The sequence below is a fragment of the Mytilus galloprovincialis genome, chromosome 12 (assembly GCF_965363235.1).
Source record: "Mytilus galloprovincialis chromosome 12, xbMytGall1.hap1.1, whole genome shotgun sequence".
Lineage (NCBI taxonomy): Eukaryota > Metazoa > Mollusca > Bivalvia > Mytilida > Mytilidae > Mytilus > Mytilus galloprovincialis.
The window spans coordinates 40391569-40463657 of NC_134849.1; the positions used below are offsets into that span (position 1 = coordinate 40391569).

The following is a 72089-nucleotide window of genomic DNA, read 5'->3' on the forward strand; positions in this document are numbered from 1 at the left end:
TAGATAGACCATCTAACATCATAGTACTATCTTATGTCGCAATAAAAACCAATTATACCAAGCATGTTTCATTAGATAGACCATCTAACATCATAGTACTATCTTTCTACGCAATAAAAACCAATTATACCAAGCATGTTTCATTAGATAGACCATCTAACATCATAGTACTATCTTTCTACGCAATAAAAACCAATTATACCAAGCATGTTTCATTAGATAGACCTTCTAACATCAGAGTACTATCTTTCTTCACAATAAAAACCAATTATACCAAGCATGTTTCATTAGATAGACCATCTAACATCATAGTACAATCTTTCTACACAATAAAAACCAATTATACCAAGCATGTTTCATTAGATAGACCATCTAACATCATAGTACTATCTTTCTACACAATTAAAACCAATTATACCAAACATGTTTCATTAGATAGACCATCTAACATCATAGTACTATCTTTCTACACAATAAAAACCAATTATACCAAGCATGTTTCATTAGATAGACCATCTAACATCATAGTACTATCTTTCTACACAATACAAACCAACTATACCAAGCATGTTTCATTAGATAGAACATCTAACATCATAGTACTATCTTTCTACGCAATAAAAACCAATTATACCAAGCATGTTTCATTAGATACACCATCTAACATCATAGTACTATCTTTCTACGCAATAAAAACCAATTATACCAAGCATGTTTCATTAGATAGACCATCTAACATCATAGTACTATCTTACTACACAATAAAAACCAATTATACCAAACATGTTTCATTAGATAGACCATCTAATATCATAGTACTATATTACTACACAATGAAGACCAATTATACCAAGCATGTTTCATTAGATAGACCATCTAACATCATAGTACTATCTTACTACACAATAAAAACCAATTATACCAAGCATGTTTCATTAGATACACCATCTAACATCATAGTACTATCTTTCTTCACAATAAAAACCAATTATACCAAGCATGTTTCATTAGATAGACCATCTAACATCATAGTACTATCTTTCTACACAATAAAAACCATTTATACCAAGCATGTTTCATTAGATAGACCATCTAACATCATAGTACTATCTTATGTCGCAATAAAAACCAATTATACCAAGCATGTTTCATTAGATAGACCATCTAACATCATAGTACTATCTTTCTACGCAATAAAAACTAATTATACCAAGCATGTTTCATGAGATAGACCATCTAACATCATAGTACTATATTTCTACACAATAAAAACCAATTATACCAAGCATGTTTCATTAGATAGACCATCTAACATCATAGTACTATCTTTCTACACAATAAAAACCAATTATACCAAGCATGTTTCATTAGATACACCGTCTTACATCATAGTAGTATCTTTCTACAAAATAAAAATCAATTATACCAAGCATGTTCCATAAGATAGACCATCTAACATCATAGTGCTATCTTTCTTCACAATAAAAACCAATTATACCAAGCATGTTTCATTAGATAGACCATCTAACATCATAATACTATCTTATGTCGCAATAAAAACCAATTATACCAAGCATGTTTCATTAGATAGACCATCTAACATCATAGTACTATTTTTCTACGCAATAAAAACCAACTATACCAAGCATGTTTCATTAGATAGACCATCTAACATCATAGTACTATCTTTCTACGCAATAAAAACCAATTATACCAAGCATCTTTCATTAGATAGACCATCAAACATCATAGTACTATCTTTCTACGCAATAAAAACCAATTATACCAAGCATGTTCCATTAGATAGACCATCTAACATCATAGTACTATCTTTCTACACAACAAAAACAAATTATACCAAGCATGTTTCATTAGATAGACCATCTAACATCATAGTACTATCTTTCTACACAATTAAAACCAATTATACCAAACATGTTTCATTAGATAGACCATCTAACATCATAGTACTATCTTTCTACACAATAAAAACCAATTATCATGATTATACCAAGCATGTTTCATTAGATAGACCATCTAACATCATAGTACTATCTTTTTACACAATAAAAACCAACTATACCAAGCATGTTTCATTAGATAGACCATCTAACATCATAGTACTATCTTTCTACGCAATAAAAACCAATTATACCAAGCATGTTTCATTAGATAGACCATCTAACATCATAGTACTATCTTACTACACAATAAAAACCAATTATACCAAGCATGTTTCATTAGATAGACCATCTAACATCATAGTACTATCTTTTTACAAAATAAAAACCAATTATACCAAGCATGTTTCATTAGATAGACCATCTAACATCATAGTAGTATCTTATGTCGCAATAAAAACCAATTATACCAAGCATGTTTCATTAGATAGACCATCTAACATCATAGTACTATCTTTCTACAAAATAAAAACCAATTATACCAAGCATGTTTCATTAGATAGACCATCTAACATCATATTACTATCTTTCTACACAATAAAAACCAATTATACCAAGCATGTTTCATTAGTGAGACCATCTAACATCATAGTACTATCTTTCTACACAATAAAAACCAATTATACCAAGCATGTTTCATGAGATAGACCATCTAACATCATAGTACTATCTTTCTTCACAATAAAATCCAATTATACCAAGCATGTTTCATTAAATAGACCATCTAACATCATAGTACTATCTTTCTACACAATAAAAACCAATTATATCAAGCATGTTTCATTAGATAGACAATCTAACATCATAGTACTATCTTATGTCGCAATAAAAACCAATTATACCAAGCATGTTTCATTAGATAGACCATCTAACATCATAGTACTATCTTTCTACAAAATAAAAACCAATTATACCAAGAATGTTTCATTAGATAGACCATCTAACATCATAGTACTATCTTTCTACACAATAAAAACCAATTATACCAAGCATGTTTCATTAGATAGACCATCTAACATCATAGTACTATCTTTCTACACAATAAAAACCAATTATACCAAGCATGTTTCATTAGATAGACCATCTAACATCATAGTACTATCTTTCTACACAATAAAAACCAATTATACCAAGCATGTTTCATTAGATAGACCATCTAACATCATAGTACTATCTTTCTACACAATAAAAACCAATTATACCAAGCATGTTTCATTAGATTGACCATCTAACATTATAGTACTATCTTGCTACACAATAAAAACCAATTATACCAAGCATGTTTCATTAGAAAGACCATCTTACATCATAGTACTATCTTATGTCGTAATAAAAACCAATTATACCAAGCATGTTTCATTAGATAGACCATATAACATCATAGTACTATCTTTTTACACAATAAAAACCAATTATACCAAGCATGTTTCATTAGATAGACCATCTAACATCATAGTACTATCTTTCTACACAATAAAAACCAATTATACCAATCATGTTTCATTAGATAGACCATCTAACATCATAGTACTATCTTTCTACACAATAAAACCCAATTATACCAAGCATGTTTCATTAGATAGACCATCTAACATCATAGTACTATCTTTCTACAAACTAAAAACCAATTATACCAAGCATGTTTCATTAAATAGACCATCTAACATCATAGTACTATCTTTCTACACAATAATAACCAATTATACCAAGCATGTTTCATTAGATACACCATCTAACATCATAGTACTATCTTTCTACACAATAAAAACCAATTATACCAAGCATGTTTCATTAAATAGACCATCTAACATCATAGTACTATCTTTCTACACAATAAAAACCAATTATACCAAGCATGTTTCATTAGATAGACCATCTAACATAATAGTACTATCTTTCTACACAATAAAAACCAATTATACCAAGCATGTTTCATTAGATAGACCATCTAACATAATAGTACTATCTTTCTTCACAATAAAAACCAATTATACCAAGCATGTTTCAAAAGATAGACCAACTAATATCATAGTACTATCTTTCTACACAATAAAAACCAATTATACCAAGCATGTTTCATTAGATAGACGATCTAACATCATAGCACTATCTTTCTACACAATAAAAACCAATTATACCAAGCATGTTTCATTAGATAGACCATCTAACATCATAGTACTATCTTTTTACACAATAAAAACCAATTATACCAAGCATGTTTCAAAAGATAGACCATCTAACATAATAGTACTATCTTTCTACACAATAAAAACCAATTATACCAAGCATGTTTCAAAAGATAGACCAACTAAGAAATTCAGTAATTTTTTCATTTGTAAAGGGGCATAACTCTAGAAAAGTAATAGTAACACCATCAAAATTTGAATTTCATCTGTATTTTGTTGCAATAAGAATTGTGTAGAAGTTTTATAACGTTAGGTTGAGGGAAACTTAAGTTTGAGAAAGAAAACGACGAAAAATTCAGCAATTTTTCAATATGTTAACAAGCATACATTTATTTTTGGCATTGCAGAAGTCATGTCTTCTTTGACTGTTCATGACGTTGAAATACTAAATCTCTGGGATTTGTTTAAGTTGATTTTAGTCTCTGATGCATGATTTTTTTTTAATTAATTGTTTTTGGCTTTTCAGTAACTAAGAGTACTCTCAAATCGTACTTTCTTGTTTATTTGACCTGTTGATACTATTTGTAATGCTCTTTAGTTATTTAATGTTTACTTATTCAGGGATGTAACAGGTCTATATACCAGCTTTGATAAGTGTTTGATAGTACTATACATTTTCTCTAGAAAGGTTAAAGTTATGCCACTAAAATTCAAACTTGATCCGTGTTTTGCGTAATAAGCATTGTGTATAAGTTTCAAACATTTGGTCGAGTCAAACTATAACATCCATAGCTAAGGCTGCGGCATAAAAATGTTGGTTATCCCCATTATTATTCAATCTATTGATAACTTACGTTACTATCCTTATAAATCTATCTATAATCAGCTTGCATGTTAAATAGTCTAGAGCTGTTCCATTGAATTCGTCTTCTTTTTCTGTTTCTTGAGGAAGTTAAATCAACCTGTTCAGTCACTATAAAGTGTTACAATTCATATTTAGACGCAACACATAAATAGTGACCAAAAAGGTACCGCAATCTCAGGATGAACGCTTAAATAAAAAAAAAATATGAACACACCTCTTATGTCTCACCCCGCAACATTCTGTATGTATGTTCCTGTCCCTAGTCAGGAGTCGGTCATTCAGTGGTTGTCCTTTGTTTATGTGTTACATATTTGTTTTTGATAGATTGGACTGTTAGATCTCTCGTTTGAATTGTTTTACAATGTCATTTCGGGGCCTTTTATAGCTGACTATACGGTATGGGCTTTGCTAATTGTTGATGGCCATACTGTGCCCTATAGTTGTTAACTTCTGTGTCATTTGATCTCTTGTGGAGAGTAGTCTCATTGGCAATCATACCACATCTTCTCTTTGACATAAAATATTTTAACCTTCGTTTTAAAAAACACATGTCCAAAACTGGAATATGATTTGATTGCGTTAAAGATCTGAACACAGACAGAACAACTAACATGACTAAATCCATATATTTTTGTTCAAGCATAATTGATTTGAAGTCATACTCTCCACGTACATACTTGAATTTAACACGAGATGGATTGTATGAATAAATGATATCATTATTTTGAAACTTTCGGATGCACAACTAAATTTCCTAATGGTGCACATGCGCAGAAGCGTAACCAATTTGATTAAGATTAACCCGAATAATCCAGTTGTTTCATTCGGATTATTCCAATTATTAATGTATCAAAGGCAATTATAACAACAATCAGTGAGAAATATTATTATGACCTATTAATGCTCCAAAACAAGCCATTAACTTTTAATTATTTTCATGTGTTTTCGTGAATTTCGAGAATTTATACCATTTAAATATCTGAAAAGGTTTATTTAACTTAAATACCCATAATATTAATATTTTAGTATTATGCGTCCTTGATAAAAGTAAGGAGAACGAACCCAGGGCCTTACTGCTGATTAATGTTGATGTTTGAGTTCTTTTATATACGTTATAATATGAATATACCCAATAATCTAGAAAACTTGCAATAAAAACATAATCAACTCATCTAAAATAGATATTTTTCAAAGGTCTTTTTTATTTTTTTACCATACACCTTTTACATTTATTGACATTATAATAAAAATCATAAAAAGTTATGAATTACAATTAATACATATCTTTATTTTTATTTCTTATATACATGATAAATATATTTTTTATTGGGGCCGGATCCATTTTACATATGGGATGGATCGACGTTGGGCCGGATTGACTTGGGCCGGATCTACGTGGGGCCAGATCGACCCAAAAGCTTATTCTTGCTGTGACACTTTCCTGTCGCAGAAAGGGATCAAGGCAAGAAATAAAATAGCCTTTCATGACTTCACAAAAACAACATATTTTATATTTTTCCAGCACCAGCAATAATTTTATCCCTCTATACAGGTATAAACACCATATAGAGGGTTTGTTCCCAACCGGATAAATAAAACTTAGATATGATGTCTTCTCCTTGTACATTTTTTGTACTTAGCTACAAAAGGACAGCAGGAGTCTACATGCCAGTTTGTAGAATTTGAAGCGTTTTACGTTTTTGTGGTTTTATCATAGAGTATTGACCCTTTGACTGCCATGGCATTGAAAAACGTTTTACCTTTGACTGCTAAGAATCGGCCTGGCTTCGAACTTTATCAAACAGCGCCATGGCAACCCTGACAACAATTGATAACGTCACGCTATTCTGCATGGTACCTGTATATGATTGCTCGTGTGATGACACCACAGTATGTCTGCTTCGTTCATTTATCACTCTCAAGTGTCGAATGTTTTTACTGTATTTGTGTTTTTTTTTTATATTTGATCAGTCTTTTAATTGGTGTTAATTGCAATTTATTAGTATTTGTAAAAACTGATAGCCTCATTGACTTTAATGGTATTCAGAAAATCTGTGCCACATGGCCAATATTTTGGCCTTAAAGTTATTTCTCAAAAATGCCACGGCCCATTTTAAATCGTTTGTGTTGTATGAAATAAACCATAATTAGTTATGGTGACAACACCAGTGTTTAGTTTAAAATATTTAACGGTTTTACTTCGATTGACATCAGAAGAAGTGTGACGTCTTTTGCATCACTTTTAAATTCACGACAGGCTACCGTTCTAGAACAAACTCTATGTGTAATATGCTTTATTAAACTCAAATGTTCGGATTTGTGTATCAAATTCCATTGTCAAACTTTTGAAGAAGAAAAATAAAAACAATAAAAAAACTTCGGGCTTTGGAAAAGTTTTCTGATTTTGTTCTACATGCCTTTAGTTTGTATAATATCAAACATCGTCACAGCAAATAGGTATTTCGTCAATTTCGGTAAATGATAGAGCGAGAATATAAATTTATTTGTGAAAATTGCCACTGTGTGAAATTAAGTTCCTACAATTACAGACAGGCAAATTTTCTTTGTCTTGTTTTACTTTTTAGTTGATGATAAAATTGAAAATGGAAATGGGGAATATGTCAAAGAGACAAGAACCCGACCAAATATGTTAAAGGATGGCTTCTTAAAAGTCAAGTGGCAAATAAATATGCATATATTAAGGACGTGAACATGCCACTTCTTCATTTACCAAGACCTAATTCTGATTTTTTGAAAAGAACATTTAAATATTCTGGTCTTATTACCTGGAATAATTTACCAAATAATATTAAAGAAATAGATAATTTAGATACATTTATGACCAACTGTTCAAACTATTTTCTAACTGAACAGAATAAAGATGCATGAAACTAATGTATTTCTTTTTCTTCTTCTACTGAATGCATATGTGCTTATTCAACTGTATTATGTATTTTATATTGTATGTATTTTTGTACGTTTTTTATTTGTATTGATAGTTTTTGAAGATTAACATGTAATTGTTAAATGTGTTACCTTCGTTAAATAAAGAATTTTATTATTATTATGTAAACAATCGCCATATTGCTTTGTGACGTATTGGAATTTCCACAACAATATATATATTTTCGAATAACAGCCACTTTAACTCGCTTTGTAACTACGATGTACACCTTATCTACTAATATATATAAATAATGTCACATAATCTGTATATCTGTGTGGACCTAATCTACCATGTACCTATCTAATCACGTGACATGAATATTAATACACAAATTCTTGTTCAAATGTATAATTCCATAATATTTAAATAAACACCATTTTCTTTTATGGTTGTGAAAATATTGAAGTTTCAAATATTAAACTCATGCAACACACATTATTTACATTTACCACAATTGATATTCTTTACAAAACAAAATCGAATAATACTGCATTCTTTTATACTAAATAAAATATCTGATATATAGATTCACTTACGTTTGCATGCAGTTTATTCACATTCGAGAGATATTTTCCTTTTCGTGTTTCAACACATCATCTCATTGTCAACTCATTGTCAACATTGATGTAAACAATCGCCATATTGCTTTGTGACGTATTGGAATTTCCACAATAATATATATATATATTTCGATTCACAGCCACTTTAACTCGCTTTGTAACTACGATGTACACCTTATCTGCCAATATATTTAAATGACGTCACATAATCTGTATATCTGTGTGCACCTTATCTACTATCGTGCCTATCTTATCACGTGACATGAATATTAATACACAAATTCTTGTTCAGATTTTAGATTCCATAATATTTAAATAAACACAATTTCTTTTATGGTTGTGAAAATATTGAAATTTCAAATATTAAATTCATGCAACACACATTATTTATATTTACCACAATTGATATTCTTTATAAAACAAAATCGAATAATACTGCATTCTTTTATACTAAATAAAATATCTGATATATAGATTCACTTACGTTTGCATGCATTTTATTCACATTCAAGAGATATTTTCCTTTTCGTGTTTCAACACATCATCTCATTGTCAACTCATTGTCAACATTGATGTAAACAATCGCCACTTTGCTTTGTGACGTATTGGAATTTCCACAATAATATATATATATATTTCGATTCACAGCCACTTTAACTCGCTTTGTAACTACGATGTACACCTTATCTACCAATATATTTAAATGACGTCACATAATCTGTATATCTGTGTGCATCTTATCTACTATATGTATGATAACTTTTTAATTTACAGTAATTTTTGGGCCGAATAAGGGCCTTATTGCTCCTACTCCTTTGATTGGTTAAGTTCCAGTGATGGTTATTTTCTTGTATGCAATCAAATGTTATGTTAAATTTTTTCTATAGTACTGGACAGGATAAAACTTTACTCATGCCAAGTATATCTTTATTTGTAACAAAGATAAATTCTGCACATTTTTTCTAAAAGTGCAAATTTAACAAAGACTATGGTCAAGTTGTTGTCGCTTTGACACATTCCCCATTTCCTTTTTCAATTTTAATAGGGAAAAATCAATGGTGGTATTACACCTAGAGCAAATCTGACATGTGTGGGTAATCTTCTTTCTATGAAACTACTGAGACACATTTAACCATACTTGACCATAATAATTAATATGTTTTTTCTTTAAAAAATGTATCAGATGACCCCACCTTCCAACCCTCATGGCCCACATGAATAAAAATGGAACATAGGGGTAAAATGCAGATTTTTGTATATATCTCTGAAACTAAACCATTTGGAGCAAATCAGACAGGGGGCAGTTGATGGTTTTCTCAGAGCATGGGTCCTGTGTAATTTCGAGGAGAAGATTTTTTAAAAGTTAACGGACATTTAATATGGACGACAGACAACAAGTGCTGCCCATTGGACCAAGATCGTTTTTAACCCTTAAAGTACACCACTTACCATTTTGTGTACAACATCCCAGGAAATTAATAATATTTTCATGGCATCCTATTAATTTCATCACTTCCATTTCTTGCATTAAATCTGTCAATTCCCTATCGGTTGCATCCTCTAAAATATTTAAATAATATTGACAATTATTAATGGATAAAACCATTGGTCACATTCAAAGAATACTGTGGATTCATTCATTTTCATGGATTGCTTAAAACTTGCATAATCGTGGATATTTGATTTTGTAATTTTTCCAATCTCTGTATTCAAAGCATATTCAAAATATGTTAAAGCATCCACATCATTTTGACAAAACAAAAATAAAAAAAACAGCAGTTTAACTCGGAAGTATCAAAATGTAACAAGGCTGAGGATATGAGGATAACATCCAGTCATTTTCGAAGCAGTATGCCTGGTCTTTCATTTAGGATAATTTAGTTTGATACATGAATCGCAGAATAGTGTTTCAAGTTAACTTTTCTTCGTATAAATAGTCTATGTCATCAGCTAAGGCAAGCGGAGAGGACTGATACGCAGACCCGTGGACATGTTTCATCTGAAATTGAACCTAGTGGAGGGATGGCTTCTCATTTGACTATAGTAACTAACAACTAAAACACCATATCCTGATATCGTTTCTTGCGACATTGTAAACGACGTGATAAAACAAATCACTTTGTAATAGATCGTGATAAGTCCTAGGCTTATGAATTCCCGTTTCTATTTAGGTTCAAATAATAATTTTATTTTTATTCAGTAAAGAACAAAGATCCAATATTCCCCGCCATGCACATTACATGTCATATTTTATCTATCAAAGGCCAAGGAACAAGGGAATAACTAAAAAAAAATTGTATTTCTTTTTCTTTTTTATTTTTAATATCTAAAAAGAAATAAAAGCTTCACAGCAAATGAAATGGGATTTCCATTACAATTTATATTTCAAAGGGACATTACTTGTTAAAAATATTTGATTACGAATTATTTTCAAAATTGTCAAAGACATTGCTTATGATATGAGTTTCACTTAATCTGACATGAATTGTACACATGAGAGTGCTAACAATACCGGACGATATGTCTCCTGCATGCGTTTAGCTCAGTAATAAAAAATCCAAGGTTGTAGACTCAAATTCCTGGAAAGAGAAGCACTTCAGTTCCTATACTCAGAAGTTCCTAAATTATACAGAAGATCCGCTGTAATGGAGTCCGTTTAAACGGTTTTTGAAATGTCAAATAGAAGATTGGGGGGGAAACTTTACATCAAATATTTATGAATTGAATTATGGTAGTTTCAAGAAAACAATAAAATTTGGTTAAAAATATAAATATATGAATTGGTGGGTATTTTGAATTTAAACAAAAATCTAACTAGTGTCGGATTCTGGGGGAGTACATATGCTTAAATAAAAAATATTTTCTGCACAAAAAGGTCCAAAACATTTTTCGGCTCACTCGACTCGGCAAAACATCCACATCATTTCAACCCTGGCTACGCCACTGCCTTGGATCCCCAATAGAACAAGCAGAGCTTGCATTGATCACAAGTTTGTTTTTTTGCTTAAATCTTTCATCAATGACTGTTTTTGCTTTTCAATTTATATTTAATAATAAGAGGCTTACAAATGCCAATACAATGTTCATTGTATCTGTCATATTTTCATTAAAAGCAAATAAATGCATTTTACCCATTTGTTCCATTTTAACCAAAGTGTCTTTGTTTCTTGAAGTACAAGGAAATAAAATACAAATTTATACTAAATTCATTTGCGAAGATTTATAAAGTTAAAAAAAAAATAAAACAACTTGTGTAATTTTCCTTAAAGGTCAATAACTCCGTAACGGGTCAATTGACAATTTTTGTCATAAAAAACATTTTTGAAGATGTTACTTTGCTGAACATTTTTTGCTGTTTACAGTTTATCTTTATCTTTAATCAATTTCATACAAAAACTAAAAAAAATCCTTAAAATAACCAATTTAGTGGCAGGAACCCAACAATGGCAGCCATGTTTGTCGATGGATCAAAACTTCGGATACAATTTATAAGCAAGATACCAGATAATTAAGGAAATTTTTTTTTGTTAAAGTTTGAAATCTTTGGCCCAGTAGTTTCAGAGAAGGTTTTTTTAAAATAGTTAACAACAGATGATGATGGACGCCAAGTCATTAGTGATAACATAAGCTCAAATGGTTATAGCTAACAAGAATGTGTCCCCAGTACATGAATAGCCCATCCACACTATCATTTTCTATGTTCAGTGGACTTTGAAAATGGGGGAAAATTTCTAGTTTGGCATAAAAATTACAAAGATTATAAAATAGAAAACATGAGCCCTAAGTTTCAAGTTGATTGGACTTCAACTTCATCAAAAACTACCTCTACCAAAAACTTTAACCGATCCTTTAACCTGAAGCGGGACAGACAGACGGAAGGACAAACGGACGGAAGAACGAACCAATGGATGGACAGATGAACAAATGGACAGACAAAAGAACGAATGAATGGACGCACAGAACAGAAAACATAATGCACCAAAATGGGGCATAATAAATGGGACATTAAAATGGGTTTTAATCGATCCTACAAACTATTCATGTTTATGTAATAAGGAGTACTGTCTTTTGGTATGTATAACAAACACATTTACATTTATACCCTGTGTGTTATACATGACTACAAATATTTTCTTAGTTTTTTTTCAGGTCCAAAATTGGACCAAGAAATTTCCAATTGAAGTGAAAAGTAAGGATTTTTTTTGCTCAAACCTTGATTGTTTTTTATGTGTTATAATATTAATATTCTTGATTTGTCATGTTTTATTCAAATAAAATACATTTTATATCTTTGTTGTTACGTTTTTCGTGTAAATTTGTCAATATGTTTTGCAATCCGGAAATTTGCCAATTGTCTTAATATTGAAGACACAATAAAGCTTTTGTTATTGGTTAAATCAGCCTAGAGTTATGTTCCTTGTTGTCATAACTTATTGTTTTGTATGTGTTCATCATAAAGAGTTGAAGAAAAGTGTATGAAAATTGAATAAACAACACTCATTTTGAAAAGATAAACCATATAATATATCAGGTGATCACAAGTCATGTTGGTCAGTCATGTGACATAATATTGTAAAGTGATGATTTATTCTATGAGAAGTTTATTTTTATAAATACGTTTTTACTTTGTAACTTTTCAACTTTTAAACAACTGTTTAAAACCTTTCAAGAAATTATGATTGAAAACATGATTATCACATAATTGTAACCTGAACAAATTTAATTAGAAACAAGGTCAACCTGTCACTGATTTGTTTTGACATTCATTAGACCTGGGGTTGAAGTCATAAAACTTTGCTCAGTGCTCGGAGCACAAAAATCTTGCTCAAAACATAAAATCCAGCATTTTGATTGGTTTTTATTTGTTTAAGTACAAAAAACTGACTCAAATATTTATTACTTCAAGGCCTGTTGATTGAGGTGGGATAATCCAGATTAACAGCTAGAATCATCAAACAAAAAATAAAAGTATTGAGATTTTAACAATTCATTACAGCACTAATGACATTAATTGATTTGTAATTATTTTATTGTTTGAATCAGAACATTAATTGGATATTTATAATCTTGTCCTTTATACTCAAACAATTCATCCTTTTAACTGTGATTTTCAAAAAATTATCAAAGTTCAAAGCCCATAATTATAGCAAAAATGAGCCAAGCGGAACAAAACTGAAACTTAACAATTCCTAGTTGTGGAATTAGGGAATGACAGAATGATGGAATGTCGGAATGACAGAATTAAGGAATGAACGAATTACGGACATGGGTAAAACTATATGGCACCGACATCTTTGTTGCGGGCCATATTCGTTGCAGGGCCATAACAATGCAAATTTTTCAATAAAGATAAAAAAGATGGAAAAAATTCAATTCTTATTTCCCAAAATTTTATGCTTGTCTAATAAAAAAAAGAAAACCTAAGCATAAATCCAGTTTTCATTAATACTATTTGATTTTTGATCTAAAATATATAAGTAAATTTTACCCTTCAACATCTTGACTGTTATGGCAGTTGTTGGAGCTTTATTTAAACCAACAGTTTCTGCTTTAAAAACTTTACCAAATGCTCCTTCCCCAAGAGGTTCACCAAGTGATAACCTATAACAATAAATAAATTATTTCATCTCATATTCATTTAGATATTGAGATACTGATTGATGTAACCATATATATATATAACTAAATAAAATTCTAATAGTTGTACACATTTTCTTAGATATAAGAAGATATGGTATGAGTGCCAATGAGACAACTCTCCATCCAAATGACAATTTATAAAAGTAAACCATTATATGTCAATGTACGGCCTTAACACAGAGCCTTGGCTCACACTGAACAACAAGCTATAAAGGGCCCCAAAATTACTAGAGTAAAACCATTCAAACGGGAAAACCAACGTTCTAATCTATATAAAACCAGAGGCTCTAAAGAGCCTGTGTCGCTCACTTTTGTCTATGTGAATATTCAAGGACATGACAAAATTGTGTTTTGGTGATAACTAAGATTTATGAAAAATGGTTAAATATTGACTATAAAGGGCAATAACTCCTAAAGGGGTCAACTGACCATTTCGGTTATGTTGACTTATTTGTAAAACTTACTTTGCTGAACATTATTGCTGTTTAGTTTATCTCTATCTATTATAATCATGATAATATTCAAGATAATAACCAAAAACAGCAAAATTCAGGGGTAGCAACCCAACAAAAGGTTGTCCGATTCATCTAAAAATTTTAGGGCAGATAGATCTTGACCTGATAAACAATTTCACTCATGTCAGATTTGTTCTAAATGCTTTGGTTTTTGAGTTATAAGCCAAAAGCTGCATTTTACCCCTATGTTCTATATTTAGCCCTGGCGGCCATCTTGGTTGGTTGGCCGGGTCACTGGACACAATTTTTAAACTAGATACTCTAATAATGTTTTGGCCATGTTTGGTTAAATTTGGCCCAGTAGTTTCAGAGGAGAAGATTTTTATAAAAGTTAACGACGATGGATGACGGACGCCAAGTGATGAGAAAAGCTCACTTGGACCTTCAGGCCAGGTGAGCTAAAAACAAGAAACGAGAAACACATATAAATTATATAAACAAACTACAACTACTGTACATCAGATTCCTGACTTAGGACAGGCGCAAACATTTGCAGTGATGGATTAAATGTTTTAATGGGTTAAACCATTTATTACTAATGATTTACAATTTTCAGTGTTTTTGAACAATTTTGTACCGAGACACATGTTTTTTTTTATCTAGGTAATGTGAGAATGTTATATTTGCTCTTTTAAAAAATTACCAGAAAATCAAGTTTCTCACATTGTATTGCATGATCAGACCTCTACAATAACATTTTTTTCAACTTGTCCAGGAGGACTTTGCATTATAAGTTGATTCAAGGAACAAAAGAAATTTAAAACAATAGAACAGAAGTTAGTTTTATATCTTTTGAAATATTTTTCAAAAATTATGAGTCAAGAAAAACTGAAACTAGTCATGTCACAGAACTTAGGATCTACTTTTTAACAATGCCAAGTCAAATCAGACTTGCATATGAGGCACCGTCTGATAGGCATGTCAATGTAAATTCATTGGATTTGTATCTTGTTTTTATTTTTAAAGTCGAATTTTTTGTCAGCTTTTTCCAGTTTTATCCATTTCATACAGTAAGTACAGAGTGAGTCATGGATGATATTACGACACTCATTCCAATTTATAATTGACTGGGGAAGATAATTAGGTCCTTTACTGAGGAATGATTTTAACTCTCCGTCTTGAAATATGTTAAGATCTCCTGTTATAACATGGGAAATTGGTCCATAAATGTATTTGGAAATACTGCAATTACATGAAGTAGGTGTATTTTCACTGATATTAAAATCTTTACACAATTGGCTATAATTTAACACAAATTTCCAGGTAGATTTCTTGTAAATATAACAAATAAGAGGGAGCTCAGTATTATCAAAATATCCAGGAATTTGTTCTTTAACAGAATGGTTGTTAAAAATACCAGCAATATTTACAAAATCAAAACCTTTATTGACATACTTTATTTTAATAAAATGTTTTTTATGATCTTCAGGACGATCAATTTTAGGAAACAGTTTAGAATAACAATATGCCATTATAATTTGAACAATTTCGTACTTAGGACTGCTATATGAAATTGTGTTGCAATCCTCTAAAATTTTATTTAACTTATTAATCGGTAATGAACAGAGCTTTGTTAACAGATAATGTCTGCCGTTGTTTTTTGAAATAGAAATTAGGTCCGAAATATTGGTGTGATTGGTCCGAAATTTTCTTTGATTGTGATTTTTTTCTACGACCATGAGAATGTTTTTTTTTCGAACAGTTTTAGAAACAATATCCAAAATGTTAACAGTATCGGTTCTTGATATTTTTTAATCTAATTTAATTCAATTATTTTCCGTGATTGTACAAACTTTGAATGAGATTCACAAGGCTGCTTATTTACTTCTTCCAGAGGTTGAACTGCTAAATATTTGATAGGATGACTGTGCTTCTTAAGGTGTTGATAAATGATACTTTTGAATTTATTGGGTTATTTTCTTGAGTGCGTTTAGATAAATATCGACCAGTTTAACCTACGTACTGAATACCGCATCCTGGTTTGTTTCATGTGAGTAAATAAATAAGACTGTTTGTTTTTCAAGTTATATCAGTTTCAAATTTTAAAGAAAATGAGAGACCATTAAGTGTGGACCTTACCGTATTGTTGGTGGAAAGACAGGGACATGTTACTCATTTTTTGGCATGACACTTATCGATAGAAGGGTAACCACGATTTTTATTTTTAAAAATGTTAGCGATGGTAGTATTTTTAGATAGGCAATTTTGAAGATTGAGACGTGTAATTACCCTTTGAACGAGTTAAGTATTTAATATTTTTCCATTTCTAAGCTTCCTATTTGTTTTTTGTTTGTGAATTATATTAGAAAGGAGCAAAGACTGGTGTCCAGAATATGAACCAGCATACAATGAATTAAGTTATGAAAAAATGATAAATCTGTTCAGCTAAAGATGTCAAACGCTATTTGTATTAATTACCCAAAAAAGATAGGGTATATCAGGGTAGCGACTGACGTCTGACTAAATATTCTCGCTCGTACACACACTCCATAATCTAGTATATTATAAGAGCATATAAACCTGTTAAATTAAATTAATATTGATATAGCTTTTACTTGTCTGACCTTTTTATCCTCTAGTACAAGACAATCAGACAAGTGTTATTGTTGAGCCCTAATGATTCCAGTATATATATGAGAAAATGTTAAACCTTGGAAAAAAAGAGTTTTTGGAAAAACTTCTTGTTATATTTCATACTACAGTGGTTACAATATCTATTGAATTCATCTGAAAATTGATACAACCAATCAAATATCAGGTCATTATACAGCTTTTAACCAAAGAAACAATCTGGATGTCAGAAACAGTGAGCAATGCTATTTGTGGGTCGACAGATATATTACAAAGTTAAAATGTTGTCATGAGTCAATATATATGTCTTTACAGTATGATAACTTTCATGGAATGGTCAATGTTATGCTTTAACTTACTGTTCCCGTCTAAATTCCCAGTGTTTGTCCAGAGGGAGATCATACTCTGACATCATGGTCAAATCAGATGACAAGCGTCTTCTTAGACCAGGTTCAATTCTGATTGTGGGTAAAACAAATGGTTGTGTACCATCATAAGATTTGTATGGATGGTAATTCTCATTCTGGAATTGATGCAAAACATTTTGATATGAAATTAAAATGTATACCTGTTTCAAATTTTTTTAATTATCATGATTTTGTAATAGAAATAAACATCATAAAAGTTTGAAGAGCACACAGACTATCGCTAATAATAAATGAAGCAAGTCCAGATGCAAAGCTGTTATAAATATTCAAATCTAAAATTGACAAAAACTTCCTTAAAACTAAATTAGATTCTGTCTAGATTGAATATCTCTATTTTCATAATCTAAACATTACTGATGAACATTTAATGAATCTCAATAATCTTCCTTTCTTAAGACTTACTTTGTAACTTTTACACCATATAAAGACAACTTCCTCATAAAACTTCATTTCCTAATTATAACCGAATAAGTCAAACATATTCTTTTTTGTGCACTTGTATTTGAACTTATCAGTAATAAAATATGTTTGAATATTGAAACTAGCCTGTGTCATGACAATTACTCTCTTGACATTTCTATATTTGCTGGACTGAACCCTCTTGTAACGTCTATAACATATAAATATCAGGAGTAACAGGAAGAGAACAACTACTGATGCGACACCACCGATAATGTAGATTACTATTTGTTCTTTATCGTTTGTTCCTCCTGACCTAATGTCTACTGCTTCTGCTTGTTCATCTGCAATTAAAGTATTTGTAATTAAAAAGTTTTCAAAAGATGAAATAATATGTTTGAAAGGAAATGGTAAATATGTGTCAGCTCAATAGCTGGCTTATCTACAATATTTATAACCAATTCAATCCTTTTTTCCTCCTCATCAAACTTTTAATTGTTAAAAGTCTTTATTTTAGGAATGATTGTAATATTTTTTCTGTCTATGAAGGAATAATATCATTAAAAAAAATGTGGTGCACACTGAATAACCCACTACATAAGTTACTCTAAAGTGTGTATCAAATTCAACATTTTTAACGATGAACGCCATGATTATTTTTGGTGTTAAAACTGCTTATTCTCCTTTTTTGTAAGTGTTCTATACTTTAAGCACCTGCATAGCCATTTTTACTTGATAGAAATATAAGATAAGGGGGTTTCAAATATTTATTTATTACATATATAAAGTTAAGATAAAGTGATCAGCCATCATATATAGTTGGTAAAAAGTATCTCTGCTTAAGCTACATAATGTCAACTTTGGTAACACTATTGAGCAGTGGCTTTCTGGTAGGTAGCTGTCTCAATATGTTTAATAAAGTCATTAGGGTCACCATAGTCAGCTTGGCAAGAAGTGTAGTAAGCATGATCTTGACCCAATGGCACTGGACTTGTACAATTTAAAATCAGATCTCCAGGCAGAGAAAATAAGGCTAGATAATTGGTTGTTTTTAATTTGCTGCTAGGGTATTTGGTAATAACAGAGACATACATGTATGATACATTATATGTCTATGGGATAACATAGTTTGCATTTCATCAAATTATAAAAATTTAGAATTTTCAAAGACAAACATACTTATACTTAGGTATTCCATTGGTTTAGATAGAAAACAAGCCATAAATATCGTATTTGATTTCATTAAGACATTTGTCTTTGAGGCTCAGTACTATAACTGTTCAATGTTTTCAACAGCATCAAATTAAAGTCTTTTTTTTTACATCTTAATCCATTGTCAGTATTTCACTTTTAATCATCCAGACGTGTGTCTTAAACTAGCTAGTTGATGACCAGGTAATTGCCAATAATTTGTTATTGCTGTATATATAGTCAAATAATAAACACCTTCATTGATTACTCGAAGCTATTTACCTTACGACACAAAAACAAGAAAAAGAAATGGTGACCTTCTGTTTTTACAGACTTTTCCGATATCAATTTCGAGTTTCTCAAGAGTTTTACCCTGTCAGTTTTAATTCTGTAAACAAAAATGTTTACTGAAACTTTTTCGATGTTGACATTTTCAAAAGTTGTAGATTTCAAATTTTAATGGGAGGGATGGAAGAGGGTCTGAAAAACAAGAGATTTCGACTCCCATCGGAAGAATCACATGTATGACATACAAAATTTAATTATTACACAATACAAACTAGACTAAGTGAAATCCCTGGCCACACTTCACTCTGAAACTGTTTTATAGCAAAGTCAATGTTGGATTTCTTTGACAGACACAAATGATGCCCCTGCAGATGCAAAGTCTTATTTAAAAATAACTGTCTAACACTTTACCTTAAATATGACAAAGGTAAATTATATTATCACCCAAAAGAGCAAATATAAATAAGAATCAAAATCCTGACCCCATGCACAAAAAATGGAAAAACCACCAACTAAGTGAACACTTCCTAGCATAAAACTGTAGGACAATTATCTGTATGCGAGCTCCCCTTACATGCCTTATGCTACTACAAAAAATGATTAAGAGCAAATACTGTGGATTCATTTATTTTCGTGGGTACCAATTTTCGTGGTTTGAGGAAAACTTGCATATTCGTGGGTATTTAATTTCGCGGTTTTGACAAAGTATGCATATATTCCTTTGGAAAATTTGCAAGTTGTTGAATATTTAAATTCGTTGTTTCCCGGTACCCACGAAATCCACGAAAATTGGTATCCAACGAATAATAATGAATCCACAGTATTAAACAAAATCAAAACCCTGACCACATGCACACCTTCAATACATGTACAAAGACTACAAACAGACATCAGAGTGAAAACTTCCTAGAATTCAAACTGTAGGAGGAGTTAAGTGGAATAACTGTACACCCATAATGGGAAGGACATACAGAGAGACACTGACAGGGGTAAAATAATATGACGTTTCAGTTGTGGCGGCATTAAAAGAATTAATTTTTTAAGAAAAAACTGTACATTTCCAATTTTCATGATGCCAAACCTCCTATTTTTATGACAGTCTATAAAAAATTTATTGATAATGATGTAATCGAAAAATTGATAATTAAATTCTCCAAACGATTAAATCATTTTTATGTGAATATTTTGCTCTAAGACGTATTATTTCTTGGTGAAAAACAAACATTTCTCATTCTTACCTAAGCCTTTACCTAAAACTGTTAGCCAGGCAGTCTGGTAATATCTACCAAGTGGATTAGAAATCAAGCAACCATACCATCCAGCATTATCTTTTGTTACATTCTTTATTGTCAGTATTTCTGGGTGACTTAAATTCACCATGGATTGCTAAAATATCAAATAAAACAGCATTAGAGGATGAGTATATAAAACATTGAAAAGCAAAATTTTCAAAAAAGTGAACTAAGACAATAAATTATAAAAAAAGTGAAAAAAGAAGAAAATATTTCAATAAACTAGACAATTAGAATCACATTATTTTCTTAAGTCACTTGAGATTTGTCATGCAGTCAGTTTTTTAAATATACACATGTATATATACTATTGTATAACACTTTTTAACAGCAAGATAAACTTATCAACAGACAATAAGAAATTAAATTTAAAGAAACATTCACATCAAGATCATTCAGACACACCATATCTGTAAACATTTCATGACTCAGTGAGACATTTTTCAAGCGACATACATTTTGGTGTGAAAATCCCAATGCAACCTTCTACTTGAGGTATTAATAAGTTGAAGTTATGAAATAACTGTTTCACAAATGATATAGGATATGTTCCTTATGTTGTTACTACAATCCCCTTCCCTTTCATGAATGTGACCTACCAAATTAGACTATTTACCGGACTTGTTATTACATAAGCAACATGACGGGTGCCACATGTGGAGCAGAATCTGCTTACCATTCCGGAGCACCTGAGATGACCCCCAATTTTTGATGGGATTCGTGTTGCTTATTCTTTATTTTCCTATGTTGTGTCATGTGTTCTATTGTTTGTCTTTTTTATTTTTAGCCAGGTGCATGTTGTCAATTTATTTTAGTTGATTTATAAGTTTGACTGTTCCTCTGGTATCTTTCGTCACTCTTTTTTTGAAGTCTAGATTGACTATATAGATATAGATAGAAAAATACTGGTCTTGGCCCGTAATTCCTAAACAGTTTGGACCATCACCACCAAAAAAAAATCTGAATCTTCCTTTTGTGGTTTTAATATAACTAAAAAGTGTGTGAAGATTTATGGAATAATCATAAATAGTTTCTGAGATACGGCACCACATGTATTTTTAATAAACATGATCACTCTAAAATAAGATAAAGAATCATCACAAAAAAGTAAACAGATCTTCAGATTAATATAACTTAATAATTACTTATTATAGTATTCTTTTATATGTCTTTTTTTTAGATATTCATTTGAAGTGACTCTGTGGTTATGTAAAACCACATACTTTGAACGGCAAAATTATTTCATTTATTGATATTACTTTTACTTAAGGATCTTGACATACTATGAATGACAAAACTATTTTATTCAATAAGACTACTTTTTCTGTTTAGTCTGTTTTTTATGATATACATTTGACGTGAAACTGTACTTATGTATCCCGTCATACTTTGAACCACACCATTGTTTTATTTATTATTATTACTTTTACTGTTAAATCTGGTTTTTGTTATATCTACTTTACGTGAGTCTGCATTTATGTATGGCGTCATACGACAAAATTATTTTTATGTCTACCTGTGCAAATTTCAAACGCGCAATTTTACACCAGTAATGAAAACCTTCTATCATTTATGGGTAGACTTTACATAGATAAATTCAGCCGTATTTGACGTGAAACTGTACTTAAGTATCCCGTCATACTTTGAACCACACCATTATTTTATTTATTATTTTTACTGTAAGTCTGTTTTTTGTTATATCTACTTTACGTGAGTCTGCATTTATGTATGACGTCATACGACAAAATTATTTTTATGTCTACCTGTGCGAATTTCAAACGCGCAATTTTACACCAGTAATGAAAACCTTCTTTCATTTATGGGTAGACTTTACATAGATAAATTCAGCCGTATAGGAAAAGCAAAATGATAATGTTGAATTTGATGTATGCCTTTTTGTGCTACTTTGTTACATTTGTTGTTTATGTAGTGATATTAAGATGATAACACAATATTGACTGTTGTACCCCTATTTTTGACATTTTTACTCTTTGAGTATGTTTGTTTTGTTCATGCATCGTTGACAATGTAATGGAATTTGATGCGACTGTCATACAAGTGAGAGGTTTAGCTAGCTATAAAACCAGGTTCAATCCACCATTTTCTACATTAGAAAATGCCTGTACCAAGTCAGGAATATGACAGTTGTTATCCATTCGTTTGATGTGCTTGGACTTTTGAGTTTGCCTTTTGATTTTTGATTTTCCTTTTTGAATTTTCCTCGGAGTTCAGTATTTTTGTGTTTTTACTTTTTACCACTGAACCATGAAAATGAGGTCAAGTTCAGATGACACCTGCCAGTTGGACATGTACACCTTACAGTCCTTCCATACACCGAATATACTAGCCATATTGCTTGTAGTATCTGAGATATGGACTTGACCACCAAAACTTAACCTTGTTCACTGATCCATGAAATGAGGTCGAGGTCAAGTGAAAACTGTCTGACAGACATGAGGACCTTTCAAGGTACGCACATATCAAATATAGTTATCCTATTACTTATAATAAGAGAGAATTCAACATTACAAAAAATCTGAACTTTTTTTTCAAGTGGTCACTGAACCATGAAAATGAGGTCAAGGACATTGGACATGTGACTGACAGAAACTTCGTAACATGAGGCATCTATATACAAAGTATGAAGCATCCAGGTCTTCCACCTTCTAAAATATAAAGCTTTTAAGAAGTTAGCTAACTAAGCCGCCGCCGCCGTAGCCGCCGCCGCCACCGGATCACTATCCCTATGTCGAGCTTTCTGCAACAAAAGTTGCAGGCTCGACAATTAGCATCCACAGATTTTATCAAAACATTATATGATTAGGCGTTGTTAATTAAAGTCTATTTTTGCTAATGAGAGTAATATTAACATGTCGGGATAAATTGAGTTATTTTGTGTTTTAGTATAAATAACGTTGCAAAATTTTGGAAGAGCAGTCACCCTTCGGAAACCCAAACTTGCACTGCTAAAGTCTATTATACTGGACCTGTAGGACTGACGAGCAGTCTTCCAGTTGACTTTGTAGTGTTTGAACAAAAATGTATTTTTTGACTCCCCTTTTATTTTTGAGAATATTTTAAGATAGCAGTCAGTGTTCTGGAAGCGTAACCTCACACTACTCGTCATGCTCATGTCATTATACTAGACCTAAAAGATTGTTTTACCAGTCTACTAGTTGACTGTGCAGTGTTGAGACAAAATTTATCTCTGAATCATAATTTAATTTTAGAAAATACTTTTAAGACTTTTATATTTTGATTTTGAGATTAAGTTCATTTTATGATTTAGTAAATTTGGCATTTATTTTATATTTTACATTGTAAGGAGAAAATAGTTTTACTTTGGATTTTTTATTTTGAATTGATACTATGTACTTTAATTGGATTATTATTATTATTTGGAATTGTTTAATAATTGATTTATTATCATCATACGTCTAAATTATTATAGTAATTAAAGTATGAAAACCTAGTGATTTTTAGCCTTATGTTACAGTTCTATGTAATATAGGCATTTTCTAGTAATATTACTGTTTTATGTAATATGGAGACTATATTACACATTTCAGTAATATAACAATATTACAGGTTTTAGTAATATAAGAATTATATTACTATTTTTTGTAATATTACTTTTACTTGTAATATTATATAAAAAAGTAATATTACAGTTTTCAGTAATTGCCTGGACTGTGATAACAGCAAAATAAAATTTCATGTAGACAAGAAAAGATACCAAAGAAGACATCATAAGTCTTAGCTTGTGTCTCATTCCCTTTGATGATTACAAATAAAATATGTTTATATTAAGGGGGCTCTCCAGTATAAATCTTTTTTTTCTTTCTAATATATGATTTCTTTATATTTTTCTATAAACATGATAAATGAACTTTATCATATACTTAATAGAACAAGAGGCTCTCAAGAGCCTGAATCGCTCACCTGGTAAACAATGCCTTATTGAACATATTGAACCATGCCAGGCAAACATGTACAGCTAACAATTCTTCAATATTAGAAATACAAGTTCTACCATGTTTACACGTTTCCTTCTAATATAATATGCATACAAGAAGAGCGGCAGGACGTTATTTTTATTACATTATAGTTACAATAAAAGAATTTTAACAATAAAATTGTTATTGTTACATTATTAAATTGTTATTCTTTCGAATTTCTTCATTCATGATTTGGATTTATTCCACTGCTGAGAAGGGGCAAGGGGCTCCAATAACAGCAAAACAGTTAAATGATTTCATTAATAACAGTTAGGCATGGACCATTTAACTTGTAGGGGGACATGGTTTTTTTTCTGGTCAGAATATTTTCTATTTTTTGGAAGTAGCACAACAAATTATTTTTTTTGCAAATTGCAAATTGAAAATTTCAGGACAGGTAGACCTTGACCTAATAAATATTTTAACTTCTAGTCTTATTTGCTCTAAATGCTGGAGTTTTTTTAGATATAAGCCAAAAACTGCATTTTACCCTGTGTTCTATTTCTAGCCATGACGGCCATGTTTTTTGACAAAATAGAAAATAAAACACAAACTTTATTTTATACACCCTACTGATCATTCAGTTGAAGTTTGGTTGAATTTGGTTGAGTAGTTTTAGAGGAGAAGATTTTTTAAAGTTAGCAAATATGATGAACAAATTGTGAAAAAATTGTCATTAAAGGACAATAACCCCTTAAGGGGTCAATTGACAATTTTGGTCATATTTAACTTATTTGTAGATCTTACTTTGCTGATCATTTTTGCTGTTTACAGTTTATCTTTATCTATAATGATATTCAAGATAATGACCAAAAACTGCAAAATTTCCTTAAAATTACCAATTAAGTGGCAGCAACCCAACAATGGTTTGTTTGATTCGTCTGAAAATTTCAGGGCTGATAGATCTTGACCTAATGAACATTTTTACCCCATGTCAGATTTGCTCTAAATGCTTTCGTTTTTGAGATATAGGCCAAAAACTTCATTTGACCCCTATGTTCTATTTAAAGTAAGGGCGGCCATGTTTTTTGACGGATCAAAAATCGAAGCACACATTTTGTGCAGGATAATCTAAGGAACTATCATGCTAAGTTTCATCCAAATCCATTCAGTAGTTTCAGAAGAGAAGATGTTTGAAAAATTGTTAACGACGACAGACGACGACGACGGACGCCAAGTGATGAGAAAAGCTCACATGGCCTTTTAGGCCAGGTGAGCTAAAAATGAAATAAAAAAATTGGGTCACCGTTCATTTACGCTAACAATCTGCCTCTGAAAGAAGCATAATTTTTTGTTTATGTCCTTATTTACTGTTGAACTAATAGGAGAAAAAGAGGTAATATCGAAATAAAAAAAGAACTAAATTACAGAAATCGCTTAAATTTTACAAGTATTTAGTTTATGTACAGCTTTTTGAAAACAATAATAAACAAGAGGCTCTCAAGAGCCTGAATCGCTCACCTTAATTTTTTTGGTTAAATCTCTCATCAATGATTATTTTGGCTTTTCAATTTATTTAAATGTTCTTTGAATCATCCTATTTTCTTCAAAAGCAAAAAAAAATCATTTTCTCCTATGTTCTATTTTAGCCATAGGAGCTATGTTTCTGACATACAAGGAAATGAAATATAAAATTTATACTAGATACTCTGAAACTCATTTAGCCTAAGTTTGGCTGAAATTGATACAGCAGTTTCAAAGGAGAAGATTTTTTAAAGTAAGTCAACATGATGAACAAATTGTGAAAAAAGTCTTTAAAGGGCAATAACTCCTTAAGGGGTCAATTGACAATTTTGGTCAAATTGACTTATTTGTAGATCTTACTTTGCTTAACATTTTTGCTATTAACAGTTTATCTGTATCTATAATAATATTCAAGATAATAACCAAAAACTGCAAAATGTCTTTAAAATCATCAATTCAGGGGCATTATACCTGAAAAACCAGTTACCCAATTCGGCTGAAAATTTCAGGACAGGTAGACCTTGACCTAATAAATACTTTAACTTCTTGTCTTATTTGCTCTAAATGCTGGAGTTTTTGAGATATAAGCCAAAAACTGCATTTTACCCTGTGTTCTATTTTTAGACATGACGGCCATGTTTTTTGACGAAATAAAAAATAAAGCACAAACTTTATTTTATACACCCTACTGATCATTCAGTTGAAGTTTGGTTGAATTTGGTTTAGTAGTTTTAGAGGAAAGATTTTTTAAAGTTAGCAAATATGATGAACAAATTGTGAAAAATTGTCATTAAAGGACAATAACCCCTTAAGGGGTCAATTGACAATTTTGGTCATATTAACTTATTTGTAGATCTTACTTTGCTGATCATTTTTGCTGTTTACAGTTTATCTTTATCTATAATAATATTCAAGATAATGACCAAAAACTGCAAAATTTCCTTAAAATTACCAATTAAGTGGCAGCAACCCAACAATGGTTTGTTTGATTCATCTGAAAATTTCAGGGCTGATAGATCTTGACCTAATGAACATTTTTACCCCATGTCAGATTTGCTCTAAATGCTTTCGTTTTTGAGATATAAGCCAAAAACTGCATTTGACCCCTATGTTCTATTTTAAGTAACAGCGGCCATGTTTTTTGACGGATCAAAAATCAAAGCACAAACTTTGTGCAGGATAATCTAAGGAACAATCATGCTAAGTTTCATCCAAATCCATTCAGTAGTTTCAGAGGAGAAGATTTTTTAAAGTTAGCAAATGTGATGAACAAATTGTGAAAAATTGTCATTAAAGGACAATAACCCCTTAAGGGGTCAATTGACAATTTTGATCATATTAACTTATTTGTAGATCTTACTTTGCTGATCATTTTTGCTGTTTACAGTTTATCTTTATCTATAATAATATTCAAGATAATGACCAAAAACTGCAAAATTTCCTTAAAATTACCAATTAAGTGGCAGCAACCCAACAATGGTTTGTTTGATTCATCTGAAAATTTCAGGGCTGATAGATCTTGACCTAATGAACATTTTTACCCCATGTCAGATTTGCTCTAAATGCTTTCGTTTTTGAGATATAAGCCAAAAACTGCATTTGACCCCTATGTTCTATTTTAAGTAACGGCGGCCATGTTTTTTGACGGATCAAAAATCGAAGCACACACTTTGTGCAGGATAATCTAAGGAACAATCATGCTAAGTTTCATCCAAATCTATTCAGTAGTTTCAGAGGAGAAGATGTTTGAAAAATTGTTAACGACGACAGACGACGACGACGTCGACGACGACGACGGACGCCAAGTGATGAGAAAAGCTCACATGGCCTTTTAGGCCAGGTGAGCTAAAAATATAGGTCATCGATGATTTAAAAAAGATATTTCAACTTTAATGCCAAAAAAATGTATTTTTGCATCAAAGGGAGATAATTTGGAGCTTTTTCAATGCTATAAACATATTAAAAGTCACCTGGGGGCAAACAAAATTGATTTTTTTAGTTGATTTTTGTACCATATCATAAAGCAATAACTAATAGTGTGATGAATAAAATTTGTAATGAAAAAATTCGTAAGGGTTCTGCGGAACCCAGTGTCACCTACTTTTGCTGTAAATCGCAGGCTGAACAAAAAAAAGGAAAACAAGAGGCTGTCACAACGACAGCAAACCGGATTTATTAACATTTATTTGTGTCCTAGCAATATCACAAGAACCATTACTGATGAATGGTGAAAGGGAAAATCGTCAATATCAAATTTGACCTCCATTTTGTCATCAGTATCAACATATTAAAATTAGAAAAGCTTAGATTGAATGGTTCATGAGTAAATGCAATAAAGTGAATGGAAACGCCATTTTACGATCTTTCAAGAACCATAACTCCTGAACGGTAAAAGTCAAAATCGTCATTATTGAACATGTTGAACTTGACCTCTATTTTGTCATCAGTAACAACATATAAAAATTTCAAAAGCTTTGGTTGAATGGTTCATGAGAAAATGCACGGACATGACTGGAAACACCATTTTTCAATCTTTCAAGAACCACAACTCCTGAACGGTAAAAGTCAAAATCGTCATTTTGAACTTGACCTCCATTTTGTCATCAGTAACAACATATCAAAATTTGGGAAGCTTTGGTAGAACAGTTCATGTGTAAATACACGGACACGACTGGAAAAGCCATTTTTCAGTCTTTCAAGAACCATAACTCCTGAACGGTAAAAGTCAAAATCGTCATTATTGAACTTGACCTCCATTTTGTCATCAGTAACAACATATTAAAATTTGGGAAGCTTTGGTAGAACAGTTCATGCGTAAATGCACGGACACGACTGGAAAAACCATTTTTCAATCTTTCAAGAACCATAACTCCTGAACGGTAAAAGTCAAAATCGCCATTATTGAACTTGACCTTCATTTAGTTGTCAGTAACAACATATTAAATTTTAAAAGCTTTGGTTGAACTGTTCATGAGTTAATGCACGGACAACATTTGATTGACGCCCGAAAAATACCGAAAAAATGAATTTAATTTTTTACAAAATTAAGTTCTGGATACTATCTTATGATCATAAACAAGCTTCTGTCCAAGTTTGGTACAAACCCAGGATAGTTTAAGAAAGTTAAAGTTAAAAAACTACCTTGATCAAAAACTTTAACCTGAACTTTGCTCTATCATTTTCTATGTTCAGTGGACCATGAAACTTGGGTCAAAACTATAATTTGGCATTAAAATTAGAAAGATCATATCATGGGGAACATGTGTACTAAGCTGAATGGACTTCAAATTCTTCAAAAACTACCTTGACCAAAAACTTAAACCTGAAGCGAAAGGACACACAGATGGACGAACTAACGAACGAATGAACAGAGGCACAGACCAGAAAACATAATGCCTCTCTACTATCGTAGGTCGGGCAATCGTAGGTGGGGCATAAAAATGAAATCACATTTAAACTTTTTTTTTACACCAGAAATCAGGGACGTTCTCTGAAAGCAGGAAATATATTTCCTGACTTGTGCTCAACCTGTTCAGACGTCTCAGACTATTTTTACTCAAAAGATTTTATCCTTTAAACAGGAACAGAGGTTAAAGACAAATCCAATCAAGGTGCACTCAGTGGGTTGAAAGATGCTTCAGATTTAAGATCACCCTTGCACACAACACAAATCATGTGGCAAGGCATTATGTTTGTTTTCCTTGATTCCAAATCATATAGAAGCTTCAAAGCAAAAAAGCTTTGATTTAAAACGTTTGATGACTGCAGCATCAGAAAGGTATAAAAAAAAAACCAACGCATCGGAAAGATATCACTAAAAACCAACATAGAAAAAAAAAATTTGGACAAGAATGGCCAATAAAAATTTTCGTGTTGCAGTGATTTTACAGGGTTAGTCGTGGAAAGGGAAACAAACAATAATTAATTTTTGGCCTACATAGCTAGTTGACACACAATGAATGTTGTGTTAGAACTTAAAAAAATTAAATTGGACATTTACCTGCTATGGTCCAATATACAAAATCTAAATACATGATTTGATTCAGCATATTTTAAAAAGAACCCCAACAATTCAATTTTTGATGAAATCAAAGAAAGTTCAATTTTGGAACCTCTAGAACTCAATGTGGACCAATTTGATAAAGGGGCCCAGACATCACAAATCTAAATAAACGATTAGAATCGGCATATCAAAGAACCCCAATAATTCAATTTTTGATGAAATCAAACAAAGTTTAATTTTGGACCCTTTTGGCCCCTCATTCCTAAACTGTTGGAACCAAAACACTAAAAATCAATCCCAATCTTCTTTTTGTGGTCATAGATTTCTATTTACTTATTCATACTAAAGTTATTATCCCGAAATCATTGGTCTTGGATGACGCTCAACAAGGCAGATGACAACAACGTATAACAAATATCAACTAAATTTTTTTTAATTATTTTTGCGGTTGTATCAAACGGACATATAAACCCATAACGTTAAAAGTGAATGTACCCAAATTCATGCTTCATTAAAAATTTGTGTGAATAAGCATTGTGTATACATTTTTTATATTATTTGGTTGATGCAAACTTCAGTTAGAGAATGGAAACAGAAAATTCAGCATTGTTTCCATAATTGTAAAGAAATATTTAACTTAAATGGAAATTAAGACCTCATTTAACACAAAATTAAAAAGAAAAGGTTGAAAAAGAAAAGGCAAAGCTACAATATTTACAAACCTTTCGGCTCACTAATGCCATGAATTGATAGCCATACCACAGTGGTAACATCCTGTGTTATCTGATCTAGAAAAGAAAAAAAATACAAAAATAAATATGTAGTAAATATATATACTGTCTTAAGTGTTGAGGTACAATATCAAATAAAGAAAAATAAATCTAACATTAAGACGAAGTTGCAAGTGTTGAATTAATATTTCTGAATGCAGTTGTTTGCCAGCCCAGAATTGCATCAATTGAGGGCAGTATGTTTATTATACTAAGTGCTTGCAGAAATTAATCCTAACTACATATGCCAAGGTTATTTATAATTATTAGGATTTTAAATAGCATGAAACATAACCAGTGCTTAACAATTGTAAAGTATTGTGTAACTTATATTCAGAACTGTTAACGTTGGATTATGTTGCTTGATGAATTTGGTGATTAGATTTTGTCAGTTGTCATGGTTGTTGTAGGATTTTTCTTTGATTTCAGTATTTCTGTTATTCTACTTTTTTTGTTATGTATAACAGCACTTACAAAAAGATTTTAATCATTTTAATTAGCCAAACATCATGTAGTCGCCAGAAATATGGTCATTGTATCGAAGCACATGTGAATGGTTCCAGTATGAAAAGAAGATAATTACACTTTTGCGAGATATGAACAAAGAAATGTATAGCAACATTTTGAAAGCATATATTTCATGCTATTTTCATTGCATGAAGTTTTAGAAGAACAATAATGTATACAAAATCATACATGTACATGTATTATTGGGGAAAAAAATTAAAAGCAAAGGAAGGGTGCTTTGACTGTTGTCTTTCATCCTAAGGTCATGGTCAAATGGTGAGTACCCTGATTTAACATAAGTGAATTTCTTTGTTAGTGTGAGTAACCCTGCAAAGACGCCATTGGCATTGCAACAATTAATAAAAGTATATTTCAGGTGTAAGTAGGATGACAAAAGTATCTCTTATATTTGGAACTTGTAGCTTAACAGTGGAAAAGGTGTTTTCTAGAATTGATGCCACAGTAAACCAATCTTACTTCTCGGATTTAAACAAATGAGTAAAGGTTCTGTGCTACAAGAAAAAAAAGTATCATAAGTATAATGTGTACATACATTTTGAAGTTATTTTGCATTTTTTACAAAAAATATTTACATGGTAATAATGAGAAGTTCTGTTAATATTCACATGCAAATTTCAAAAACGCACACATGACATAGAGGGAATAAAAAGCCATATCTAGTTGTTACAATGGTCAACAAATATGGTCATAATTTAACTTAGGACTCAATAAAAACCAACGCATCCCAGCTGAAGAAAACTCTGCAAATTTTGTTTGTTTTTGGATTTGCAAATTTTAAATTCTTCTTCTTGTCTTTATCATGTTTATGTGTTTACAGATTTTTTTACATCATTTATTAATCTCCCACATTCATGACATTTGAATCAAATGATTGATGATTTGAAACAATCACATGGTCACAGTGTGCCCACATATATAACGCATCCAAAGACGATTGTGTAAGATTTATTTTAATTCATTCAGAAGTTATATTATAACTTGCTTATTTATAAAAATCTGACATTTTTTTTTTTTAATATTGCAATGTATTGTAATGAAAGAAAAAACAGTGTATCGTAATTTCTGTCGATAAACACATCTACATATTTTGTTCTTGTTATCTACAGAGTTTTATAAAATTCTGTTGAGTGGTTTCAGAGGAGTTGGGATGACTAGAACAGGACTGATGGACAAAGTCAAAAACATTATACCCTACAGAACTTTGATCCATGGGTTATAATTAATGTACATGAAATAAAAATCTCAGACATAAGAGATTTTATTTTACTTACACACAATTTTCCATTAGGATCCCCCATGATGCAAACTGTCACATGTCAGTTCTTACCATGCTGACCAAACCAATCACTCTGTTTTTCTCGATACTGTAACAAAAAAGAAAGATACATGTATAACAAAGGTATATGTTCCATACTCCAAGGTATATCTAAAAGTAAATGTCCATAAAAACTGTCAATACAAAATCCCACTATCATATCACTATTAGGTAAAAATACCATTTTTTTTTTAATCATTGTTAATGTTCCATTTTCTGTTCATCGTTCCAGAGTTTTATTTTTTTTACACTATCTACATGTATAGTATATAAATACAAATGGTGTTGTGATGTAAACAAATGACACCATAATGACATTTATGTGGTGAAAACAGATACTTTTGCAGTATAAGCTATTTATTTGTCTAGCAAATATGAATAATTGCATACAATTCACATTTTGTATCATAATCCTTCATGCTTAACAAATAAATTATATACATGTACATGTAATCTGGCATATTTGACTGTAAACACTGAATTTGACTGAGAATGTGTATGTATGCATTGAAAGAAGTGAGCTCCTTCTTCATGTGTTCATCAGAAAAACCAGATGCTCCGCAGGGCGTAGCTTTATACGACCGCAGAGGTTGAACCCTGAACGGTTGGGGCAAGTATGGACACAACATTCAAGCTGGATTCAGCTCTAAATTTGGATTGTGATTAAATAGTTGACACATCATAGGTTTCTGACACAGAATGAATGTGTTCTAATGAACTTAAAATTTTTGTTTTCTCTTAGAGCAATTCACTATGCTGTTGAATATTAAACCTCTCAAAAAAATGTTTGAAGAAATTTTCTTTTTTATTTATGAAATTTCAAATGAGAAAAATTGAACCCAATTTTTTTAATCACATCCCCCTTTCCCTTATTCCAAAACTAATCTCAATTAAAATTTCTAATGGAGTTTGCAACAATAACTACTCATTTAAATACATCATAAAATATTAAGATGTAAAAAAACTGCTTGTTATCACTGAATGGTAAAGATTATTTTAATTTATCAGTTGGTAGTAAAAAGTGAATATACATTGTATATTGTATATAACAAAGATTTAAGTTGATTCTGGACAAAGAAAGATAACTCCAATTAAAAAAAAATCTTGCTATTGCACAATATTTTGCAATTAGATATTTCTTGCTTACTATTCTGGACAAAGAAAGATAACTCTAATTAAAAAAAAATTTGCTATTTCACAATATTGTGCAATTAGATATTTCTTGCCATTGCGCAATACTGTGCAATTGAAAAGACTTGCTATTGCACAATACTTAATATAATAATTTTAGATCCTGATTTGGACCAACTTGAAAACTGGGCCCATAATAAAAAATCTAAGTACATTTTTGGATTCAGCATATCAAAGAACCCCAAGATTTCAATTTTTGTTAAAATCAGACTAAGTTTAATTTTGGACCCTTTGGACTTTAGTGTAGACCAATTTGAAAACAGGACCAAAAATGAAGAATCTACATACACAGTTAGATTTGGTATATCAAAGAACCCCATTTATTCAATTTTTGATGAAATCAAACAAAGTTTAATTTTGGACCCCGATTTGGACCAACTTGAAAACTGGGCCAATAATCAAGAATCTAAGTACATTTTTAGATTCAGCATATCAAAGAACCTAACTGATTCATTTTTTGTCAAAATCAAACTAAGTTTAATTTTGGACCCTTTGGACCTTAATGTAGACCAATTTGAAAACGGGACCAAAAGTTAAGAATCTACATACACAGTCATGACAGTTAGATTCGGCATATCAAAGAACCCCAATTATTCAATTTTGATGAAATCAAACAAAGTTTAATTTTGGACCCTTTGGGCCCCTTATTCTGTTGGGACCAAAACTCCCAAAATCAATACCAACTTCCTTTTATGGTCATAAACCTTGTGTTTAAATTTCATAGATTTCTATTACTTATACTAACGTTATGGTGCGAAAACCAAGAAAAATGCTTATCTGGGTCCCTTTTTGGCCCCTAATTCCTAAACTGTTGGGACCTAAACTCCAAAAATCAATACCAACCTTCCTTTTGTAGTCATTAACATTGTGTTTAAATTTCATTGATTTCTATTTACTTAAACTAAAGTTATTGTGCGAAAACCAAGAATAATGCTTATTTGGGCCCTTTTTTGGCCCCTAATTCCTAAACTGTTGAAACCAAAACTCCCAAAATCAATCCCAACCGTTTTTTTGTGGTCATAAATCTTGTGTCAAAATTTCATAGATTTCTATTAACTTAAACTAAAGTTATAGTGCGAAAACCAAGAAAATGCTTATTTGGGCCCTTTTTGGCCCCTAATTCCTAAAATGTTGGGACCAAAACTCCCAAAAATCAATACCAACCTTCCTTTTGTGGTCATAAACCTTGTGTTAAAATTTCATAGATTTCCATTCACTTTTACTAAAGTTAGAGTGCGAAAACTAAAAGTATTCGGACAATGACGACGACGACGACGACGACGACTACGCCAACGTGATAGCAATATACGACGAAAAATTTTTCAAATTTTGCGGTCGTATAAAAATCTAAATTTTATGCATTTGAATATATAGTTATATACCTTTTATGGCAGGAATTTCATTGCAAACTCCATGATTATTAAAATCTGCTGAGGCTTGAGGTCCTTTAGGATATCCAGTTGTGATTGGTCTTAGTTGATTGTTCAGACTATATGTCTCTTCCAGACATGCATCTGATCCATGGTTTGATACAGTTAATTTTCTCTCCTGAATCTTCACAGAACTGAGCACACTAACATTTTCAACATCTCGAATCAGCTGACACTGCTCATGATCACATGCTGAGTATAATTCTAGCCTTTTGGGGTAACTGAGAAGTCAAGTAATGCAATGGTCTGCACGTCTACTCTGAGATGCACAATGTACATGACGTAGTTTAAAATCAATTTTAAGGCACTGCTTTGCTGCAGAAAGCTTATTCTTACAAAACTTGGGCTGTTCATTTGACATACATGTGGATCCCTTATTATGAAGCTCATCAATCATCTCTTCAAGTCGTGTAAATGGGCGTATGACATTTGCGCCGATTTTAGAAATTTTCATTCTATCATTTGCGCCGATTTCATTTTTTCATTTGCGCCGATTTTATATTTGCTCCTAATGAGATTTACAGGTAAGTTAATACTTGTACATGTACTATACCATTGGTAATATCTGGTTATAAATGTTGTTCACTTATGTTTAATTAGTTAATTTTGATTCATATTGTTCTGGAACTTCGTTGTAACATGATGGACATATTGCACATTAAAACTAAGCCGAGGAGTCAATTCTTTAATCAGCGACGATCATACATACAGGAAGGTCAGTGTCCTAAAACATATCTTACTAATGAACCATACAATCGTCTAAATCCAGTCACCACGGATTCTGATAGTCTGACTATTATCAAAACACAAAACGAGCATAACCATGTGGCAGATGACCGAAAGTCAGAGGCTATGAACTACGGGTACGGTCAAGGAAAAAGTCTGGAGATGTTTCTTGTGGTCCTTCTTCCATCTCCCCGTGGTGAGCAGGGGACAACAGTTATATATATATATATATATATACATGTTATGATTGACAATTCATTTCATTTGTACAAGTGGCTAACCGAAGACGTCTATAATAATTAATGAAAAATAACATGACTTTGTTAGAGAGTTGTCTCATTGGCACTCATACGGTACCACATCTTCTTATATCTATTCACCTGTAATTTACCTGTAAAAAAATCGGGAAAAAAAAAATCGGCGCAAATGAAAGAAAAAATCGGCGCAAATGAAATGCAGATCGGCGCAAATGCAAAACGTCGGTGTAAATGTGTCATTTTCATCTGCTGCAATATTGTCTAGACCTTGTAAACTTGTTCTTTTTGAAGCTGCATATGTTTGTAAGATTCTATACAAGGATGATTTTCTTAATGGAGTAAAGTCAGTATTTTCACAATAAGAAAGATATATATCATATATATATTAACCATCTGTGAAAGACATACTGTTCTGACTACATCTGGAATACTTAGACTTTTGCCACAGAGTCCAATTTCATATCTGGTGTTTCATACATTTAACTAACTGATTGAACAAAACAGGAGTCAGTTAAGAATGCCATAAAATGTTTTAATTTGACAGTGTTCATCCTTTGTCTGGGGTATTTTTCTTTGACCATGTCAACTAATCCTGTGGTTTCAATATCTAATATTTAGACTGATAATACATGTAGCTTGAAATGTTAGGTATGTATCTGTTTATATCTGACTTTGTGTATTTTTTGGACAGAACAGCCAGCAGTTGCTACTTTAATACATTGTTTTCAGTCTGTATGTTCATCTTAAATAATGTTAATATAAATTCTTCAGGTAATGAAGTTGTAATTCCAGAAGATAGTTTTGCTTTCTTTTAAATTCATCAGACTGGCCAGGTGCAATTCAAATATGTGTGATACTACTTCCTCAGTTTTTCGTGTATAGTATCTTTTGGTGCAGTCTGATGTACTATTCCAAGTTGTTTTAGTTGCAATTTTAAGGAACTCACAGTATTATTTGAGATCAGTGTCAAACAGTTATTAACATTACCAAGTTGATGATCAGTACATGTACTTCCCTGTGCCACAAAAATTCTGACGTCTGACTCCAATTTGATATCTGTGAATCTGTAATAGATCCCTGAAATAAAAGAATACAATTAACAGATATCTATGAACATGATACATTAATAATTCTTATAATAATATGATTTGCATATATCAATAAATACTTGAACGGGATTGGTCAATTTCATTATTCCCCCTTGGTTTACACTTCAATAAATATAAAAAAGAAGATGTGGTATGAATGCCAATGAGACAACTATCCACAAAAGACCAAAATGATACAGACATTAACAACTATAGGTCACTGTACGGCCTTCAACAATGATCAAAGCCCATACCGCATAGTCAGCTATAATAGGCCCCGATAAGACAATGTAAAACAATTCAAACGAGAAAATGATACATTAATAATTCTTATAATAATATGATTTGCATATATCAATAAATACTTGAACAGGATTGGTCAATTTCATTATTCCCCCTTGGTTTAAACTCCAATAAATATAAAAAAGAAGATGTGGTATGATTGCCAATGAGACAACTATCCACAAAAGACCAAAATGACACAGACATTAACAACTATAGGTCACTGTACGGCCTTCAACAATGATCAAAGCCCATACCCCATAGTCAGCTATAATAGGCCCTGATAAGACAATGTAAAACAATTCAAACGAGAAAACTAACGGTCTATTTATGTAAAACAAGAGGCTGTCACAACAACAGCAAACCAAACTTATCAACATTTATTTGTATCCTGCCAATATCACAAGAACCATAACTGATGAACGGTGAAAATGAAAATCGTCAATATCAAATTTGACCTCCATTTTGTCATCAGTATCAACATATTAAAATTTGAAAAGCTTAGGTTGAATGGTTCATGAGTAAATGCACAGGCACAACTGGAAAAGCCATTTTTCATTCTTTCAAGAACCATAACTCCTGAACGGTAAAATTCAAAATCGTCATTATTGAACTTGACCTCCATTTTGTCATCAGTAACAACATATTAAAATTTGAGAAGCTTTGGTTGAACAGTTCATGTGTAAATGCACGGACACAACTGGAAATGCCATTTTTCAGTCTTTCAAGAACCATAACTCCTGAACGGCAAAAGTCAAAATCGTCATTATTGAACTTGACCTCCATTTTGTCATCAGTAACAACATATTAAAATTTGAAAAGCTTTGGTTGAACAGTTCATGGGTAAATGCACGGACACGACTGGAAAAGCCATTTTTCAATCTTTCAAGAACCATAACTCCTGAACGGTAAAAGTCAAAATCGTCATAATTAAACTTGACCTCCATTTTGTCATCAGTAACAACATATTAAAATTTGGGAAGCTTTGGTTGATAAGTTCATGCGTAAATGCACAGACACGACTGGAAAAGCCATTTTTCAATCTTTCAAGAACCATAACTCCTGAACAGTAAAAGTCAAAATCATCATTATTGGACTTGACCTTCATTTTGTTGTCTGTAACAACATATTAAAATTTGAAAAGCTTTGGTTGAACGGTTCATGAGTAAATGCACGGACAATATTTAGTTGCTGTGATCTATTCATGCGCAATACACATGCATAAAAGGATCCCAGGATTTTCATCAAATTGAGATTGAAAAACAAATAAACATAACAGAAGACTTTTTTCTATTTAAGGCACATATAACAGAAAAAAACAAGAATGTGTCCATATATAGAACACGGATGCCCCACTCGCACTATCATTTTACATGTTCACTGGATTGGGGTCAATACTTTAATTTGGCATTAAAATTGGAAAGATCATATCATAGGGAACATGTGTACTAAGTTACAAATTGATTGGACTTCAACTTCATCAAAAACTACCTCAACCAAAAACATTAACCTTAAGTCTTTCCACTTTTCTGTGGAAAGACTTATTGTTTTTGTTCTGATTATTATTATTATTAGGTCTTTCCACTTTTCTGTGGAAAGAACTATTGTATTTGTTCTGATTATTATTATTATCATTATATTTTTTTTTCTGCCAAATTTTGTTCTTGCGATAAATGTTTGTTTCGCAATATGTCGCTTAAATATTTCTCATAATGTATCGTATAGTTTATGCGCTTTTAAATTTCACCCTGCTAAGCCGAACCATTTTCTTTGTAAAAGTTATCTCCCTATTCACTGTTTTTCATCTGTGTGCATCTCCTTCGTAACAAAAAAAGATATCGACAAAATTCTTTTTACAAATTGTTCGTTACATCCTCAGTAATTTTTGGCTTATTTGGATCGAAGCGATTCGATGAAATTTTTATGGAGTTATCTCCCTTAACAAAATAAATTTGTCGGTATGTTCATTTAACTCATAAACAGTTAACCGTATAACCCTGGAATGTTTTTATTTGAGTCCCCTAGGTCCTAACTTAGAAAATGAGGTCAAGGTCAAGTTCTCAATTGTGACTTTTGCTTGTTTTTGCATTTTCTCCGACACTTTGAAAGATACATACTAAAGAACAAGTGCAAAATGTAAGCTTTATTGTAATGAAGATATGCTACATTTAGTCTTATACAATTTAATGGCATCTTATAGGAGTTGTTGCCCCTCAAATGTCTTGATATGAGGTTATTTGATTATGACTTCAACTAAGTTCATTATAAAGGCATTTGACCTTGTACAAAAGATTAGGTGACAAATGACCTTGAAAAATGACTACCGGAAGTGACCTTGAGAAAACCGGAAGTAGCCTTTTTTGCAATTTTTTCATCTCAAAGTACCCAGAATCAATATATTTTGTCATATAGATACATAAACTGATTACTGGAGACTAAACATGACTTCCAACAAACCGGAAGTGGCCAATTATTTCCCCTTCTACATACAATAGTATATAGAAACTATATATTTTTGGAATCAGTGTGAAATAAGCTATCATATGAGACCGGAAGTGACATTTATTTCACCGGAAGTAGCATATTATCTCCCTTTTATCACATAATTAAACCATTATTTATCTCATCAGTATGAAGAAACTATCTTCTTATCAAAATTTCTTTGGTGTGGAAAGACTTTCAATTGTTCTCTGAACAATTGGTTTTTAATTGTATTTGTTCTGATTATTAGGTCTTTCCACTTTTCCGTGGAAAGACCTATTGCTTTTCTTCTGATTATTATTTTTTTTTTTTTTCTTCCGCCTAATTTTTTTCCTTCGCTGTTTTTTTGTTTCGCAAGATGTCGCTTAGAAATTTGGAATATGATATCGAACAGTTTATACGCTTTTGAAACCAACTCTGCTTAACGGAATACTTTACCATATAAGAGTTATCTCCCCAAACACTGTTTTTCTTGTTATCTCTAAGGCTTCGCAACCGTATAAGAAACCGACAAATTTATTTTTCCAAATTGCTCGTTATATCCTCAGGATGTTCTGTTTTATTTTGACCGAAGCCGTATCGAGATTCCATATGAGAGTTATTTTCCCTTTTGTATTTGAAATTTTGAAATGTATTTTAAACTGGAAAACCATAAGTGATAGAGACCTAGGGTCTTTTGATTTGAGATCCTTGGTCCAAAAAAATGAAAATTAGGTCAAGGTCAAAGGTCAAGGTCATATTCTAAATTTTGATTTTGGCTTATTTTCACTCATTTTCATAAACCGTATAAGATATCGACTAATTATTTTTACTAAATTGTTAGTTGCGACATGTCGTAACATAATAATTTTGGCTAGAAGGGTGCGTAGACAATAACTGGGAGTTTTAGCCCCTATCATATCTAAAATTATGCGGAAAGTGATATAACTTATTAACCATACATATTAGAGACCTAGGGTCTTTTGATTTGAGATCCTCAGTTTGTGACCTTGAAATTGAGGTCAAGGTCATAGGTAAATTTGACATTCTAGATTATGACCTTTGCTTAAAATTCATATCTTTACATCATTAAGCCATAGGAACTGACATTTTAGACTGATTTTTAATATTCTAATATCAAAATAGAAATTTACTGGTGGAAAGACCTTCAATTGTTCTCTGAACAATTGGTTTTTAATTTTTTTTTTTTTTTTTTTTTCCGCCACATTCTAAAATTTTTGTTTCACAATATGTCGCTTAGATATTTTGTATATTGTATCGTATAGTTTATACGGCTTTAAATCTCACCCTGCTAAGACAAACAATTTTCTTTGTAAGAGTTATCTCCCTATTCACTGTTTATCATTTGTGTGCATCTCCTTCGTAACAAAAAAAGATATCTACAAAATTCTTTTTCTTAATTGTTCGTTACATCCTTAGGAATATTTGGCTAATTTGGATCAAAGCATTTTGATGAAATTTTATAGGAGTTATCTACCTTTACAAAATAAATTTGTCGGAATGTATTTTTAACTTATAAACCATTAACCGTACGGAATGTTTTTATATGAGTCCCCTAGGTACTAACTTAGAAATTGAGGTCAAGGTCAAAGGTCAAGGTCAAGTTCTCAATTGTGACTTTTGCTTGTTTTTGCATTTTCTCTGACACTTTGAAAGATACATATAAAAGAACAAGTGCAAAATGTCTGCTTTATTGTAATGAAGATATGCTACATTTAGACTTATACAATTTAATGGCATCTTATAGGAGTTGGGTCCCCTGAAATGTCTTGATATGAGATTATTTCATTATAACTTCAACTAAGTTCATTTTAAAGGCATTTGACCTTGTACAAAAGGTTAGGTGACAAATGACCTTGAAAAATGACTACCGGAAGTGACCTTGGGAAAACCGGAAGTAGCTTTTTTTGCAATTTTTACATATAAAAGTACTCAGAATCCATATATTTCGTCATATAGATACATAAACTGATTACTGACGACTAAAAATGACTTCCAACAAACCGGAAGTGGCTAATTATCTCCCATTCTACATACAATAGTATATAGAAACTATATATTTTTGGAATCAGTGTGAAAAAAGCTCTCATATGAGACCGGAAGTGACATTCATTTCACCGGAAGTAGCATATTATCTCCCTTATATCTCTCAAAAATATAATTAAACCATTATTAATTGCATCAGTATGAAGAAACTATCTTCTTATCAAAATTTCTTTGTTGTGGAAAGACTTTCAATTGTTTTAATTTTCTTTGGTTTTTCTTCTGACATCAGACTCAGACTTCTCTTGAACTGAATTTTAATGTGTGTATTGTTATGCGTTTACTTTTCTATATTGGCTAGAGGTATAGGGGGTGGGTTGAGAAAATTAAAATAATAAAAGACTATCAAAAGACAGAGGCTCCTGACTTGGGACAGGCGCAAAAACGCCTGCATTTTTGCGCCTGTCCCAAGTCAGGAGCCTCTGGCCTTTGTTAGTCTTGTATTATTTTAATTTTAGTTTCTTGTGTACAATTTGGAAATTAGTATGGCGTTCATTATCACTGCACTAGTATATATTTGTTTAGGGGCACTCTGAACGACGCCTCCGGGTGCGGGAATTTCTCGCTACATTGAAGACCTGTTGGTGACCTTCTGCTGTTGTTTTTACTTGTTGTTGTCTCTTTGACACATATCCCATTTCCATTTCCAATTTTATTTAAAAATGTATAACTGTATAAAATTAAGATTCATACACAATTCCGGGAAATTTCATGAATGATTTGGTGAATTTACGTCATGGCAATTTAGGCAAAACACAATGTCATACGATAGAAAATTTCAAAGGGAAGATTATTTCGTTACTTGTACACTTCAAATTCAGTTTATATCTAGTTAAAATGAAGTTTTTGAGGTAAGTGCTGTTTTTTTTTAAAATCCTGTTGCATTTATCGGACATTTATGGTTTTTAGAAAGTAAAGATGGTGGCATACTCCTTAGTTACAATATTCCATTGTGCTTTTGGTGGTAAATATAGTAGTCATCAATTAAATGATGTTAATTAATAATCGCTTATGATTGCCTGAAGAATTATAAGGATTAAACACATTTTTTCTAGAGGTTATTGATGTGTAAACTGGGTCTCTTACTCACAAACAGGATTTACGCAAGCAGTTGCCATTTTCGTATTTTGAAAAAATAATAATTGTGGTGAATAAATTCCATCATTTGCAAAAGAATTTAATCTTGTTTATTTGGTTTGTTTTGAGTTTCTCAGACTTTACCTGATCAGACAATACTCTGAATTGACCTTAAGCTTGTTAAAATTTTGACAAAAAATCAATAATCAGGTGATTGCATTTAAGATGGTACCTAACACAACAGGGAGATAACTCTGTAAAGTCATCTAAATGTTTTAATTACGTTGTGTTGTAAAAGGAATATTTAGCTTCTCAATGATCAAAATTGGTGTTTGTCAAACTGCTATATAACCAGTGTAATTCTTCTGACAAAACAGTTGGTTCAAAATTTTTGAAATTTTTATATTTTTGTTAAAGGGTCAAAGTACATACTTGACAAAATTTTATGAAAATTAAACGAGCCAAATTAATTTTAGTGAAAGTGTTGGGTACCACCTTTTAAAATAGATATAAGCAACAAAGAACTAATCGATGAAGGTGTTAATTGTATTGTTTGACAAAATGATATGATTAAATGACATATATGTCACATGTCACATAAAGGATTTTACCACTTTGCGTCGCACGTGTTTAAAGCCAACTTTTGGCTTTGATATAGATAATTGATTTGAAATGGTCTTTTTTCATTAAAGTCGTTTTGGCGATGCATGTGTTTCAAGGATAGTTTTTACGTCTCAACTTTTTCATATTTTTACGTCAACTTTTTCATATCATTGGTTTGGAATAGAAAACTGTCCGGATGAAGGAATATATTCAACAGGTTGAGATCAACAACTCAAATGCATGTTAACCCTTCAATGTATTTTTTTTTTTTACTACAAATGTAATGAGGGATCCATTTAAAGTGATACAAAATTTGTTTTGTTTTAAAAAAATAAGAAACCTTTCCTAAAGAGCTTTACATCTATCTGCAATTATAAGGTCAGACATGTCCAGGAATTTATTTTCTTCCTGGACTTGTATCTCTTCTTTAAAAGTGAAAGTAAGTGGACCCCTCTTTAAGGTAAGTTGTTCCAAATATAATGGATCCCTCCCTTCCCTATAAGCTAAAAAAGCAAAGAGCTTATTTTAAACCAGATGCTCCGCATGGCGCAGCTTTATATGACTGCAGAGGTTGAACCCTGAACGGTTGGGGCAAGTATGGACACAACATTCAAGCTGGATTCAGCTCTAAATTTGGATTGTGATTAAATAGTTGACACAGCATAGGTTTCTGACACAGAATGAATGTGGTCTAATAAACTTAAAATTTGTTTTTTGCCTTTGAGCAATTCACTATGCTGTTGAATATAAATCCTCTCAAAAATATGTTTGAAGAAATTTTCTTTTTATTCATGAAATCTGAAATGAGAAAAATTGACCCCCCCCCCCTTCCCCCCCAATTTTTTTTTCACATCTCCCTTTCCCTTATTCCAAAACTGATCTCAATCCAAATTTCTAATGGAGTTTGCAACAATAACTACTCATTTAAATACATCATAAAATATTAAAATGTAAAAAAAGTGCTTGTTATCACTGAATGGTAAAGATTGTTTTAATTTATCAGTTGGTAGTAAAAGTGAATATACATTGTATATTGTATAAAACAATGATTTAAGTTGATTCAACTACTATTCTGGACAAAGAAAGATAACTCCAATTGAAAATTTCTTGCTATTGCGCAATATTGTGCAATTAGATATTTCTTGCTATTGTGCAATACTGTGCAATTGAAAATACTTGCTATTGCACAATACTGTGCAATTGAAGATTTCTTGCTATTGCTGAATACTGTGCAATTGAAAATTTCTTGCTATTGCACAATACTTAATATAATAATTTTGGATCCTGATTTGGACCAACTAGAAAACTGGGCCCATAATAAAAAATCTAAGTACATGTTTAGATTCAGCATGTCAAAGAAGCCCAAGAATTCAATTTTTGTTAAAATCAAACAAAGTTTAATTTTGGACCCTGATTTGGACCAACTTAAAAACAGGGCCAATAATCAAAAATCTAAGTACATTTTTAGATTCGGCATATCAAGGTGTAAAACCACCATTGATTTTCCCCTATTAGTCTTTGTTAAATTTGCACTTTTCAAAAAAATGTGCAGAATTTATCTTTGTTTCAAATAAAGAAATACTTGGCATGAGTAAAGTTTTATCCTGTCCAGTACTATAGAAAAAAATTCACATAACATTTAATTACATATAAGAAAATAACCATCATTGGAAGTTAATCAATCAAATGTCTCCCCTTATTTTATCTGTGTACAAGGTTTAGTCACCATGTAACCTCAAGATTACAAAATTTACTATAGAAATCCAAAATAAAAAATAATGGTGTTTTGAAATACCCAAGACATATGTTTATGACACAGAAATGTTTTTACTGTAATAAAATGTAGGATTAATTACCTACAACTGTCAAATTCAAGGGAATATTTTTTTAGACCTACTTTCGTATACAACCGGATGTGACGTACCACGATTTGGTGGTATTACACCTAGAACCCCAAGGATTCAATTTTTGTTAAAATCAAACTAAGTTTAATTTTGGACCCTTTGGACCTTAATGTAGACCAATTTGAACACGGGACCAAAAATTAAGAATCTACATACACAGTAACATTTTTTTGTAGATTCGGCATATCAAAGAACCCCAATTATTCAATTTTTGATGAAATCAAACAAAGTTTAATTTTGGACCCTTTGGACCCCTTATTCCTGAACTGTTGGGACCAAAACTCAATCCCAACCTTCCTTTCATGGTCATAAACCTTGTGTTTAAATTTCATAAATTTCTATTAACTTATACTAAAGTTATGGTACGAAAACCAAGAAAAATGCTTATTTGGGCCCCTTTTTGGCCCCTAATTCCTAAACTGTTGGGATCTCAACTCCCAAAATCAATCCCAACCTTCCTTTTGTGTTGATAAACCGTGTGTTTAAATTTCAATGATTTCTATTTACTTATACTAAAGTTATTGTGCAAAAACCAAGAATAATGCTTATTTGGGCCCCTTTTTTTACCCTAATTCCTTACAGTTGGAACCAAAACACCCAAAATCAATCCCACCTTCCTTTTGTGGTCATAAACTTTGTGTCAAAATATCATTGATTTCTATTCACTTAAACTAAAGTTATAGTGCGAAAACCTAGAAAATGCTTATTTGGGCCCTTTTTGGCCCCTAATTCCTAAACTGATGGGACCAAAACTTTCAAAATCAATCCCACCTTCCTTTTATGGTCATAAACCTTGTGTTTGAATTTCAAAGATTTCTATTTACTTAAACTAAAGTTTTAGTGCGAAAACCAAAAGTATTCGGACGACGACAACGACGCTGACCCCAACGTGATACCAATAAACGACCAAAAAATTTTCAATTTTTGCCATCGTATAAAAAGTAGTGTTTAGTGTTTCTTCATTACAATTTACAATGTAAACTAAAAGATGAGTTTGAGAATAATCATAGACAACAATAGGGCAAACTCATTTTGGTTGGGGGAGGGGGGAAGATAGAAAGAAGGGAAATTTCAAACAAACAGTATATTTATGATACTTGGCGAATAAAATAATAAAGTGGCGAAAAATATATTGTTCTGGCGAAAGAGGTGGCAAAATTAATAATTGACTCAGGGGAAACCCTGCTCACAAACTTGACATATATATACAAATCTGAATATTTAGTTTGTGAGTTAATCGCCCCGGTTTACACAGCCATTACAGCAATAACCTCTAGAAAAAATGTGTTTAATCCTATAATGTTCATGGTGTTTGCAAGTATTGAAGGTATATAAAACTCTATGTTTTAAATTTCTTAAATAAACCAATATTAAGGTATAATCTTAGGCTACATGAACATGCTAATTGTCATCATATTCATGATATTGGATGGCTGTGAGACTTACTGTATCTATCCTAAATTTCTAATCAACAATAATTTTATAAAAATTTAAATTATATAAAATTATATTAAAATTGGATTGTGATTAAATATTTGACACATCAAAAGTTCCTGACTTAAAGAATTTGATCAAAGAACTTAATATATGACATGTATGACATTACATTACCTTCTGTATTACCCAATATTCTAAATCTAAATACACATGGTTAGATTCAGCATATCAGAAACCCCAAGAATTAAATTTTTGATAAAATCAAACAAAGCTTAATTTGAACATAAATTTGGACCAATTTGATACAAAGGCTCAAAATCAAAATCTAAATATAGCCAAATTGAATATGATTAATTTTTATTGAAATCGAACGAAATTTAATTGGTCTCTGAAATTTAAGAAAATTTGAAAACTGGACACAAACACTAAAATATGGATACAAATTTCATTTTTTCTTCTTATTAAAATCAAACAAAGTTTAATTTTGGACCCTTTGGATCTAAATGTGAACTAATCTAAAGGCAATTATTATTAATTTCTTTGTCGTCATTGCTTGTGGAGAGTTGTCTCAATGGCAATCATACCACATCTTCTTTTTTTTATAATATTGGACTTTTTGGACTTTAATATGGATTAATTTAAATTGGTTCAAAAATAAAAAATCTTAATGCAGTTAGTATAAGCATATCGTAGTACCAGAATAATTAGTTTGTGGTGTAATCACACAGATTAATTTGGGATCCTTTGGACCTCAACATGCTCAATGTGAACCAATTTAAAAGTAAGCCAGTAAGGCCAAATTTTCAAAATTCAAATACATTACAGGAATCCAAATGGTCACCTCATGTACATTAGTTTTCAAAGAGGATCATCTATGGACCATTTCACAAGTGTTGTCCTGATTGGCTCAGAAATTCAGAGGATAAAGTTTTAAAGATTTTTTTTATCATGAATTACTTGTACTTCAATATATATGTACTTCTTATTGGCTATTCAGTTTGAGAGGAGAAGATTGAAAGATGTAATTTGAAGAACAGCAGATGTAAAAATGCCAGCTGCCACTCATCCAACAAGAGCTCACAAAGCAGTTGAAGTTATTATCCATCATTGTCCATAATTACCTTATCACTGGTTTGAGATGCATAAACATATTTTCTTTTCCTAGTATTGTAATGACTCTCTGGATCAAATTGATTTTCCTGCAAAAATTATGAAATTTTAACAAGAAGGCATGCAATGTCATATTACAAATACCAATTATCCCCCTTGTAGTTCCAATTTTCTGCTTACAGGCAGTACATGTACATTGTGTAGGTGTTTGATAGATCTGAAAAGTGCTCAAATATTACAAGTTATCACTGTGAAGCTCATACATAAAATAGTCAGTATAAGAAGTAGTTTCAGAGAAACATGTGACTGAAATTGAGTCATTGAATTTTTTAGGACCAACTGGCCAAGGACAAATGGAGTGACACAATATAGCTCCTACTTTTAGAGTTAACAGTAAACACGGTTCTATTTACAGATCATTACATAAAAAAAAAAATTAAAAATCATTTGAAGTCCTTTTCATGCTTTTCGGGCAGATCATTCATTTGTCATTACATATTTTGTTTTTTTCAATTTCATTTTAAGTCCTTTTCGGCCAAGTTTTCATTTATGCCAATCAAGGTTACTTTTTTTTTTTAATTTTTGATCATTTCCAGATCATTGACAAATTAAAACATGAATATTTAATCAAAGCATTCAAAGTATTAACAAGAATGTGTCCATAATACACGGATGCCCCACTCGCATTATCATTTTCTATGTTCAGTAGACCATGAAATTGGGGTCAAAACTCTAATTTGGCAATTAAATTAGAAAGATCATATCATAGGGAACATGTGTACTAAGTTTGAAGTTGATTGGACTTCAACTTCATCAAAAACTACCTTGACCAAAAACTTTAACCTGAACGAACAGACAGACAGACGGAAGGACGGACGGTCGGAAGGACGGACGGTCGGAAGGACGGACAGACGCACAGACCAGAAAACATTATGCCCCTCTACTATCGTAGGTAGTAGACCATAAAAATGTAAGAACTTTACATTTTTGATATATTAGATTTTTTTCATGACTTACATGTACTGGACTAGACAATCATAATGAACTACATGTACATGTATAAAGTATACATTACATGTACATGTTTATAGCTACATGAACTAAGAACATTTTTCTTAAAAGTTTTGTTTGTACATGTACATACATCTATTAATGGCTCCGGTGGTACTTGTAGCTGAGCTGGTAATTCTCTTCCTCAGTCATACATGTAGCATTCTTTTGACTGCATCTCTTGTATATATGTTGTAGCAGACTATACATAATCCTGTGCAAATTAAAGAAAAAAATCATATGTCATAAGCTGTCCATGTTATGCAAACATTTGAAAATCATAATAAACAATGATAAACTGCAGCTAATATTTTCCACCTGAAGTAGAAATTAAAAAAAAATATATCTATCATGTTCAGTTCATCAAAAAATGTTTTACCCATGTGCATATATACTACATACATGAACATGTATGTATATGTGTATACATGCATATTGTCATGATTGTGTTCAATACTATAAAATTGTGATAGGAGTAAATCGGTAAAAAGATTGTGAACAGCTGGATTCATATTTATGATTAACAACATTAATAATAGGGTTTTTTTCACTATTATATTATGAAGAAATAGCTACATTTGTAGTACAATTATTTATGGATCTCAGAAAGGCTGATCCTGAAGTCCCTTTCTTACAAGTGCAGTGTTATCCCCAGAAGATAGCATCCTATTTGGCGTAAAAAAAAATTAACTGTGTCATTTGTCGCGTCTCAGCGATGCTCTATTTCCATTGATTTCCTTTATGTTATACATGTATATGTTTATATTGTTCAATTCATTACTGAGAATACAATTAGACTAATCACTAATACCATGAATACAGTTGTTTCAGTTTGCATGGTTTGTTTTATTTATTCATTTATAGTTACAGAATTATTTTTTGCCTCTTGTGCCAAAACAAAAATATATATATGTGGTTTCAGTTACTATAAGTCATGAACATGATGAAAGTAAAATGAATGAATGATTTATCATAGTGCAACTTGTATATATATACAATGATAAACATATAAATATCTAGTACAAAAAAGGAACCTTTTTTTTTATATCAAAAGAGTAAAGAAAGTGTTATAAATAGCAAAAAAATCTCAATTTAAAAACTTTTTTCTTCATCATGTCTATGAAATTCATTGTTTCAAGGTACCCAATTGGGCCAATGATTTAGTTCCAGTTGTTTCTAATCTTTACATCAAAATGATATATATATTTTTGACAAAGTTTTCAGAAAAATAGTCTTTTTATGCGTAGTTCTCTATCGTGAAAATGCGGATTTTTGTCATATCTGGTCCGGTTCCGAACCGTAGTGTGCAATGGCAGCCAAATTTTTTTTTAACAAAAATGAGTCCAACAATAAACAATGTTTGACAAGAGATTGGGAATGAATGACGCTTTTAATGGATTAAATGGATTAAACGTAAACTAAAGCCAATTATGATCACTTTATGAAGAAGCATAAAATGTATTAAGCTCAAAATCAAATTGTTCGCTCTCAATAGAAAAGTAGTACCGGAAGAGACAGAAAGTATATTTTGGAAAGTTGTAAAAATAAACCAACAAACCTTTTTAGAAGAGAAAAATGGTTTCAATCTAAGATTTTCGTAATACAAAACGTAGATTTCAATAAATGCGACGAAAATATTCATGGGACTGACGGAAGGACAGACAGAGGTAAAACAGTATACCCCCCTTTTTTAAAGCGGGGGTATAATAAGGAATGGGTTGTCCAGAAATTTTTCAGTATTTACGCAAGAAGAGTTAATTAAGGAAGAGGTTGTCTAGAGATATTCACTTAATTTTATTCACATTTTTTGGGGGTTGATGTAAATATTTTTTTCTCTCATATAAACTAAATGTGTATTTTTAATTATGTATAAGAGGTAATGGATATTTTTTATACATTTTTTAACCAGTTGAACATTTTGCAGGATTGTTGGTTTAAAGGGAAACTTCGCAAAAAAATCAAAAATTGATATTATGTCCATTCTGTATAAAAATGCTCAAATTTATAGATATTAAAGTTTTATTCCGCTAGATAAGAGATCACCATTGATTTTAAATTTTGAGTATCAATTGTCTGCATTCCGCTATTTTGTCATCTTCTCCGATAAAAAAATCATGATATGTCTATAAACCACAAAGATTTGAAGAAAGTAGAAATCTATTTACATATTTTTTCCAAGGGTTTATTTGGAAAAATGTAATATATACTCGTTGTCAATAGTAAAGGACAGATTGGAACATACCAGATATTGATTTAAAAAATGTACGCACTTGTTGTCGATTCGTTTATACGCCTGGATAGAAAGTTACGGAACTATAGCATAATTTAAAATATATACATGTATACATTGAACATAAGAAAGGAACATACATTTTGTGTAAATTTGGGTAAAAGTTTTGTAAATAGACTAGTCAACGTATGCCAACGGTATGTAATCAACGAATTCGATAGACTTTTGTATACCAAAAGAAGAAGAAGAAGAAGAGAACCAATTTGATTTAAATACAGGTCGATATATAACTTGCTTTAGTTCATCAAAGTTATGAACATAGTAAAATCACAGATTTATATATCAAATAGATTGTTCTCGAATAAAGGAAGAAATTCGTCATCATCACAATTGTTCCGACATTCATGTAATATATATATGCAACTGGAGGTACACTGATAATCCCCAAGGGATGTGAATATTTTCTAGGCAAACTATAAAGTATTACGTACAGTTTCAAATCAATTTCGGGATTTATTTTCTTTCTTGATATTCAATGACAGCAACTTAAAGAATAAACTGCTTGTCCGCTTTAGGGGTATTCTTGCCAGTTGAACAGACTTATAATTACATTCAAAAATAGGGAAAGATGACATTAAATTCGTTGTCTGTTGTTTTTAAGTAAAAGTTAATTGAATCATCAAAGTTAATATCCTTTGGTCTTGAATGTATGTTAACTAATTAATGTGTTTTTATAGGCTAGCTCAAATCCTCATCCAAATAATATAATCTATATGTAATAATCCCTTCCTTCCACACAGAGATTTAATGCCAAGCAGTAGACATATAGGTACTAATTAAGTAATCAAATGAACAATAGATAACAATAATTAATCATAAATGTGAAAAGATGTGAAAACAAAAGTATTCGTACATATTATATTCCGCTTCGGTAGAGTTATCTTCAGATAGTTTCAGATATTAATTAATACATGGCTTTCAAAAGTCTAACTCGTACATTTTTTTGCCTAATTAAGACAATCAAAATGCTTTGGTTAAGCTATTTCTAATTTCTAAGTTCCCCTTTTTTATGAGACATAAATCAAGGACAAGCGGTGTATATCATTTCATTCTGACACATGAATTAGGTTTCCCTTCTTTAACCAAAAATTGTTTATTTCTTAGTAAATTAACTTATTTGAATTCAAATAAATAATCATGATAATAGCACCAAATATAATTAAATAATTCCACGGCGATCTATTTTTATTCGTCACCAACTTGAGTACAAAAAATGTATGTACTTTAAATGTGTGTATTAAATGCTCCCTTGTTTTATAATCCACTGATCCGAATAGACAGTCACACCTGGCAAGGTGTGCCCTAGAGGCGTGGTTAAATACTGAAGTGCAAATAACAATTTACCTTTCAACAAGCCATCTACGAGTATTGCCAAAGAACCGTGAATACACACACAGTCATAGCAGAGGTAGTAAAAGGTCAATCAATAAGAGTACACCAACATATTGTCTTAACAGATTATTGTACGTTAATTTATTCACTTAATTAGTCCGAAAATGCATTAATTAAAAATAAATTTATAACTTTTTGTGTTGTCTACAAAAATAATTCAAATATATACGTTTTACATAGAAAATTTATCTCATGAATGTGTACAATTGCACGTCTGTGTGTTTTATCTTCTTATTATCAGATGGTTATTAGATAAAGCATAAGTCATTGGTGAGATTACAATTACGTTAAAATATGATTAAAAGCCAAGACTTTTAATGATTGTATTTTAAATCCCAGCATGCAAAAACCAGGCGAAAACGTCACGACCTACAGGAAGTAGTTAATATTTTTTCATTAATTATTGCAGGGCTTCGTTGTTTCTTATGAAGTTTTTGAAGTAACTATGTTATTAATTACCTGAAAAGAAAAATTATCAAAACGTCAGTCATAGAATGTTGGGAAAACTTTAGATAATAAACTTTTGCATTCTAGCTGCTTGATGCGTTTTAATGCATGCTAAAATCTAGTCCAAATAATTATGACGTCTGGCAAGGCTATTTTATTTTTTTTCTGGGACGACTTCCTAAAATTAGGTGTCAAAGTTCCCCCCAAAATTTGCTCTCAAACTCCAGATGTAAAAAATGGCTATGGCGTTATGACGTCGTAGGAAGGCGTCCCAGAAAAAAATTAAAATAGCCTTGCCAGACGTCATAATTATTTGGACTAGCTAAAATCCAACCCCCATAATAGATCATGAATTTATACATTTTTAGAAATATTTATATTTATTTTATCAAATATTATAGGATGCCGAATTGACTTTAAATAGGTGCTGATTTGACTAGTTCCGATTTAACAAGGTGCCGATTTGAACAGGTGCCGATTTGACTTGAAGTTGTACCATTATAAATTGCCTTCCGACAGAATTTCGGCTGTAAAATCTCGTCTCTGTCCACATTTCAGTCCTAACCTTTTGAAATGTGATGTAACATCCCCCTGGCAATCAAACAACTTTACTAAATGTGTGCCATGAAGATGTAAACATAAAACATAAATTGATAATGTTACAGACAGCATCCATGTTGTATACAGCGCCATCTATAAATAGTTCTAAAGGGAGATAAGGTAAACTTCTTCTTCTTCTTCCAAATTTTCACATCCTTTGTAGGACAACCACACCATTACGGCGTGTAGAACAAAACCCACCACCATGAATGTAGGAATATAATATGTACACTATATATTGAATAATGATATCCTCCACTAATATATACAGGATCACTTTCTAGTTGCACAGAACGGGCAGATTTAATACTGCTGTTCCTCAATCCCAATCTTAACCAGCGCATACCAAATTTAAAGCACAGAGAACTTGAGAAAATACGTCGAGGAAAACGCACCAGAGAGGAAAACTGCACATTGGGACAATTCGTGCCAACAGGCCATAAGATTGAGGAATGAGGACGTATAGAAGAGGGACGAAAGATACCAAAGGGACAGTCTAACTCATAAATCTAAAACAAACTGACAACGCCATGGCTATAAATGAAAAATACTAACAGACAAACAAAAGTATACATGACACAACATAGAAAACTAAAGAAAAAACAACACGAACCCCACCAAAAACTAGGGGTGATCTCAGGTGCTCCGGAAGGGTAAGCAGATCCTGCTCCACATTTGGCACCCGTCGTGTTGCGTATGAGATAACAAATCCAGTAAATAGTCTAATTCGGTAGGTCACATAGCTTGTATAGTATGCATTCTTAGTTGCGTTAAAAATTGTTAGGCTAGTTACCGGACATATATACAGGGGGGATTACAGTGGCGGATCCAGAACTTTTCATAAGGGGGCCCGTTGACTGACCTAAGGGGGGCTCCAGTCATGCGTCAGTGATTCCTTATATAAGCAACCAATTTTTCCCACACAAAAGGCGGGCGGGCCCCCAGGCCCCCCTGGATCCGCCTATGGGTTATATATGTTTACGTAGTAAAATAGTAAAAGATAAATGTTGTAAAATAAATTACTTCACTCACATTCACACGGGTAAAAAGAATAACAAGCTTGCAGCATTTAAATCTAAAAATAGTTCGCTTTTCACAATATAGACTAAGGATCTAAAAGCTAAAACACTTTGTCTTCTTTTCATCAGAGACTCTGTTTTCATTAACTAAAATCGAATAAAACGTTCATAGTGTCTACATACTTAATCCACGCATAGAATTTGTCGTTTTACATCATAACATCTAATAAAAAGGTTTTTAAGATTTCATCGTATCTATATATTAGCACTTTGTGTGACGTTTACGATCTAGGCACGCACTGTATATGTAAAGCCAATTGTCATGTTTTTATTTACTTAGATCTAAAACTTAAAAACTTGTCTTCGTCTCAACTCGGCCGATTCCGTACCCTCATCTAGGAAGGAGCTAGAGTATCGGATTCTACCGAGGATTGTCGAATGCAAACCACCCTTCAGCTAATCAGAAAATGTTTCACGACTATTTTTCTGACTTACAGTGTTTTTTTTTTTTTTTTTGGTTTTTTTTATAACCTTCTTCAGTTCAAATAATGATAACCTAGAATTTATTGTCGTTCTTTGCAAATCAAAGAACTGTGTTTTGTTTTTTTACAATTTTGGTATGGATACATACAGGATCATAAAGGAGGGGGAATAGGACCTTTATCGGGACTCCGGGATCGGGTGTTTTTAAACTCGGGATTTCGGGATTGACCCTTTCGGGATCCGGGAATCCTTTTTTTCGGATTTCGGGATGTCGGGATTTGCTTTATTTAAATTCGGGACCTCGGGATTTTTTTTTTCAAGTCCGGGATTTCGGGATCAAGACCCCTCCTATCCCCCCTCATAAAGGGAAACTGATAATTTTTTGTATGATATGTGCTCATGTTTTTCAGCGATGATCCTTTTGTGCTGGGTTTTATACTGAATAAAATTAGTTAGTTAGTTTCTATACTTTTTTTTTATTAAATGGCTATCCGCAATATGTTTATTAAGATCATTTAGTCTGAGTTGTTTGATTGAGTATCGAGAAAGAAAAAAAAATCTGATGTATGCAGCATAAACACGAAAATTTTGATAACTACATGGCAGAGGAAGGGGCAGGACTTTTTCGGGACGTCGGGATCGGGTGTTTTTAAGCTCGGGCCTGATTTCGGGATTGACCCTTTCGGGATCCAAGATTTATTTTTTCTAATTTCGGGATGTCGGGAATTAAATTTCTTTAAATTCGGGACCTCGATTATTTAGATATAGAGGTTGTTTTTTTTTTTTTTTTTTTTTTTTTTTTTTTATTATTATTATTAAAGACAGTTTTTGTACTAGTGTAAATTGATATCATTTACCTGAATGGTCTCAAATATTAGATAGTATCAGATAGTAGAGAAACAACAGTCATATCACATCCCATATATATGATAATAAGAGATGTTTCTGGAATTACGTATATCAAAATATTTAAGTTTAGTGCTTTTCGGTAAAATCCTATTTATTACAGAAATGCAATCTAAAACAAAAACCAAAGGCATCTTTTTAAATAATAAGATACCCAAGTCGGAAGAATTAATATTTTAATTAATGATTAAAAAAAGGAAGCTGAAAGTATCTATTTAAGGTCTTTCATAACAGCGGTATTTGTTAAAGGGACTGAAACGATTAGACGCGTGCTCAAAATCAGCATGCATGATGAGTTGGTTACCGTTATGTGGTTAAAAGCTTGATAAGTGAAATGACAACTTTATTGCACCTACGCCTACGCAGGTCAATTCAGTTCAATGATGCACCGTCTAATAGTTCTCGTACTTATATCATTAGCAACGCCAAAGTAAATACATCAATTGAGTGAAACATTTATATGCAACAGTTTTATCAAACGGTGCGAAAAGATGCAATTTAGTATTATGATTTGTATTTTTATATGTTGAATTTATATGTAGTAGTTTTAGACAAAACCGATTAATAATCTGATTGAAAAAAATACCATTTACCTGAATGGTCTCAAATATTAGATAGTATCAGATAGTAGAGAAACAACAGTCATATCACATCCCATATATATGATAATAAGAGATGTTTCTGGAATTACGTATATCAAAATATTTAAGTTTAGTGCTTTTCGGTAAAATCCTATTTATTACAGAAATGCAATCTAAAACAAAGACCAAAGGCATCTTTTTAAATAACAAAATACCCAAGTCGGAAGAATTAATATTTTAATTAATGATTAAAAAAAGGAAGCTGAAAGTATCTATTAAAGGTCTTTCATAACAGCGGTATTTGTTAAAGGGACTGAAACGATTAGACGCGTGCTCAAAATCAGCATGCATGATGAGTTGGTTACCGTTATGTGGTTAAAAGCTTGATAAGTGAAATGACAACTTTATTACACCTACGCCTACGCAGGTCAATTCAGTTCAATGATGCACCGTCTAATAGTTCTCACACTTATATCATTAGCAACGCCAAAGTAAATACATCAATTGAGTGAAACATTTATATGCAACAGTTTTATCAAAAGGCGCGAAAAGATGTAATTTAGTATTATGATTTGTATTTTTTTAAAACTTTACATCAGTAGGATACAGTCCTGCATGATCTAAGCCGTGGAGATTTTTTTCTCAGTTATAAAAAGGCAAAATAAAGCTAATAATCTGTTATGGCATGCAGATAATAACATGCTAAAACAACAAGTTCTAAGGTTTTGGGATTTTCTAATAACCACTCAAAGATAGAAAAATATAGTACATGTTCTAGAAATGGGACAACTTTGACAGATTATCTATACACATACATTTAATGCATTAAAAAGAATGAAGGAAATTGAAAAGAAACTTCAGTTTTACATATAATATTAGGTTTACATGCATTTAATAATCTAACCATACTCATTTTTTTCTAATAACCTATAATGAGACTTAATTAATTAATTAATTTAATTAATTTTTGTTGTTTTGTTTTTTTCAATGTAATAATGTCAAACTGTAACCAACACAAGAATGACGTTAAGATTTATACCGAAAACATGAATTTGGATGGTTTCGTTTTCCTGCGTTATGATATAATAGACCAAACATCAAAAACAATGCATGGATATAAGTTGTTTGCTTCACGTCCAATGGACAATATTTCATGATATTCAGGACGATACTTATTAACAAAAACACTCAGTTGTATTAGCATTAGCAAAACTCATATCCGTGATTCAAGATTCAAGATTCAAAGTTTTATTTAGAGTCGATATTCAATAAACTACATAACACAAGCTCTAGACTTAATAACAAAATACAATACACACATACACAATACAATACACACATACAAAAGTCATGAAAAACAACACAATTTTAAACATATAATGCATAGTAAGATACCATAAATGACATATATAAGTTAAAAGCATATAGTACACTTAAAACATAGCACAAGTTAATAATAAGATTGCACAAATCATATAGTCACACAAAAAAATAAAAGCAAAATAAAACAGGCATAAACACTATATGCATGCACTCCACTGGCATGAGCTATATTATGAATATTATATGAATGCATGGTCGACTTTGAAACTTTTGCTTATATATTATATATACTTTCTATGTTGAAGTTTGTGATGGAATGTCTGTCAATCAAAGATGGACCCATATAAAGCTGCTCAGTCTTAATATTTGGTATGCAGGTGTAATAATATTAGAACATCTCATTTCTTTGCCGCATAGTACATGGCCCAGCAGGGGCGGATCCAACCATTTTAAAAAGGGGGTTCCTAACCCAGGACAAAGGGGGGGGGGTCCTAACCCAGGACAAAAGGGGGGGTTCCAATTACATGTCCCCATTCAAATGCATTGATCGTCCAAGAAAAAAGGGGGGTTCCAACCCCCGGAACCCCCCTCTGGATCCGCGCCTGCCCAGTCGCCACAGTCCGCATAATGGACTGTTCACCGACTGGAACTTTTCTTCTATGGTACTGGCACGATTTAATTTATGATTATCATGATTATAGGTCCCTTATATTAATGATATATGGTACGCAATTGGATAAACATCGACATATCTCAATTCACTGAGATAATTTTACTCTACAATCAATGAAGTTTTTCACCAGTTATTTAATCGTGTAATCTTTCGGGGTTTCCCTTACAAAAAATGCTTAACTAGTATATTTATATATATAAATATAGGAATTTGGTATGATTGCCAATGAGACAAATCTCCACATGGTCAGAGAACAAATGCACAAGAATTATACAACTATAATAACGTACGGTCTTCAAAAATGAGCAAAACCCAAACCACATATAGCAAGCTATGAAAGGCCTCAAATGACAAATATAAAACAACTAACGGCCTGACTTATGTACAACAACAGCGGAAAAATATTATGATATATAGCAATAAATGCAAGCATACAGATTTATACAGGCTACTAACTTGCTACATGCACATTTAGAATGACGCGGATTTAAACTAGTTTGCTGCCTCAAGAACTCCCTGATAACCTGGGACAGTGCATGGTGAACTAGTACATAGAACATAAGAACAAACTATAAAAAAAATCATTGAAAAGGGCTTAACTCATCAGATTGATCGAAAGCACAAAACAACTTACAGAACACATCCTGGACGTGCCAGGGATTTATTCAACCCCACAACAACAACAGACACATAACGTTACTCGCAGTTACTAACAGTTAGTTCAAAGTCAATAACAAATAATTAAAAAAATATCTAATACAGATCTTATCAAAACGGGAAGCTCCCTTTCTGAATTGTATTGAAAATAGGTTAAAGGTTCCCCATATTAAGTTTTTTCTGGTGCAATTGAATACCTATAAACTGGTATCAATATAAAAATGAATACATGGTATGATTGCCAATGAGACAACTCTCTACAAGAGACCAAATGACACAGAAATTTACAGATATACATTAGGTCGCCACGTGCGCACGGGCTTCAAGAATGAGTAAAACCCATACCGTATAGTCAACCATAAAAGGCTTCAAAATGACAAATGAAAAAAATGAAATATGTACTAAAACAATGAACGGAAAACAAATATGATATACAGCAACAAATGACAACCTCTGGTTTACAGGCTCCTAAGTAGGAACAGGCATATATATTTATATATATATATACATAATGTGACAGGGTTAAATCATGTTAAAGGCGCCAAGCATTCATGACCTTGGAAAATGGTGTAACGATTGGAATATTCGATTAAAAAAAATAAAATAATTAAAAATGAGCTTTCCAAAATTTTCTGTACTTGTAAAACGAAGATGTGGTACGATTACCGATGAGACAACTCTCCACAAGAGACAAAATGACACAGAAATTAACAGAACAGTATAATCAATGATCGAGATCTTCATTTGTACTTGTGAGAGAACGAAACGGATGCAATCAACTGAAAACCAAGATATCTTATCCTAATCAATTAATAAATCAATATGTCTACGACATCTTTAGAATTTCACTCATTTCAAGTGTTTATTTCATCGCATGTTATTTAAAGCAAATGTCTAAACTTCTTGAGATAGCGGATAACTGCAAGCTATTTTCTTCTAACTAGAGTATTAATATAGAAAAACATGTATGAGAAATCTGACAAGGACAGAACAGCCCATCTCCGAACCGTAACCACCAACAGAAGTTTCATCTTTAAAGACATTTATGAAGCAACATAATAATGAGAAAATGTAGTAAAATTACCAATGAAACAATTAGTACAGACGAGAGTCAGATTTTGAACTTTTGTTTAATTTTGTAGACTGGGTATCTCAAATCTTTTTATCTAAAAAAAAACGAAATGCCTTTAGTGGGAACTCTCGAGCTGAAACCTACACTATTCAGGCTAGCTGGGACAATATACTTTGTTATTTAGTTTTGTCATTTTTGTGCATGGGATCGTTAAAGAGACTGTCAGTGGTTTAAAGCATTGCTTGTCAAAGACATAAAATTGAGAATGGAAATGGAGAAGGTGTCAAAGCGACAACAACCCGACCATAGAGCGGACAACAGTCGAAGGCCACCAATGGGTCTTCAATGTAGCGAGAAACTTCCACACACGGAGGTGTCATTTAGCCGGTCCCTTAACAAGATGTATACTAGTTCAGTGATAATGGACGTCATACTAAAATCCGAATTATACACAAGAAACTAATACTAAAAATCATAAAAGACTAACAGAGGCCAGAGGTCCCTGACTTGGGACAGGGGCAAATTGCGGCGGGGTTAAACATGTTTTTAGAGATCTCAACCCTCCAAACATGCTCCTTTTGAATAGCGACTGCTCTCTTTATTCTCAGAATTACTCTTTTCTATTGGAAATAGATATTCTACATTATTAGGTGTCGACTTTAAGTAAGGAATGTAACCTTATCCTTGGAAATGTTATATATCTTCTCATTACTTATTGTTTTCCCTTAAGGTAGCTGACACAATATTAAGATAGTTTTGCTTTAAAATTATCTATTCCACTAGTTGTTCAAAATTATTAGAGTTTGAGCTTTTTCATATCCAGCGGCACATATTACAGTGTAATCCGGATTCACTATTAAACGATTCGGGGAAATTTCTATTGTCAAATTCAATTTCAAATAATAATATTTATGTTTAACAAAACTATGATCTGTTTGTGAAACGTGAAGGATATATAATGATTGGTGTGTTCATTGTTGGTCTTTAACGCCACTTTTATCATTATTCGCTATTTCATGGCATGTAGAGAAAAACTGGGAAGCCTGGAGAGAGACACTGACCTTCGAAATGGAATCTGTCCATCCTTGTCAACTACGAATGAAGTGAAACTAAGCACCAAGTGTTCAAACTCTGAAATAAGTAATGAAGCAGTATTTTTCGAATTCACTAATGAAAGAAAATTCAGTTTTCGTTTTATTTGAATTTTTCAAATTGGAGAAACAAAGAGGTTTTAAAAACGAACTGAAGAATAAAAAGGTAGCAGAATGCTAAGTTCTTTCAAAAATATTCTTTTATCGCTAAGAGGCTGGCTTGTCATGCCAAGAAATTGCCTCCGTTGAAATTTCAAACATCCAATAGAGCAAATTACATCGATGATTAATATTGACCTTATGGTATGGGCACGGGACGTTTGCGCTTTTTTACCTGTAAAACGATAGGACATTTGCGCTTCAAATACTATGGACATTTGCGCTTTATGTTTTGATTCACCTGTATTAAATTGATTGGACATTTGCGCTTTTTACCTTTGTATAAGTGAACTTGGATGTTCCAAATTTGCAGACTATCTGCAAAAATTATGTGACAATTGAATCACGATTTACTTGACTCATCCTGCTATGTTTATCTTGTTGAAGAGTATCATTGAACAACACTCAGTGAATTACATTTAGATTCATTATATTGATGATCAGGCATTCCAGTCAAGAACTGAGAAAGAAAAACTTGATTTTTGTATTTGAAATGTGGACAAAATACCAGTCAGAATAGATAACAAGAGCTACTTATTTTGACTCTTTAGGCTTCAGATATTAAGCGAAACATGAACTGTGATGACTGTTCGTGTTTTATGTGTTTTAAAATGTTAACTTTTAGCTGTATATAAACTTTTAAACATTTAAAAAAATATGACTTGTCGGTCCCAAGCCAGTATAAAAGAGGAAGGAAGTCATAAAAACAAATATTGCAAAAGCGCAAATGTCCTATGTAAAAAGCACAAATGTACATTTTTAAAAAGCGCAAATGTCCTATGATTTGAAGCGCAAGTGTCCAAAATTAAAAGCGCAAATGTCCTATGAAAAAGCGCAAACGTCCCGCGCCGTATGGTATATGGCCGTTTTCTAAGCGATACGTACATGCAGGTCATACTTTAAATTAATTTGTTTAGTAAAAACAAATCTTTAACTACTAATAGGTGCCGTAGGAGGTCCACAGAATTTTTAGCAAGGATTTCTTGGCTAGATCAGACAATTTAAGAACAGAAAGCATTGCACTGATGTATGTCCATTATTAATTTTTCAGTAGTCAAAATTCAATGTTAAGTGATGTATATTGAATAATGATATATAGTTTGTATTTCTGTTTTCAAGATAAAAAGTGAAGGTTCAATGTATGGACAACCTGAAAACCAAGACATATATATGATTCGGCGCGGGACGTTTGCGCTTTTTCATAGGACATTTGCGCTTATTTTTTTGGACACTTGCGCTTCAAATCATAGGACATTTGCGCTTTTTAAAAAAGGACATTTGCGCTGTTAACATAGGACATTTGCCCTTTTGCAATATTTGATTTTTATGACTATCATATCTTCCTCTTTAATACTGGCAGAATAATATTTTTTCTTTATGGTTAAAGGTTTAAAAAAATCATTTAATAGCACATTTCATAGCACATTCATTTCATAGCACATTGATATGTGTTTAAAAGTCTATATACACTGAGCTAAAGGTAAACATTCTAAAGACCTAAAAACACGTACAGTCATCACAGGTCAGTTTTCGCTTGATATATGAAGACCAAGGATTGGACAAATTTAGCTCTGTTTATCTGTCCAGACTGGCATTTCGCACACATTTCAAATATATATTCAATATTCTCTTTCCCAATTCTTGACAGGGGTGCCTGTTCATCAATATAACGAATCTAATGTGATTCACATACTGTTGTTCAATGATGCTCTTTAAAAAGATAAAAATATCAGGATGAGTCGAGTAGAACTGTTCATTATAATGTACAGGGAATGATTCTGGACCATTGTCGTACTAATGCCAAATATAAGTTAAATTTATTTACGCAATAATTACTTCTCTTTAAAATTACAGATAGACGACAATAGGTGCAAAAGCGCAAATGTCCGGTCAATTTAATACTGGTGAATCAAAATTTAAAGCGCAAATGTCCATAGTATTTGAAGCGCAAATGTCGTATCGTTTTACAGGTGAAAAAGCGCAAACGTCCTGTGCCCATATGATTAAGGTTATTTTTATTTATGTATTTGCTGTTATTTATCCCCTGATTATAAAACATGTCGATTGAGCCACAATGATTACTACATTGGTTACGGAGGACCTAAATACCAAAAACACGCAAGACAAGGAAGAAATGCCCAATTTTGATTATAATGGAATGGATATTTTAAGTAATGGAATGGATATTTCAAGTAATGGAATGGATATTTTAAGTAATGGAATGGACTACAACGACCCTTCAGTCACTAATTACAGATATACTTTATACCTTATTCGAAAGTTTATTTATTGAGGAACAAAAGGTACATAGTTAATGTGTTCCACAACGCATATTAGAGGAGTAACAATACCTACATATCGAAATACGCGTGAACATTAAGAAATAGCTTATTTTAAATGATGAAATGAACTGCTGCGACATTTCATCCCTTAATTCAGGAAAACTTTATGTACCATTTGAGAGTTCATTGCTGTCGCAATGACCATTAGAAGGATTACGGAGGATCTAAATGACAAAAATACGCGTGAAAAGAAAGAATTTTGAATGATAGCATGGATATTTTGAATAATGACATGATCTGTTGTGACCCTTCATCCCCTAATTTCAGAAATACCTTTAACCTCATTCGAAAGCTTATTTATAGAGGAACTAAAAGTATATAGCTAAAATGTAATGCGGGGAGTAACGAAAGACAAAAAATCGAAATACATGTGAGCATTAAGAAATACAATTGTAGCTTATTTTAAATAATGAAATGGATGAATGCGCCCCATCAGCCCATAATTAAGGAAAACGTTGTAACCATTTGAAAGTTCATTGATAGAGAAACAAAAATGGTTTAGATTATAAATAATATGTGCAGCAACGACCATTAAAGAGGTTGAGGACATAAATGCCAAGATAACAGTGAAGATTTAAAAATAGCCAATTTTGAATGATGGAATGGATTGCTTTGACCCTTCAACCCCTAATTACAGATATACATAATACCTCATTAGAAAGCCTATTAATAGCAGAACAAAATGTATGTAGTTAATATGTTCCGCAACGCATATTATAGGAGTAACGAAGGATCTTAATGTCAAAATATGCATAAACATTATGAAATATAGCTTTTTTAATAATATAATGGACTGCTGCGACTCGTCAGTAACAATATCGTTATTTAGAGGCAGTAACTCAGGCCCTAATTAGCGAAATTTTTATAGACAAAGTGAAAGCTTATTGATAGAGAAACCACAATGACGTTTAATAGGGTTACAGGGGACCAAAATGCCAAAATACGCGTGAAAATAAAATAAAAATAGCCAATTTTAGATAATGGAATTGATTGCTTCGATAATTCAGATCCTAATTACAAATAAACATTTTACCTCATTCGAAAGCCTATTAAAAGAGGAACAAAAGGTATATAGTTAATATGTTCCACAACGCATATTGGAGGAGAAATGAAGTACCAACAAATCGAAATACGGGTGAACATTATAAAATAGCTTATTTTGAATCATGAAATGAACTTCTGCAACCCATAAGCCCTATAATTAAGGAAAACTTTATACACCATTTGCAAGGTTATGAATAGAGGAACAAAATTTTTATTGATAATATGTGCCCCAATGACAATTAGAAGGGTTACGGAGGACCTAAATACCAAAATACGCGTGAAAATTAAGAAATAGACAATTTTGAAAATTGGAATGGATATTTTGAATAATGCAATGGCCTGCTGTGAACCTTCAGCCCCTAATTACATATGAACCTTATATCTCATTCGAAAGCCTATTAATAGAGGAACAAAAGATATATAGTCAATATGTTCTGCAATGCAAATCTGAGGAGTAACGAAGGACTTAAAAATCGAAATGGGGGTGGACATTATGGAAAAGCTTACTTTGAATAATGGAATGGACTGATGCGACCTGTCAGCCCCTTATGAAGGACAACTTTATACACCACGTGAAAGCTCATTGATAGAGAAACAAAATGTATCAATAATACGTCCCTCAATGACCATAAAAGAGGTAACGGAGGACTTAAATGCGTGAAAAGAAAGAAATTGCCAATTTTGAATAATTGAATGAATATTTTGAAATAATGACATGAACTACTGTGACCCTTCAGCCCTATAATTACAGAAATAACTTCAAGCTCATTCGAAAGCTTAATCATAGAGGAACAAAAGGTATATAATATGTATATTGCTAATATGTTCCGCAACGCGGATGAGTAACGAAGTACCTAAAAATCGAAATACATGTGAACATTAAGAAGTACAAATGTAGCTTTTTTTAAATAATGAAATGGACTGCTGAGACTGTCGGCCCCTAATTAAGGAAAACGTTATAACCATTTTAAAGTTCATTGATCGAGAAACAAAATGGTTTAGGTTATAAATAATATGTGCCGCAATGACCATTAGAGAGCTCGAGATTACGGAGGACATAAATGCCAAAATAACCGTGAAGATTAAGAAATAGCCAATTTTGAATGATGCAAGGGATTGCTGCGACCCTTCAACCCATACTTACATATTTACATGATACCTCATTCGAAAGCCTATCAATAGAAGAACAAAATATATGTAGTTAGTATGTTCCGCAACGCATATTAGAGGAGAAACGGAGGATCTAACATGTCGAAAAATACATAATGCATATTATGTGTCATTTAAAACTCTTATGGACCGTTGTCTCATTAGAAATCATACCACATCTTCTTTTTTATATAAAAATTTAGACATGGTTCTTTTTAAGAAAAGAATGAATTGCTGTGACTCGTCAGTAATAAAACTTTATTTAGAGGCAGTAACTCAGTCCCTAAATAAGAAAAACTTTAAATACACCATGTGAAAGCTATTGATAGAAAACCCACAATTACGTTCAAGACGGTTACATAGGACCAAAATGCCAAAATACGCGTAAAAATTAAGAAATAGCCAATTTTGAACAATGGAATGGATATTTTGAATAATGGATTAGATTGCTGCAACACTTCAGCCCCCAAATACAAATATACTTTTTACCTCATTCGAAAGCCTATTAAAAGATGATCAATAAATATGTTCCGCAACGCATATTAGAGGAGTAATGAAGTACCTAAAAATCGAAATACGGGTAAAAATTATAAAATAGCTTATTTTGAATCATGAAATGAACTTCATAATTATTTTTTTTTTTCTAAATGAAAACCAAATATTTGTTTAGCCCAACATTCATTTTTTCAAGGGGGTATAGTTATATTTGCTCGGAACAAACATTTGTTTTCCAAATCGAAGGATAAAACGCCCTGGAACAAACTAACATATTCCCTTTGTTCAATATACATGGTTCCTTTTATAAATGAAGAGATGGTCGATGTTTAAAAATAGTTAAAAAAAGACTGTTGCAATTTAAAGTATCATATTAATAATTTTTTGATTCTTTTTTATATCTTATCCTTTATCGGTGAAGCAAAATACTTTAGAATGATGTCGAGCACTGTCAGATTAATTATAAATTGCAGCGGAAACTAGAGGATGGAATGTGTACTTGTGGTAGAGATGATAAAACAACGACCTTCCCTGTATCAAATATCCGTGAGAAATGCGTAATCAGCATGTTATGTATAATAGCTTACAGTTATATTTCCCGCTTCATTCGCCCTATCATCATTTAACAATTTTGGACACTATCTAAATAAACATGTTAGTTGGGTTAACACATGCTGATTTATAATGTATAGCTTACAGTTACATTTCCCGCTCCTTCTTAGTCTCAAAACAAACCAAAGTGTTTGTACATGTATCTGAGTATTAATTTGGAGAACAATTTCGTTTTGGTTTAAATATATGGTTTTAATAAAAGACTTTGAACTGGGAAATATCATTATATAGAAAGATCTTCTGATCTGCACAATTATAATATAATTAAAACAAATAGATGCATGCATTTCTTATTTCTTTTAATATTTAGACATTTGTTTTAAGGTGACTTCTAACACACATGACCTTTTAGCATATTTATATCTCTTAGAGATCTGAATAATAGGTGGTGTGAGTATACATCGACGAGACAGCAATCTAACAACACAAAACTTTTGGGTTTTAACTATTTGTTTATTAACAAATGGTGTGATGAGTGAAAATGGTTTAAACTTGGACTATGGATTTTATATAACTACTTACTGTAGATTCAGAAATCATTGCGTGCATTTATTATTGCGATTTTGTCATTTTAGACTTAAATGCGATTTTTAACTTTTACGAATCTTATTATTGCGTTTACAACTCTGTCGCAATTTTCGCAATAATTAAAAACCTCGCAATAATTTAAGAATTTACAGTAATATACCTGGCAGTCTTTAAAGAAATAAAGTAAAATACCACATATATAAGATCTTTAAACTTCATTATTTGCATTTGAAAAACTCAACTCTGTGTGTGTTTACGGCGCTTCACTATATATATATATATATCGATAAGAGTGGGGGCCCGGGCCTGAAAAACCCTTCAAATCCGTGAAAATTAAGAAATAGCCAATTTTGATTAATAAAATGGATATTTTGAATAATAAAATGGACTGCTGTGACCCTTTAGTCTCTAATTATTAATATACCTTATACCTCATTCGAAAGCTTATTAAGAGAGGAACTAAAGTTATCAAGTCAATTTGATCCGCAACGCATATTAAGGGATGACATAGGAACTAAACATCGAAATACGCTTGAACATTAAGAAATAGTTATTTTGAATAAAGGAATGGACTGCTGCAAGCCTTTAGTCCCTAATCAAGGCAAAATTAATACACGACGTTAAAGCTTATTGATAGAGGAATGAATTCATAAAATTTAGAAAAGAATTGGGGAATGTGTCAAAGCGACAACAACCCGACCATAGAGCAGACAACAGCCGAAGTCCACCAATGAATCTTCAATGTAGCGAGAAACTCCCGTACCCGTAGGCGTCCTTCAGCTAACCCCTTAAAAATATGTATACTAGTACAGTGATAATGGACGTCAAACTAAACTCCGAATTATACACAAGAAACTAAAATTAAAAAGCATATACAAGACTAATAAAGGCCAGAGACTCCTGACTTGAGACACGCGCAAAATTGATGCGGGATTAAACATGTTTGTGAGATCTCAACCCTCCCCCTATACCTCTAGCCAATGTAAAAAAGTTAACGCATAACAATACGCAAATTAAAATTCAGTTCAAGAGAAGTCCGAGTCCAATGTCAGAACATGAAACAAAAGAAAATAGATAAAATGACAATTATGATACATAAATAACAGCAGACTACTAGCAGTTAACTGAAATGGATATTTTGAAAAATGGAATGGACTGGTGCGACCCTTTAATCCCTAATTATAGATATACATTATACTTCATTCAAAAGCTTATGAAGAGATGAACAAAAGGTATATAGTCGATATTTTCAGCAACGCATATTAGAGGAGTAACGAAGGGACTAAACATCGGAATACGCTTGAACATTAAGAAATAGCTTATTTTGAATAACGGAATGGACTGCTGCAAGCCGTTAGCCCCTTTTCAATGAAAAATTAATACAACAAATTAAAGCTTATTGATAGAGGAATAAAATGAGTATTAATGATATGTGCCGTAATGACCATTAGAGGAGTTACGGAGGACCTAATGTCCAAAATACGCGTGCAAATTAGGAAATAGCCAATCTTGAATTATGAAATGGATATTTTGAATAATGGAATAGACTTTACGAGACTTTAGTCCCTAATCATAAATATACATTATACTACATTCGAAAGCTTATTTAGAGATGAACAAAAGGTATATAGTCGATATGTTCAGCAACGCATATAAGAGGAGTAACGAAGGAATTAAACATCAAAATACGCTTGAACATTAAGAAATAGCTTATTTTGAATAACGGAATGGACTGCTGTAAGCCGTTAGCACCTTATTTTGGCAAAATTAATACACGGAATTGAAGCCTATAGATAGAGGAATAGATTTAGTTTAAACGATATGTGTCGTACTGACCATTAGAGTGGTACGGAGTACCTAAATGCCAAAATACGCGTGAAAATGTAGAAATCGCCAATTTTGAATAATGAAATGGATATTTTGAATAATGGAATGGACTGTTGCGAGACTTTAGCCCCTAATTATAGAAATACCTTCAACCACAATTGAAAGCTTATTAAGAGAGAAACAAAATATATATAGTTGATAAGTTCCGCAACGCATATTAGAAGAGTAACGAAGGACCTAAACATCGAAATACGCTTGAACATAAAAAAAATAGTTTATTTTGAATAATGGAAAGGACTGCTGCAAGTCATTAGCCCTTAATCAAGGCAAAATTAATACACGAAATTAAAGCTTATTGATAGGGGAATCAATTGATAAAATTTAGAAGGGAAATGGGAAATGTGTCAAAGCGACAACAACCCGACCATAGAGCAGACAACAGCCGAAATCCACCAATGGGTCTTCATTGGAGTGAGAAACTCCCTTACCCGTAGGCGTCCTCCAGCTGGCCCCTTTAAACATATGTATACTAGTACAGTGATAATGGACGTCATACAAAACTCCGAATTATACACAAGAAACTAAAATAAAAAAATCATACAAGACTAACAAAGGCCAGAGGCTCCTGACTTGAGACGGGCTCAAAATTGCGGCGGGGTTAAACATGTTTATGAGATCTCAACCCTCCCCCTATACCTCTAGCCAATGTAGAAAAGTTAACGCATACAAATACGCACATTAAAATTCAGTTCAAGAGAAGTCCGAGTCCGATGTCAGAAGATGAAACAAAAGAAAATAAATAAAATGACAATAATACATAAATAACAGCAGACTACTAGCAGTTAACTGACATGCCAGCTCCGCACCTCAATTAAACTGATAAAAAGATTATGTTTTCATCATATAAATATCAGGCATTAATGATATGTGTCGTAATGACCATTAGAGGGGTTACGGAGGACCTAATGCCCAAAATACTCGTGAAAATTAAGAAATAGCCAATCTTGAATAATGAAATGGATATTTTGAATAAAGGAATGGACTGGTGCGACCATTTAGTCCCTTCTTATAGATATACATTATACTTCATTCGAAAGCTTATTAAGAAATGAACAAAAGGTATATAGTCGATATTTTCAGCAACGCATATTAGAGGAGTAACGAAGGAACTAAACATCGGAATACGCTTGAACATTAAGAAATAGCTTATTTTGAATAACGGTATGGACTGCTGAAAGCCGTTAGCCCCTAATCTTGGCAAAATTAATACACGGAATTAAAGCTTATTGATAGAGGAATTAATTTAGTTTAAAGATAGATAGATAGATAGTTTATTCTCATAAAACCATGCAAGTATAAAGGTTACAGAGAAGTTAAAAAAAATAGTATACATAAAAATAAAAATGCATTAAAAATGCATAAAATTCAAAATTTCGGATGAGATAACATATAAAAGAATATATATATATATAGACTTGTATATATATAACGATATGTGCCGTACAGACCATTAGAGTGGTTACGGAGTACCTAAATGCCAAAATACGCGTGAAAATGTAGAAATCGCCAATTTTGAATAATGAAATGGATATTTTGAATAATGGAATGGACTGTTGCGAGACTTTAGCCCTTTATTATAGAATACCTTCAACCACAATCGAAAGCTTATTAAGAGAGAAACAAAATATATATAGTTGATAAGTTCCGCAACGCATATTAGAAGAGTAACGAAGGACCTAAACATCGAAATACGCTTGAACATAAAAAAAATAGTTTATTTTGAATAATGGAAAGGACTGCTGCAAGTCATTAGCCCTTAATCAAGGCAAAATTAATACACGAAATTAAAGCTTATTGAT

At 31.8% G+C, this 72089-nt stretch overlaps 1 protein-coding gene and 1 long non-coding RNA gene across 2 annotated transcripts; both read right to left on the bottom strand.

Moving 5' to 3' along the window:
* Positions 1 to 5923: 5923 nt before the first annotated feature.
* Positions 5924 to 36594, bottom strand: LOC143053663 (fibroblast growth factor receptor 2-like). The gene is made up of 8 exons (XM_076226452.1): positions 35435 to 36594; positions 32874 to 32910; positions 30971 to 31036; positions 20730 to 20877; positions 18160 to 18356; positions 17545 to 17708; positions 13948 to 14060; positions 5924 to 5931 (listed from the first exon to the last, which is right to left on the bottom strand). Exons 3-8 carry the CDS (start codon positions 31019 to 31021, stop codon positions 5924 to 5926), a joined length of 681 nt encoding a protein of 226 aa, XP_076082567.1. The 5' UTR covers positions 31022 to 31036; positions 32874 to 32910; positions 35435 to 36594.
* Positions 36595 to 37270: 676 nt separating this feature from the next.
* Positions 37271 to 54366, bottom strand: LOC143053567 (uncharacterized). The gene is made up of 4 exons (XR_012971410.1): positions 54235 to 54366; positions 49635 to 49754; positions 48502 to 48579; positions 37271 to 37542 (listed from the first exon to the last, which is right to left on the bottom strand). It is a non-coding gene; the product is annotated as an uncharacterized LOC143053567 (long non-coding RNA).
* Positions 54367 to 72089: the final 17723 nt, after the last annotated feature.

Bases quoted from the DNA above. Each gene is read 5' to 3' on its own strand.
- LOC143053663 (XM_076226452.1), bottom strand. From the start codon at position 31,021: ATGTTACCACTGTGGTATGGCTATCAATTCATGGCATTAGTGAGCCGA. The intron at 18,357-20,729 runs GTAAGAATGAGA...CTTTAATTGCAG, and splicing joins AGTTTTAGGTAAAGGCTTAG to ATGAACAAGCAGAAGCAGTA. The intron at 14,061-17,544 runs GTAAGTTAAAGC...TTATTGTTATAG, and splicing joins TGGGAATTTAGACGGGAACA to GTTATCACTTGGTGAACCTC.